Source organism: Equus caballus, chromosome 6 (assembly GCF_041296265.1).
Source record: "Equus caballus isolate H_3958 breed thoroughbred chromosome 6, TB-T2T, whole genome shotgun sequence".
NCBI lineage: Eukaryota > Metazoa > Chordata > Mammalia > Perissodactyla > Equidae > Equus > Equus caballus.
In genome coordinates, this window is record NC_091689.1 from 74,817,303 (window position 1) to 74,889,391 (window position 72,089).

A 72,089-nucleotide genomic window follows, 5' to 3' on the forward strand; every position below is an offset into this window, starting at 1 on the left:
CAATCTTCCTCATCCAAAAAAAAGAAAAGACAAATAGGAGTTTGCTAGGTGGAAAATGTGCAGAAGGGAACTCCAGACAGAAGAAAGAACCTGTGTAGAGGCATTGAAATACAAGTAAATATAGCAAAGTTAAGGAATTGTAAGAGGCCATGCATTCTGAACAGAAGGGCTGCATGGAGGGGGTTGCAAGTGGTGGGGCTGGAGAAGTAGACGGGGGTCAAAGATGAAGGATCACAAGTGCAATGTTAGAATTTAGAATTTATCTTTTAGACAACAGAGAGACAGTGAGATTTAAGCAGAAGAATAGGTTCCAGGAGAATTTGGAAAAAATAATTAGTATAATCAGCAATAGGGACAAGGATGTAATCAGATGAAATGGAACTGGTGGTAGAGAAACTAGTTATTAAATGAAGTCCATTGAGTTGATCCAGGCACGAGATGAGGAAGGTCTGAATTAACAGTGGCAGTTGGAATAAAATGGAGAGCTCAGATTTAAGACGTATTTCCTGGCATAAAATTAACCAAATTTGGTGAGCAATTTTTAGGGCTGTTGATGAGGGAGGTAGAGGAGTATATTTTGACCTCTCGTTTTCTAGTTTGGAAGACTGGATAAAATGATAAAAAACATAGGAGGATGAGAAGTGGATAAAAATAAATCATGGGTTCAGTTTTAGTCAAGTTGCATAAGACTTGCTGTACAGAGTTGGAAATGAGAATCTGTGGCTTGGAAGGAAAGTTTGGAACAGAAATGTGGACTTGGGAATTGTTAACATAGAGACAGCAATTGAAGTTTGGGAATGGACGAAGCCTCACATTGCATTTGGAATCCTTTGTGATCCCTATCTAATTACCATTCCTAATCCATATTATTCTTATTCAAAAAAGTTCTTCTTGCAAATATAAATTACCTTAGAATTGTCTCTTCAGTATAATTTAATCATATTTCTTTGTGCATCTGTCATTAATTCATTTAAAATTTAATTGTGTTTCCAAGAAACTATCACCTTTACTAAAGACACATCTCTTGTCTCCAAAACCACTTGCCAAAAGGAATCTGGCCCAGAAGTATATGACTACATCAAGTGTACTCCCATTCTTGAAGCACGATGACAGGAATATGTCAGAATACTGGGCTCCACGACTTGAGTAGGAGCATTAAGTAAAATGAGAGGAAACGATAGCTGCTTGAGATGTGACTGTAAAGAAAAATGTTGATTAAGGACCCGTTTGGAAGTGTTTAGCGCACACCACCACTCCATCAGTTCTATTGTTCCTGAAATCCAGCTCTACTGCAAACGCAATTTCTGTCTTCCAAGCTACAGTAAAGTTATCATACCTGACTCTTGAGTGTTGAATTGCTCTGTCAATATTGTCCCCTCAACCTCAAGTCGTTTTCTTCAGCAGTCATATGACAGAACAGCCAAAGAAATTTAGAGCCATTAATAGCTGTTGGCTTCTGTTAATCAGCTATGATCATGCATTGGATTCTTTCAAATGACATCACTTCTAACTTATCAGTACAGAATGTTCAGAGCATTAATTTTAAAAATTTATAAATTCCCTTGCATTTGTCTAATTTAAGTAAATCTACTTTTTAAGACTTTCCGGAATTTAAAAAAAAATATTTCAATCGTGATTGGTGTCTTTTATGGGATAAGAGACCCTCTTATTCGTGTCTCACTTCTATTTCTTCTAGCCCTTGGGTAGAGGACAAGGGAAAAAAACTTTGCTATAATTAAAGGATAAAGTTCTAAGGATGCGTCTAAAAATGACAGTTAAAAGAATGAAAGCTAAAAAGCTGGTCTGATCTGGCAAGACCCTGAAGAAAGGATGTTTTTATAGTGTGAAACTCTTTCTTCAAATGTCCCATTGCCTCCACACTCTAAGCATTCACACTACTCTCATAGCTAGGTATGGGCATTTGTTTGTACCTTTTCTAATTGAAAAATATCCAATCTCTATAAGGATAATCCTTTACTTAGCTAATAGTGTGTGAGTTGTTTGCTTCTTAACTGAAACTTGTTTGGAAATCATTTTCCACATTAAAAAAAAAAATTATTTCTCTGGTTTTTCTTTTCCTAATAGCTCAGTGACTCATTTCTCCTAGCCTCATTCTCAGCAGGTAAGAGCTAGCTAAAATTATAAACAAAGTCTTGTGAATGTGTGTACGGATGCCAGTGCACAAACATGGGGAAGCAAATGGCTTCACACCAAGGAGAGATTTCAAAGATGATAGCGTTATGCCCCTTGGATCATTAGCAAAAACCTAATTCATGGGACGAAGGATCATTGACCACTTCTTCAATCAGACCACAATGGTGTACACTGATAGATGGAATTGTGCATCCATCAATGCTAGATGCCTTTAATGCAGGTGTGCTTTACAGCCTTCTCTTATAGCTGCCTTTTAGCTTATGCTTTTCTACCACTTTTTTCCTAAAGTAATTCAATTTGCACAGTTTTTAATGGAAGGATTCGTTTTGTATTATATTTTCAGAAATAAACATACAATGAAACCAACAAAATTGGGAAAACAGAAAATGTTTTTTCTACCACAGATAAGATTCTGTTATTTCTCTTTTTCTAGACTTCTCATTACAAAAAATCAAACTTTTATGACAATTTAGCTATTCCTTGTAAAGTTACAGACATTTTAATGTTTTAAATAAACCAACACATTCCATCTTTTTTGGTAATCACACATGTGTTCTTCATTGCAGGTCTTCTTCAATCTCTAACAAAAATCTTTGCACAATTGTTTAGTTATTAACTTTATTTTTTGTGGGAAACAGAGATGCCAAGTAGTCGTTTAAATTTTATGTTTGTAACTTCTTACTTTTTGTCCAAGAACTTAAGTAACCAAATGATTTAGCTCATGATGCTTCCATGGATTAACCCACATCTGTTTCATAAATCTAGAAAGATCCCTGAGAATTGTCCAGTATTTTTAATGGGAATAAGAGATTAAGCCCAAGCATTTTCCTGTATATATGTGTGTGATTTATATATATTCTTTTCTGGAGGGATCTTCTGTATCTAGCAAAATGGTTATAATGTGAAATCTAAAAAAGTCTAATCAGGGAAATCAACAGTTAAATTTTTACTGATACCTAATACTCTATTCAGTTTATCTCAGGCCTGAATCAGTGAGAGATAAGGAAAAAGTCAGAGATTTTTAAGCCAGAATATCTGGGTTAAATATTCCAGATATGATATTAATTTTATTCAATCATCCATTAACAAATATTTATTGAATATTTATTATGTGCTAGGCACTGTATTAAATGAAAGATATATGCTTACTATATGTGTAGCTTTGAGCAAGTTATTTAACTGAGAGCTTCAGCTTTTGAATCTGCAAAATAGAGAAAATAATGCCTTCATAACAGGGTTAGGGGAAGACTGAGTATGATAGGGTAATACAGAGCCCGGTCCTATGTGCCCATACATGGGCCCCTTGGTTCCCAATTCATGAGTCTGGGATTTATTCTGAAGTAGGGAGCACTATATGAGAATGTTCTAGGCTAGAACATAGAGAGAAAGTAGTTGATATTGGACTTCAGAGTCATGGTCATCTGTATCTTTGCAATGAAGAAAAGGATGATGGCATGAGGAGTGAGAGCACAGTGGGATTGTCCCAAGGAACTTTGGACAGATCTATGTTCAAATCCTAGAGCTGCCTAATTATTAGCTGACTGAGTGTGTGTTAGTCACCAGTCCTTTCTGAGACACAGTTACCTCATCCGTTATGTGGAATAATAATATTGATCCAATAAGTTTGTCGAATTAAATGTGATAACCCTTGTAAGGAAACCAGCCAGTAGATGGCAGTAATTATTATTGCTGTTGTCATTATTTTTATTAATAAGGATCCCTTGGAAATTCTACTAAGTTTGTCATTTATGTTGCCGTCTGGCCTTCATAATCATGCTTTTCCTGAGTCAGTGGTGGAATGACAAATGGAGTCACAGAATTGAAAGAAAATCTGAGCAGTTTATCTCTAATGAAAATCATTTTCCAGAAATTTCTACTTTTTTTAAAGGAAAAATAACTATGACAACAATCCCTAATTGGAACCACCATCGATTTGGATATGCAGGCAAGGTCATAATACTAGACATAGGTTGGATTCCCGGGTAGAAAAATAATCAACATCTTTCTACATATGATTTCATAGGCTTTCTTTGAACAAGTTCATGACATCTCATAAACTAAAAGAAATGTTATTTCTTCTGCGTTAAAAAAAAATCCAAAATGTTCAATTTTATCTTTTTAATCATTACTTGTTCATCTATTTACATTTTAAACTCAGTTTAGAAAAGGACTATTTATTTTCCTCTGTCAGCATTCTGCTCTTTCCCATGTGTGCATTGCTTATCTACAGAAAACGATAGAAAATCCTCCATGTGAAAGGTTTAGTGAAAATAACAGCACCAACATTCTTTTATCTGTGATGATGGAAAGATAATCCACATATGAAAGCACTTGGTGCATCAGCTTATTTTGAGTGACAGAAGCATAATAGAATCTCCTAGGCATTAACCTTCTACAATAACATAGCATTGTCATCCTTTGTCCGATCCTGGCTCACACAAATCTCACTCAGTGTTTCAAATTCCTAACAAAAACTAGCGAAATACACCTCAAAGCTGTTATGTGGAAATGGATTAGGTATAGCTCTAAATCTTTAAACAAACCCTTAATGATGTAAAGGTCTCATCTATATACTTCTCAAGGGATGTTTATGCACTGGATGAAAATGAAGAATCTAGATTTCACAAGCAATTTGCATGCCTAAATCCTGTATATATTGTGCTTCTCAAAGTATTAGCCTTTTCTGTCCTTTCTCCACATTTGATATTTTGGCTTCTTAATGCTATTCTGTAAACCTTTTTAAGAATGCTGGGGTTGGGGGGTGGGGAGGGAAATTCTATATCCATTTGAATTTAGAATTAAAGACATCATGTAATCTCCCATTATCTTCTGATTTTTAATTTTGAAATAGAAAAGCTAGTACCTTTTGTTATGATCCAGGTATGGTGATCCTTTGGAAATTTTTGAACTAGGAGAAATTTGTCCACTATTTCCTCCCACATCTCTTTCAGTGCCCATTTTCTAGGAGCTGAGATCTCCTGTGTTGCTCCCTGGCGGTCTTGAACTCTTGTCATGTGTACAAATCTAGACCTTCCTTTCCAGGCAGTACTCTTCCCTGCAAAGTTATCCCTCTTTCTTTGTTCCCACAGAACCTTAACCATCTTGATTCTTATTCTCTCAGCTTCCTACTCCTGACCAGTGCTTGGGGAGGTAGCACGGTAGGAGTAGAGAGAGCACTGGGCTGGAGATAAGAGTGTGTCAAAGTTCTGGTCAATCCTTGTGGTGTGCTCACGTGTACCAGGCACTATTTTAAGTGCTTGCCATGTGATAACTCATTTAATTCTCAAAAACAGTTCTATGAAAACAGGCACAGTAGGGTTAAATCACTAGCCTAAATTCATACGGCTAGCAAGAGGGGGACCCAGGGTTCTAGTCTAAGTGGTCTGGCTCCAGAGTCTGTGCATTTAATCACTAGGCTACAGTGCCAATAACTCTCCCTGTGGACTTCTCTTGGCCTCGGTTTCTTCTGTCAAATAGAAAAGTTTAAACAATAGGAAAGATCACTTTATAGTTCTAAAGAGGAACTCAATTGAAGCAACCAAGTTACATTTAAGGCTAGACCTACAAGTGCTTTTTTTTTATCTTTTTAATTTAATTTTATTTTTATTGAGGTATAATTGACATAAAACATTATATTAATTTCAGGTGTACAACATAATGATTTGATATTTGCATATATTGCGAAATGATCACCACAAAAAATCTGCTTAACATCTGTCACCATACATAGTTATAAATTTTTTTTCTTGTAATGAGGACTTTTAGTCTACTCTCTTGGCAACATTCAAATACGCAAGACAGTATTATTAACTATAGTCACCATGCTGTACATTACATTCCCAGAACTTATTTATTTCATAACTGGAAATTTGTACCTTTTGACCCTCTTCATCCATTTTGCCCACCTCCCATGAGCTTTGTTTTTGTTGTCATTGTTGTTTTCAGATTCCACATATAAGTGAGATTGTACAGTATTTGTCTTTCTCTGTCTTTTTTCACTTAGCACAATGCCCTCAAGGCCCATCTATGTTGTCACAGATAGGATTTCATTCTTTTTTGTGGCTGAATAATATTCCATTGTATGTGTGTGGATAATATTCCACAACTTTTTTATCCTTCAACCACCAATGGACACTTACGTTGTTTCTAGATCTTGGCTACTATAAATAATGATGCAGCGAACGTGCAGGTGCATGTATCTTTTCGAGTTAGTGTTTTTGTTTTCTTCAGATAAATACCCAGTAGTGAAATTGATGGATCATATAGTAGTTTTATTTTTCACTTTTTGAAGAACCTCAAAACTGTTTTCCATAGTGACTGCACCAATTTACATTCCCGCCAATAGTGCTTTTTGACTGGAGATAGAGGGTATCAAATAAAATTTTGTTCGCTAACATCAAATACAGTGATGTTGATAACAGTATCTTCCCTTGTATCACCATCAGAGGGTGTGCAACTGACACCTGATGCCTGGACATACAAATAAATATCTAAAATCATGCAATGTAATCCAACATATTGTATCAGTTAGAATTCGATTTTGTTGCATATATAGAAAATCCAAAATATTAATGGCTTGCACAAAACAGAAATTTATTTCTCCCATGTAAAAGAAGTCAGGAGATAAGTGTTCCAGAAGCTGAGGTACCTTAATTATCAGTGTTCCTTATATCTTCCCACTCTATCATCTTAGCTCATGGCTTCCATCCTTGAGATCAGCTCATGCTCCAAGATGGCTGCATTCCATAAAGGAGGAAAGAGAAAGGAACAAAGACCAAAAGACTTGCTCCCGTATGAGTTAGCTATCTTTAAACAGCTTCCATTGAAGACCCATCAAGCACTTCCACTCAACACTTCCACTTATATATATCTGGCCGGAATATATGGCCAATCTTAGTGTCAAAGCAGGCTAGGGCATATTATCTCTTAGCTGGATGCTTTGCAGTCCAGAATAAAATCATAATTCTATTATGAATGAAAAAAGGAAGAATGAATATTGAGTGCTAAAGGGAGTCTTGATAACCATTTATGAGATAGTTATAGAAATCTACAAAAGAATAACACCAGTGATATGGGGAAGTCACACTTGGAAGTTATTTAAGGTAGAATCGATAGAACTTGGTGATTGATTGGATATGGGGGATAAAGAAGATGGAAGAGTCAGTCAATAACTAAATTGAAGTGACAAAGTAGATGGAGTTATGGTTCTCAGATAGAGAAGAACATGAGGAGAAACTGATCACATGGAGAAGATGACCCGATAAATTTTACCTTTGTTAAAATTCAGTTGTATGTAGAGAAATCAAAAAGGAAATACCAAGAGGAAGTTGCATATTCAGGACTGGAATACAGCAAATTTATCTGGGCTAGAAGTATGTAGGCATATGAGCATCTACCATTATAGATAGTAACTGAAATAATTGGAATTGGTAAGTTTTCCAGGAAAGAATGTGAATAATAAGAAAAGAATAAAGATTAGGACTGTGCAGGTGAGAAACAACTACCTTTAAAAGTGGGGAGAGAAAGAAGAGCTAATAAAGATACAGAGAAGTAGAAGGAGAGCCAGAAGAGTTGGGATCATTCAAGCCAAACAAAGAGTTCAAGCAGAAGGAAATGGTTAATGGCATTAAATGCTACTGAGAAGCCAAGTAAAATAAGGATTAAAAAGAGATTTTCCTAAAAATTAGTCTCAGTGAAGTTCTCCATGGTCTTGAAGAGAGCAGTTTTGTGGAGTTTTATTGAAGAAACAAGAAAATAGTGAGATAAGTGTACAAAAGATGAGGAAATGGAGATAGTATGTGTAGACCAATTTTTCAAAAAGATTGTTGTGAAGAGGAAAAGGGGATGATAGCTGGAGGAAGATATGGAACCAAAGGGGAAGAAAATCAATACAGTGAGGTTCTCCAAGGCTACTGCACACGTGGACTGATGATTTTTAAGCAGGAGGAAAGACATCTAATTCATTGTATTAGGAAGGAAAGAAGACTTAGAAGCAGCTTCATTTATTTGTAGATAACAGGAATTTAAGAGAGTTCCAATCTGATGGCTTTATTTTCTCTGTGCAGTAGCGGTCCAGCTCATCTGCTGAGAGAAAGGGGAGAGGGTGAAGAATTGTGGGGCAGTTTGAAATGCCTCTGGAGAATCTGTGAGGCTATTGACCAACAAGGCATAAGAGATGCTGCTAACAGTCAAGGGCGTGACTACGTTCGAAGACCAGGGAAGGACTGTGATGCTCTTCTCCTTCTTAAGATATACACGTTTCCATATTTCTTGTTAGTTTTTTTCATAGATATTTCGTATGTTTATTTCTATTAGGAGTTTTTTCCATAATATTTTCTAACTAGCTATTGCCAACATAAAATAAATCTATTTCAATTTTCTGTATTAATTTCCATTCCTCCATGCTAAAATTGATCTGGAGTTGTTCAGATAAAAAATAGCTCTGCAAATAACGACCATTTCATCCCTCCTTTCTAAAGAATATTTCTCATTCTTTTCCCTTTTCTACTCAGTGACTACAACTCTGAATAAGGATGAATAACAAAGGTTACAGAAATAATCCTTTTCTTGTTCCTGACTTTAATGGGAATGCCTCTGGTGTTTCACCATTTATTAGGATTCATTTATTCCATAAATATTTATTGAGCGCCTATCATGTGTAGTCACTATGTCAGGTACTGGTTATACTGTGTGAAATAATTTGACACTGTTTTGACCTCATATAATTTAAAGTCTAGTGGAGAGATAAAGATTTTAAGAGGTTATTAAGATATGGTCTCATAATTGTAACTTAAGATAAGGGTTATGGGTGAAGAAAAAGGGGGCATGCTATGAGAGAAAAAAATGTAAGCCCTAATTTAGATCGAAGGGTCAAATAATTCCTCCCTGAAAAAGTGACATTTAAGTTAAAACTTAAAGATAGAGTCAGAATTATAGAAAAATCATGTCAAGGTGTCAAGGTAGGAAGGAGTAAAAGGAATGCGGAGTTAATTAATGCAAGAACATTAAATGCAATTACAGATGGAGGTTACTTTGTACAATGCATTGTACTTTGTACAATGTGGAGCATATACTAGGTGCTTAATAAATGGTAACTCCATATATAATTTTAGATGATAATTTGAAACTTTTCTTGTATTAAGAAAGTAAAGTTTTTGATTAGTTCACTAAGATGAGTTTTTAAAATTAGGAACAAATTAAGAATTTTATTCGTAGGCCTTAGAGTTGTATCTTGAGACCATATGCTTTTTCTTTCTTTACCTATGAGTGTGATAAATTATGTGAACTATTCTTTCATTCCAAGAATAAATCTCACTGGGGCATGATGTTTTTTTAAATATAATTTTTCATTTAATTGGCTTCTAACTTATTAGAGATTTTGTAAATATATTAATAAATATGTTCTTAAAAGACTATTTTTGGTTATTATATATTTGGGTTCATTTGGTATAAGTAATTGTCAGATATATCACTACCAAAGTTATAATAACTTCATAAAATCAACTGGAATTTTTCTTTTTTTTTTGATATTTAGAAACAGCCTCACTAGCGTAGGAATTTTTCAAATAACATTCCCGTGAAGCCATTTAAGCTTTATGACTTGGAGAGCACACATTTATTCGGCAATTTTGTCAGTTATTTCTGGTTATATGTCTATTAAAGTCTTGTCTCTTTTTGTGTCAGTTTTGGTAATTCATGTGCTCCTAGTTTAGGTGACCATTAGTTTCCCACTGGACTGTTTACAATTGATTTCTAGCTGGTCTTACCCAATTCCAGTTCATTCTTTTTACTTTATAGTTAGTGAGATCTCTCAAAATTGTTATTCTAATTAATTTATTTCTCTGAAAACATTTCAACAACTCTCTATTTCTCTCAAGATAAAATACAAACTCCTTACACAAGAAATGAGTCATAAGTGTCTTCATTATTTCTAAAACTACGTCAATTATCTTTCTCTCTTTTCATTTCAATTCCCAGAAAGGCTAAGTTCACCCTACCCCTGGGCATCTGCCAGCGTTATTTTTTCTAGCTAAAATTCCCTTCTCCTTCTGCTTTGCAGATTCTGGATAACTCTCCGTGTCCTTCAGGTTTCTGCTCAGACGTAACCTTCTCCAGGAAGCCCACTCCAACTCCCAAGATTAAATTTTGCGTCCCTCTTCTAGGGGACCTGTACCTATGGAAGGACAGTAAGAGCATTTGGTCACCAGTTTACTTATCTGTCTCACACAAAGGACTACAAGCAAATTGAGAGGGGAAACATTGCTTCTTTCATCTTTGTGTTTTCAATGCCTGGAATCAAGGCTTGCACATCGAAAGTAATCGAGAAATATTCGTTGAATGTTGAATGAATGACAGGTGTGATAACTTCTAATTACACTGAAATTTTTAGCAACTCCCATTTGTTCAGCCATTCCCAAAGTATTCAACTTAGTTACCAGAAAAATAACACATTTTTTTCTTTTCCCACTCTCATATCATCAGCTTATATAATATTTAATTTAATTACGTAATTACAAAAACAAGCACAACTGGCATAAAGAAATTTAAGGATAAAATCTTGACTCACTAGGCACATAGCTGAACCCATGAGAGCGGAAGTAATTTACTAGCCGTAAGCACAGAGATGGGCAACATTTGTTCATCTGTAAGTTAAGTAGGAGTCTCTTAAAGTTTCTACAGGATATAGAGACAGCTTACAATTTAGTAATAGTTAACAACCTGTTGAAGTTTATTTGTAAGTTTGATGAGTTGCATCCTAAAACATATTTTGGCAGACAAGATAAGAAATGATTAATGCTTGCAAGATTGGGCAAAAAGTCCTCATTAACATGGAAGTTGAACTAATGCTACATTATTGTAGCCTGAATTTTAGGTCCGGGGAGCTGGGGAATATATAATACAGAAAGGAGAAGGAATCACATAAAGAGGACTTTCCTTTTTCTTGGTACTGGAAAGGCTCTGGGAAAAAATCCACAGTACATTAAGAGTTTATTTGTGAGGCCAGATGCTTCTGCACATTTCTTCTATCTCCTATTCAATCTCCATCTGGGGATTCCAAAATGTTCCATTTTCTAAAATTATTTGGAAGGTCTTGATGTTTAGAATGGATTTCTTTTTCCTGCTGTTTGTTTCTTCACTTATTGGCAAAGCACCATTAACCATTCCACTGATACACGTCAAGTAAACAAATTTTTATACCTAAACTGGGTATAAGTATAAAACTTCTGTTCTGGGAGATATTTGTTCTATACATTTTGGGACTAATCTGTGAAATCATTCAGTCCATGACTGCTAGTAGGGTCATGCACATTTTATTTGGAAGGTTTAGAACTCAAGTCTTCTGCCTAAGGGTTAAGGAAAATTGGAGGGACATGATTTATACAGTTTTATTAACCCTTCTATCTCTGCAACATTATTTTATTATTAAAAATTATTAATTTATTAGATAGTCCTAGTCAATGTCTCCATTCTCACACATCGCTCTAAGACAATTTATGTCCCATTAAATGTCTGCTGAAAAACAATGCTGCCATGCAGATATCCACCAGGGAACTCTCTGTTGGCCAGAGCATACTGAGTCAGTTTGTTGTCGCTATTGAACTGGACAATTACCTAGAGCTGGACTTTGAGTTAGTGCCAAGGCCAATAAAAGCTACATTTGTGGACGAGCCAAAACTAAAGAGCCTTTTCAAGAAAACAGGTTGATACCAAGGCAGACATGCAGAGAGAAGCAGAGATGGAACGGGGCTACAGAGAGAAAGAGGCAGTGGCTGCCTGCTGACTTTTCGGTCAACTGAAACCCAGGTACATAGCAATCACTTTATTTCCTCGAGATTCTCTAATATCCTTTCAAAAAATTCGATAGTTTACGTAGTTTAAGAGGGTGTATGTCTCTTGCAACCAAATGATTCCTGGCTCGTTCTTTGTACCAAATTGAGAATTTGCAAACAAATAAGTAACCTTTAAGATGGAAAATGTGACTCATTGAAGAGACAGGGTGAAGAATAAGAAAAACATCGCCCCCACCCCACCTCCACTCCTGCTTCTGATATCTTTTTCTTTATAAATTATAGGACCTAAGCTCCATACTAGGTAGATATCAAAGTCAGAAGTTTGTCTTTGATGCTTTCATCCTTCCTTTTATCCATTCTCTAACTCACAGACGGACTATCTTCTCTTTTTGATACTAGGACCTCATGCTCTCATCTTTCGTCCTCTTATACCCAATTTCAGAAAAGTATCTGATACATATATCGACACAAAGGAAAAATAATTTTAAAGCTATCTTTTCCTCTCTCATTATCCATGCATACATGTCAGAGAATTTCCCTTTTAGCAGTGTTCAAAATGTTAAGACACAAAATAAATTCCGAATTGGGAAATTTCAGCTGGTAAAAGGACTTGTATTTCGGGGGCAACCTGAACATGTTTGAAATCACACTGCAGAGATGGCTGTCTCCTCTGTTTCCGTGTTAAGGCTTGCTCTGATTTGGATATGTCCGCGACAGCGTGTGGAATGTGAATACCAGAGAAGAGACCACCCTGCCTGTTTGGATCCGTGTCTGTATCTATTTTAACAACTATGGTGCCTGGGAGTTCAGTATTATGAGTTCAACTCTAGTTTGGGGTTCTGCATACATTTCAAGGGTAAAGGGCAAAGTACTTGTAGTCTTTTCTCTGTGCTTCATAAGACTCTTTGAAATATAACATTTTCTCTTAAGTGGACGTGTCTTCAAAATGAGCCAGCTAGTTGACAGATAGCTTGCATATGCTTACGGAGAAGTGCATTCATAACATACAACTATTCAAAAACGCCAGAATTGTTTTCTCAAAATTCAATTTTGCATAGTTCTAGTAATTAACTCACTGTCAAACTCTGCATAAATTTGAATTGCTTCTGTCTGCAATTTCTAAGCTTCTAAAAAGCTTGAATGGAGATCAAACAAAAACTCTCAACCTCACTAATGCCAATGACAATATAAGATCAACTCCAAATTTTTTCCATCATGTAATCAATAAAAGCGTATGAATTTGTAAAGAGTCCTGTCAAATCTCTAGACACATATATATCCTCAGACTTGAGGTAGCCTGTAAGGTCATAGGAAAAAAATCTGAGGACATTTAGTTTTCTGTTAAACTCATCCAGACTCAGCTTAAACCTGGTATACTTAGATTCGTTTATTTTAAGGTATCATGTCACAATTTCCTGCTACTGAATAATGATGCCAAGGAAGTTTTAGTAGAATCTTCATTCTGGAAGAGGGTGCATCGTAGAGTCACAGACACCCAAGTCGGGTAATTAGAGATGTGGACTTTCTTTCAAGCCAGATTTTTGACTCAAGATAGAATCATACATTTTTTCCCTAAATGTTTCCATTTGAGAAATAGGTTAATACATTAGCAATGTCCAGGACTCTCCAAGGAACTGCAATGCTGGGTGATCTGATGAGTGCAAATCTTAACTCAAAGTCAGGGACCTTGTGTTTGTCCCTAACACTACTGTCTTCGTTTGTTTGGGATGCTATAACAAGATTCCATAGACTGAGTAACTTATAAACAGCAAATTTATTGCTCACAGTTCTGGAGGCTGGGAAGTTCAAGATCAAGACGCTGGCAGATTCTGTGTCTGGTGAGGCCCACTCTCCGGTTCATAGATGGCTGTCTTTTCACTGTGTCCTCAGATGATGGAAGGGGTGAGGGATCTCTCTGGGGCTTCTTTTATAAGAGGACTAATCCTATTTGTGAGGGGTCCACCCTCATGACCTAATCACGTCTCAAAGGCCCCATCTCCAAATACCATCACATTGCAGATTAGGTTTCAACCTATGAAATTGGGGGGAACACATTCAGTCTATAGCAACTACTGTTACATTGTTTTCTAACATTAGACCATTAATCCATTTGTTTATCCAACTAATTTTATTTTTTGTATTTTGATTAGATGCCAGGCTCTGTGCTGGGAAGAAGAAATTCAGAGATGAGTAAGTTACAGTCTAAAGAGTTTATGGCTGTCAAACAGTATTGAATTACAGTGATAGAAATACACAAAGATATTATGCAAACCCCAAGAAGTGGCACCCAACGATTTTAGTGGAAGACCATGTGATGGGAGAGGAGGAGAAGGAAAGATGAATTGAGGAGGTGAAGATCCTTGGGTTGAATCTTTAAGGATAACTGGGTGGCAACCGGACCCAGAAGGAGCAAAGGAATCCATAAAATAAATAGCAGAGGACAAGCTTTTGATGTTCCGAAGTTAAGGTGAGGCAAGAGCGCTGAGGTGAGGGGTTGCTGAGATTGGAGAGAAGGGGAGGGGCCTAATAATGGAGGACCACAGGGGCTGGCCCCGTGGCCGAGTGGTTAAGTTCGCGCGCTCCGCTGCAGGCGGCCCAGTGTTTCGTTAGTTCGAATCCTGGGCGCGGACATGGCACTGCTCATCAGACCACGCTGAGGCAGCGTCCCACATGCCACAGCTAGAAGAACCCACAACGAAGAATACACAACTATGTACCGGGGGGGCTTTGGGGAGAAAAAGGAAAAAAATAAAATCTTTAAAAAAAAAAAAATAAATAAAAAATAATGGAGGACCACAGGTGCCATCAAGTCCCATAAAATCCCTAATCCAAGTATCTTTTACCAGATTATGGGGAGATTAACCATTTCTTAATCATCTTTCTAGCATCCAAACACAGCACAGACCTACCACTGAGTAAATGCTTATGTGTTTCCTGGTATGATCCTTCACCTCCAGCTTTCAGCTCTTCTTATTTTGTTGTTGTTATAAAAAAGAGGCATTTTTACTTTTTAGATGATGTCACAGATTTTAATTCATCATTTAAAATTGGCTGAAAATTTTCAGTACATAAAATAACGTCAAACATAACTTTATCCATTGTTTCATGTCTTATAGAGTGAAAAATATTCAAGGCAACACAAATGGATTAACAGAAATGAACAACTTCCACTTGTTTAGTATCTAGGCACTAAACCCTGTGCTGCCATTTGGCATGTTTATTATTTAATACATGTAACAACCTCATCAAATAGGTTCCATTATCCTCACTTGACATATGGGAAAGTGAGTGTCAGAGATGCAAAATGACCTGCCCGTGTTCAGTTAACATGCACAGAGACAGGATTTGAACCTCAGTCTGCTGGCTTCAAACCTGTAGCATACCATAGCACTTCCAGCACGAGGAACAGAAATCAACAAGAAAGAGCCTCTATTTAGATTAATGCAAAGAGTTTACACCAAAAAAATGGTAGACTTTTTTCCTTCATTTGGTGATATTTGAGTTTAGATTACTAGATAGTTTCAGGAAATGTTTGACCAAAAAGTTTAACTAACACTACGTTTTATATCATGTTAATATATCAGGACCTTCTGATTTGGGATTGCTGGAAAAAAAATCTCAATAAATCACTCCAAAATCTTTTGAAAATATCTCTTGACTAAAGCTGCTTTAAACTGAGTAGAGAGAGGGAACTTTGTCTTTCCTCCTGTGGTTCTTGGAAGGCTCTGCTCTTTTTGTGGTTAGACATGCCCTTGGCATTTTTTCCCTCCAGGGAGACTGTCTGAATAGTGGCATTCAGGTTGTCAGAACTTCCTCCCTGCCTGGGACTATAAAGTGAGGGCTCATAATACACAGTTTGTTATTGGGCTCAAGTGATTATAGCAACACACCCAACGTCCATGGGAAACAGAAATGAATGGAGGAATAAGTGAAGGATCTCTCTTCAAGACAGGAAAATAATGGTAGCCAGATGAGATTAACATTTGGAGGAAAAGTTATGTAGGGCAATCGTATTGACACCTTTGGTTATTTATGTCTATGCTTTGTTTTTGGTAAGAAAAGATATAAACAACTCTAACCTCTTTGCATGGGGCTCAATATATTTCCAATTTTGAGTAATTCTTCCACAAAAATGTTTGAATAAGGAGGTGTAAAGAAAGATAAAAATCTATCTTTAATCTGCCAGTTAGACACTTTTTTCTCTTCAGTGATTTTCCCAGTATGCTAGCTAAAGAATGATTTACTTCAAAATATATATATATATATATGTATATATATATATATATTTATTCCCATTTGCCTACCCCTAAACTTTTCTATCTTTCCAAAAGGCATTCTTTTCTCTTCATCTGTTTTGCACTCTGACATTGTCAACATTCCTCTGCTGAGAAATACAGCCCCACATCAGCAGGAAGCCCACATCCACTCAGACTAATTGGAGGATGGAGGATGTGATGGTTAATTTTTTTGTGTCAACTTGATTGAGACATGGGGTGCCCAGATTAAACATTATTTCTGAGTATGTCTGTGAAGACGTTTCCAGAAGAGATTAGCATTTGAATTGGTGGACTGACTAAAGCAGTTTGCTCTCCCCAGGGTGGGTGGGCATCATCCAACCCATTGAGGGCCGGAATAGAACAAAAAGCAGAGGAAGGGAGAGTTTGCTCTCTCTACCTGAGTGCGTGAGCTGAGACCTCAGTCTTCTCCTGTGCTTGGACTAGGACTTATGCTGTTGTCATTCCTGCTTCTCAGGCCTTGGGACTTGGACTGAAATTTATATCACTGGCTTTCCTGCATGTCCAGCTTGCAGATGGCAGATCATGAGACTTCTGAGCCTCCAGAATCGCGTGAGCCAATGCCTTGTAATATATCTCATTATATATATAATGTATCCCATAAGATATATCCTGATTCTATTTCTCTGGAGAACCCTGACTAATACAGGCATGTGCACTTTTCTTGCCTTCCCAAGAATATAATCTTTTCTCTTTTCCCCAGTATTTGGTTTGAGTCTCTAGTGCACCGGCCCAAGATGGCAGACAGTCTGAGAGGCCCCTACACTCTTGAAGCTTTAAGCATTCCTTCTCCCATCCGTCTTCTTCCTCCTTTGAAAGTTCAGACTTGACTAGAAAGCAAGCCAGTTCTGTTGTCAGCTCTCTCCTTCTTTTATTCCTTCACCTTCCCTCCTGTCAAAATGTTCCCACCCTGACAACCCTCTGAGACTCCGCACATTTCTTTCCCCATCTTCATCATCAAATGCAGCTTGGATGTAATCTCATTCTCTCAAGTTTAAGAGAAGTTCATTTGTAAAATAATTCAAAATACATTATTGATGGCTGATAATAATATATTAAAATTACTTAATCTTTCTAAAGGAGTAAGTGACATGACATTTTGACAAGTGAAAGAGAAGAACCTTCTAAGAAGTAGCAGCCATTTTGCACCATAAACAATTATGTCGTCACCTCAGGAGATGGCCTCCTCTGGACCATCATGGGTTTAGTCTTGACACTCAAATACCTCAGCTCTCAAAACATTTCTCTCTGTCTCTCCTTTATGACTGAAAAGTACGCATCAACTTTTTTCATCTTGATGGAAAGTATTCAATAATGTGTGTCTGCATTGGATTTTTGTTCTTTTTCTTTTAGAGGCTGAAAAGATCAAATCACTTTTAAAGAATCTATTATCAGATAGCATCTACTAATGCCCCATAAATTTTATTTTTGCAAAAACAATGAAACATTTCAATCAAAAGTATAACCCCTAAAGTAACTAGAGGAATATGTTGCTCTTACTATGAAGGAAAGAATGAGGGATTCGGATTAAAATATGGTATTTTATCACATAACACATAATATCCCAGCATTAACTCTTGATCCAAGTGGCCCTTGTCCAATGTGTGTGTTTATATTGGCATCTCTTTTTGAATTTTTTTAATAAACAATTGACCTCTCACCATAACTTTTCTCTCAACATCTTCTAAAAGAGATATGAGCCATAATAACATTGCTTATAAAACATATGAAGAACATTCCTTTTCCTGTAACTTGGTAAGAGTCTTAGATTTATAGACAATCTTATAATTTCCAGAACATAAACTGTATATACAATATAAGGTAAGAGCTACACCAAACACTCAAATACTTGTAATATTTTCTCTCTCTTGAAAAAGGATACACTTTTTAAATTTTGTTAGAATGCCTAAAAAATCAGGGCACCTTTGATTTGAATTTATTCAACAAACTGCTCAGTTTCTGTTTTCTGTTTTATTTTGTCCTGGGTGTGTCATTGAAAAGGATAGTTTAGCACTTAACAGTAATAAAAGCACAAAAACTTTTGTCAAGCAATTTCAGGGTTTCTGATAGCAGTTTCAAGTGGTACCACAGTGCGTATATGAAATCATTGAGGGCACAGAAATTGAGAAACTAATTTATGCATCAGAGCAACAATTTACCATGTACCTAATAAGGTTCAGACCTAGGTTAGACATGTTGTTGTCTCTAATCTTCAAAATAATCCTGGAGGGTAGGAATTCTTGTTGCAACTTTACAAAAGGGGAAGCAGGCAGAGAGTAAAGCAACTGGTTTAAGGATACAGAGTTCCCAGGTTTCAGAGTAGTGATTTAAAGCTTAGTGTTTTGGCTCCCAAACCCATGTTCTTGCCATTAAACCATCCTGTCTCCTTGTGATTAAGAAAGATGTGTCCCTGAAACAGTGTGTGATTTTTCCAAAAATGGAATCTGCTTTAATTTTTATATGACGTATTTTCTGGAATCAATTTAAAAATAATGATATCTGGGATAATGGTCCAGAATCCCAATGAAACATCAAGTCTTTTCTTGGAGAAAATAGTTCTCATATAGTATATAAAGGTCTATACAAAAGGCATCATACTATACATATTGTTTCGCAACTTGATTTTTTTATTTAAAAATTGTTTTCGAGATTTGTCCATGCTGATGTCAGTAGTCTTAGTTCATTCATTTTTTTCTCCAACTTTTGTAGCTATAGCTAAATTATTCTTCAAAGTCACTGTGCCAAATTACACCTCCCAGAAGCAGTGGATGAGTATTCCCGGTTTTCCACAGTCTCGCTGTGGCTGACACTACTAGTTTTCCATCTGATACCAATTTGTCATTCTTTTCTTACTAAGAGAAGTCTGATTTTTGTTAGTGGTAACATGTTCAACTTCCTAAAGTGTATTTCCCAGCCTCCTTTGGTAACTGCAGGTGCTATGTAATATAGTGCTGGCCAAGGAGAGAGAATTAGAATCTGTTGGATGTTTCTAAAAACCTTTTTATCTGTCATATAGTTCCCAGTCCATCTTTTGCTGCTCCCTTGTTTTTGAACTGTCCTGGAGTACAGATATGAGGTTAGAGATGGAAAAGTGATCTTGAATCCATGAGGTATCACTATAAGGATGAAAGACATATAATAAAGATGATGTTACAGAGGATGTTGTTAAAAGGATCCAGGGACACTGATGGAGCTGCAGTGTTGGCTAGGGACTGCCAATCTCTGCACTTCTGGCCAATAAAAAAGTAAACCCTTATTTGGTAAAATCATTGTACAGAAATATTTATGAAGAAAAATGTATCACTCTGTTTCCATGATAGTCTCTCTTGGCAAGTGATTGATGCATTTAAAAAGATGATTATTACATTTTAGCCAGCATTTTTAGATATTTTGTATTTGAAGGTATCAGAGTATCTGATCACCATTTTTGTCAAAAAATGAAGCCTTTTTTACCTCTTTAAACTTTGAGCTTTTGATTAAATTCTGTCCTCTTCTATAGACTGATCTGCTTTCTGGTCCGTTTTGTGGAACACAATACTAAAATTTTCTGTGATTTCAGAAATTAAAAAAAGTTAGGAGGAGAAGCACTTCTGGAGCGACAACATGAGAAGCTCTGCTGACCCTCTTCCCAGTGAGACAACCATGACTGTGAAAATCATTAAAAAAAATGTTTAAGTCTCTGGAAATTGTTCTACGGGCCCACAGCAAATGGAGAAACGCTTATTGAGGAAAATCTATTAAATCTCAGCTAGAAGATTGAGAGTTTGTGTCATTTGAGTCATGACCTATTCCTCCCCAACCCCTCAAGCTCAATGTGAGAGAAGCTCTATTCTGGCTTTGTGCGCCCAAAAAGATGGAGGTTCCCTCTTCCCTCACTCGCAGTCTATGCTTACATTTTCTCTCAGAGAAGGGCAGGCCACTAGCATTCCTCATCCTCACCAGTTCTGTGTTACAGAAACTCTGTTCAGGCAGGCATTCAGGTCTGGGACTCTTTTATTCCACCAAACTCCCAATCATAGAGTGAAGGATTGCCTTCGCTTCAGTTTGCTCAAACGGACGAGATTCCACACTTGGAGAGGAAAACCAGGAAGACCAAGGGCTCCTTCCCCGACTCAGTACCCTACTGAGTCACTTCTTAGATGGTATAGCCTTGGGCATGTGCACAGTCACCCTGACACCCACCTTGCTCAGGGATGACAGAGGTTTTAGCTGGGCTGTCTGTGACTTTCTCTTTCCCTGATCTTCATGCTAAGATGCTAACTGGTCTGCCTCTAGTGTTGTCCTTCCCTAGTTGTTAAACTTTAATAAATGCTAGCTGGTTGCTCTTTTGTTCCTTGGAAAATGCCCAAGGGCATAAATAACTCCACAGTCTGAACCAACTAAAGTCAGATGTTTTGCAGGGGTAGTCTTTGAGGCCAGTCTTTGTGGCTTGATCATACCCTAGGAGAACTCTTCTTAGCTTCTCTTTCCCTGCTTCTCTTTATTAAACTACTAACTAATCTACCATTTCACTTATTTCTATCATGGAGCTACCAGCCTTCCCTTAACTGCTAACCACCAAAATCTTTTTTTTTCCTCACAGAATCCTTAAGCTTGAACTTCCCTCTCTCTGTTCCAAATAAACCAAGTCCCATTGGGATGAGCTATGGACCACTTTATGCTTACAGCCTCCCTCCCTCCCTGTGCAGAATCTATATGATGGTCTGCTTGTCTCAGAGGATATTCCTACTCTGTTGTTATGTAAAGTTTTCAACAAAAAACAGTGAGATCCGCAAAGAAACAGGAAAGTGTGAATCATATACAGGTGAAAAAACAAGCAACAGAAATTACATTTGAAATGGCCCAAATATTAGATTTAGCAAAGACTTCAAAGCAGCTATTATAACTATGTTCAAAAAACTAAAAGAAACTGTCCTTAAAGAATGAAAGACCTGATGACAATGTCTTACCAAATAGAGAATATCAATAAAGAGAGATAGAAATTATAAAAAAGAACTAAATGGAATTTTGGATGTGAAAAGTATAATAACCAATATGAAAAACAAAAAGTCACTGGAGGGGCTCAATGACAGCTTTGAATTGGCAGAAGAAGAATCAATGAACTTGAAGATAGATCAATAGAGATTATGTAATCTGAAGAACAGAGAAGAAAAGAGTGAAGAAAAATCAACAGAGCCTCAGGAAAATGTGGGATATCATTAAGTATAACAGAAGTACCAGAAAACATTTTAAAGAGAAAGGAGCAGAAAAATTATTCAAAAAAGCAATGGTTGAAGCCTCCCAAATTTGATGAAAAAATTAATCTACAAGTCCAAGAAGCTTAATAAACTCCAAGTAGAATGAACACAAAGAAATCCACATTCATATACATTATAGTCAAAAGGTTGAAAGACAAAGGCTAAAGGAAGGGAAAATAACTCACCAAGGACTTGGGATTCACCAATAAGTCCAACAGCTGACATCATCCAAAATAGAGGAGGCTGGAAGGCAGTGTGATGACATATTCAAAGTGCTGGAGGAAATATTATAAATCAAAATTCTTATGTCAAGCAAAACGTCTTCCAAAAATGGAATTAAAATAAAGACATTCCCATATACACAAAACAGATAATTTTTTGCTAGCTAACCTGTCTTATAAGGCATACAAAAGGAAGTACTTCACTTTAGTATTTGCTAAAGGCAAGTGATCTCAGAGAATAATTCAAATCCACAAGAAAAAACAAAGAGTGTTGGTAAAGGTAATTTTGTAGATAATTATAAAACATACTATACCTGGATATTTTCTCCCTTTTTCTCTTAACTTAATTAAAAAAGCAGTTGTATAAAACAATATGTATGTAATTGTTTTACTGTGCTTATGACATATAGAAACACAATATATTCACAAAAAAAGTAGGTGGGAACAAAGTGATAAATGGACACCAGATCATAGCTCAAATCTAGAGGAAGGTGAAGAGAATCAGAAATGGTAAGCAAGAAGGTTAAAGAAGTAGTATAAATCTGAGGTATATTCTGATAAATTAAGGTGCACAGTGTAAGTCCTAGAACAGCCATTAGGGAAGTAATTCAAAAAAGTGTAGTGAAGAAATCATTACAGAAATTAAAATAATAAATACTTGCTCTCCTTTCTTCTCTCAGCTTCTTAAAAGACATGCAATTATATAAAGTAATAATTAGAACAATGTGTTATTGGGTTGGTAACATAGCCATAACATGTATAACAATAAGAGCATAAAAAGAGGGAAGAGGAAATAGTGCTATATAGGAGAACATTTCTATATCTCACTAGAATTGTTAGTATAAAATCTGAAGTAGATTCTGTTAAGTTAATATGTCTAGTGTAAGCCTAAAACAACCACTAAGAAAATAACTTAAAAATAGAGTGAAATAATGAATAAAGGAATTAAAATGGTATGTCAAAATTATTAATGAAATATTAATAAAATTAATGAAAAGGAGGAATAGAAGAACAAAAAAGACATTAAACATATATAAAACAAAAATTAAAATGGCAAATGTAAATTCAAACATCCAATATTAACACTAAGTGTGAATGGATTAAATAATTCAATCAAAAGCTAAAGATTCTGAGACTGGGTTCTTTTTTTAAAAAGATACAATTATATGTTGTCTACAAGAGACAAATTTTAGATTTAAAAATACAAATGGGGAGGGGCCGGCCCAGTGGCTTACTGGTTGAGTTCATGTTCCCTACTTTGGTGGCCCAGGGTTCACAGGTTTGGATCCTAGCACCACTCGTCAAGCCACGCTGTGGCAGCATCCCATATAAAATAAAGGAAGATTGGCACAGATGTTAGCTCAGCGACAGTCTTCCTCACACACACACACACACACACACACACAAAGAATGAAAGAGGAGATATGACTACTGACCTTTCAGAAATAAAATGGATTACAAAGAATTGTATGCCAATAAATTACATATCTTAGATGAAATGGACAAATTCCTAGAAAGACGCAAACTTACAACTGACTCAAGAAGAAAGAGAACATCTGAATAGACTTATAACAAATAAAGAAATTGGATTAGTAATTTTAAAACTTCTCAGAAAAGGCTGGGCCTGTTTGGCTTTACTGGTGAATTCTACTAACCATTTAAAGAGGCAATACCAATTCTTCTTAAACTTTTTCAAAAAATAGAAGAGGAGGGAATACTTTCCAGCACATTCTATATGGCCAGCACTTCCTTGATATATCTGATAAGGGATTTTTGTTTAGAATATATAAAGGACTCTTGCAACTTATTAATAAAAATATAAATAACCTAGTTGAAAATGGGCAAAGGATCTGAATAGACATTTCTCCAAAGAAAACATACAAATGGCCAATAAATGCATAAACAGGTATCCTTTAGGCAAATCAAAAGCACAGAGAGCTACCACTTTACACACACAATGATGGCTAAAATTAAAAATACAGTTAATAAAAAGTGTTGGCAAGGGTGTTGACAAGTTAGAACTCTCATACATTGCTGGTGGAAATGTAAAATGGTGCGACTGCTTTGGGAAACAGTCTAGCACTTTCTCAAAGTTTAACATAGAGTTAAATTACGACTCAGTATTTTCAACATGAGTAATATACTCAAAAGAAATGAAAACATACGTCCACACAAAATCTTGTACGTGAATGTTCATAGAAACATTATTCATAATAGCCAATTGATAAATTCGTTCAATAGGTGAATGGATAATGTAGTTTATCCACACAATGGAATATTATTTTTCAATAAATATTAAAGCTACGACATGGATGAACCTTGAAAACATTATGCTTAGTAAAAGAAGCCAGTCACGATGGACCACACATTGTATGATTCCACTTATATGAAATATCCAGAATTGGCAAATCTATAGAAACGGAAAACTGATTAGTGATTGCCTAAGCCTGGGCGAGAGAGGAGGAGGTGGAATTGGGAAATTGACAGCTGATGGTACAGTAATTCTGGGGGCTGGGGAGGGAGTGATGAAATGTCCTGAAATTGTGACGATGGTTTTGATGATGGTTGCACAACTCTGTGCATATATGAAAAACCACTGAATTGCATACTTTAAAGGGGTGAATTGTATGGTGTGTGAATTATATCTGAATAAAGCTGTTTAAAAAAATCCTTAGGAAAGCTGGCTGTTAAGGCATACATTGCATTTTTAAAAATTGCATGACTTTTCCTCTGTTAGCATGTGTTGATAGAATCTCTTCCTCTCATGACTGATATACTGTCATAGAGTAGAAATGAGAAAAAATAAGCATCAAAAGAACCACATTTATGGTTCTTAGCTGGTAGTTTACATGATGAATTGTGCAATACTGATGGTTTCTTTCTTTTGTAATTATTCAGACACAATGGAAAGCTTAAGATTCAGAGGAAGTTAGAGATAATCTATTACAGCTCCACCACTCCCCTTTTTTCAATAGAGATAGAAGTATGAAAACTTGCAAGATCAAGTGACTTACCCAAAGCCCTGTGGTGTTGGAGTCTCAGCTGTACCCGGAGTCCTTTTCTTCCCAGGCTGGGACTTCTTTATTAGCTCAGATGATTATTATAGTTGTGATACATAGCATTCAGCTCCTCATTATTTATTTGTGCTTGGATTCATCCAAACTGAAAATACTTGTGTCTAAGAACCATAGCTTCACATCCTAACACGGGATTTGGTTTCCACTCCTTTATTTTCTGATGCCAGATTTTCCTATTTGTCAATGAAACCACAGCATCCATTCATGTATTCATTCATTTTATTTAAAAAGCATTGTTGAATCTGTACTGTCTACCAATTTCTGGGCTGTTCTCTGCAGGAGGCCAGAAATATGAATAAAACAGACACTCTACAACCTGGAATGCTAAGGTGGAAACAAAGCATTACACAATAATGTAATAAAAACAGGTTAATGGGTAATGTGTTATGGGAACATGGAATAGAAAGCAACTAACACTGTTTAAAGGTAAGATTGTTCCTAATAGAGTTACCAGGTGAAGAAGGCAGAAAAGATGTTCTAAGGAGAGAGGACAACATGTACTAAAGGTCAGAATCATGTTAGAAAAGTAATCAGAAATGCGGTACAGGGGAGGAGAGCCAGAAGTACTTGAAGGGGAGCTATCAGTTTTAACTCTTAAATTAAAATGTAACACATTGAAAAGTAGCCCTCGGTGAATTTTCATAAAGAGAGCATGCCTTTGTAGCCAACAGACAGAATGAAAAACTGAACGTTATCAACAACCCAGAAATCCTCCTCTGCTTCTCCAGGTACTACCTCTCAACAAAAATAACCACAATCTTTCTAAAAGGCTTAAAAAGAGAACGAGACAATCAGTGTACAGGATCAACCAAAACAGACAGGGATTAATGGAGTAGGGGAAACAAATTTAGCAAGCTGTTGGAATAGTCTAGTTAGGAGATAGATATTTCAAGTGAAGTAATTTCAATATGGGAGGAGAGAATAAAATAAATTAGAAATTTAAGGGCTATGTTTCTCAAACCTGACTGTGCATCAGAATTATCTGGGAGCTTCAAATAGAATATGGATTCACTACCTACTGAATCTCCAGGTTTGAGCACCAGGAATAAGCACTTTACAAGCTCTCCTCATACGTTTTCTCATGTACAAGCAAATTTAGGAACCACTGACTTCAGAGACAGAACTCACAGGTCATGAAGATTAATTAACTGTAGGAAATGAGGGAAAGGGACAGGTCAATGGAGACTGTGGAGTTTCTGTCTTCAGCAACTGGGAGAATAAAAGCAAGAAATTTGTTGAGGTTGAGGTGCCTCTGGAGCGTCAGAAGTAAATAAGTGATATGTTACTGAAATTATTAGCCTTGAATTAAGAATGGACTGTGATGAAAATTTGGAAAAACTTTTAATGTATGTGGTAGTTGATCCAATTGTATTGAAAAGATTACTTACTTATTTGAACCATTCCTCAATTTCATTGGCATGGATGACAGAGAAATGACTACACTTTAGTTATTATGGACTAAGCGTCTACTCCTCTCCTCCGAATGGAATGTTAGGTGTCTTAGAATAGTTTAGCAAATATAGATTTCTATGACGTCTTCAAATATAATTAATAGCCATAGGTAATCTGAATTTGTTTCCTCCTGCTATATCTGTCTCTAATGTTTTGAGACAAAGGGAGAGGTAATTAGAGAAAAATATAAATGTCACAGCAATGTTATACACACAGATACATTTTAGCTTGAACCATTGGTGACCCTATATAATTAAGTAGTAGAGTAAGATAGACAACTGGTGTAAATACTGCTCCTCCATATTTATGAATGGATATTAACAATTTACTTTAAGGAAAAAGTTTTAAAGGAAGGTTGCTTTACTCAAAATACAAAAGACAGGAATTTCTTGGTCTCCTTTGTATGTGACCTGGAGCCTTCTTTCAAATTTGCAAATATGCTTTGTTTAACCATTTATAATTAGAGTAACACTGAAAGGAGTGTAATCACAGGAAAAAATGTTGCAATCCACTTCCAAATATTTTTGTTTTAAATCTGTGTTAAGATATTTGAATAAGCTCATAGACCTAGTCCCAGAGCTCTGCATTTGTTGGTTTATACTGAAAAACCAAACAATGGATTGGAGAATCCAATCCTGTTTCACATTTATTGCTAAGCCGACAAAAACCCTAAAATAAGACTTGTTTGCCCAAAGAGTCATAAATTAGAGTGAATCTGTGGTCTGTCTAGTGAGAGTGGATTCTCCAATTTATGTAGTCGTTAGGTACTGAACGGGCATGAAGGACATCTTTCTTTTTCCCATTTCTTCCCCCCTTCCCTGATATTTATTTAGAAGAATAAATATCTGAAGGAATAGTATATGAACTAGTTAGAAATAACTAGGCCCTGACCAACCAGGTATTAACTCAGCTCCCTTTCTTGAGTCAGTTGAGTTCTGCTATTTTCATCTGTCAAAGTTCAAACTGATATTGACCTCTTGAACTTTTAGTGGGTCTTCTTCACAATTTAGAGAGATGTAATGTTTTGCCTGTGGTCAAGAAATTTCCACTGAGAATGATCACCTGAAATTACAATACAATTGCTACGAAAGCATGATTTTATTTTTTTTGAGGTTTTTCTTCAAACAAATTTTTAATCTCTCTTTATTACTTGATAGAAGTTTGCATATGTGTTAAAGTGAATATGAAAATGCATATTTAGTGGTTTAAATTAATTGTTTGAACCCAGCTGTATTATACACATTAAGATAAATGTTACCATTCCTAAACCACATTGTCAATATCAATAACATTTCACTGGGCTCGTTAATTCCCTATATCTTAATAGTGAAAATAAAAACGCTCCAGGTAAAGTTCATTGTTTTCCTTCTCTCTTCTGTGCTTTTCTAGCACTCTGTGCATACTTATAGCCTAATATTTATCACCAGGGCCTCTATCCTACCCAGTTTTAGGGGAGTATTCACACTGTGGCCTTTTGAATAGCTGTGTGTGTGTTCAACTCCAGTGGGCACCATTTGCATAGGATGCAAAGCGAATGTACACCTCCCCTTGAGCAACATGGTGGTCTGCTTATATCATTAAACTGTAACTACTAACTTAGTTCTCTGTTTGTCCCACTAGAGAGAAAGCCACTTGAGGATAAGAATTATGCCATGCTCAACTTTGCATTCTAGCAAACTTCCTGGCATATTAGTAGTGCTGAATAAGTGTTTATTGTACAAGTGAATAGGCATTTGATTTATGGATGAATTCTCTGGAAAGCAGCCATGTTGTAAAGTGTAGCGTGTGATTCAGACGTTGTTCCAATTATCTTTTTTTTTTAATTTGATTTTTTTTATTGAGGTCATATTGGCTTAGAGCGTTGTGTAAATTTCAGGTGTACATCACTATATCTCAGTTTCTGTATAAACTGCATCTTGTTCACCCTCATAGTCTAGTTTTTATCTGTTACCATACATATGTACCAGAGGGGAAGACAGTTGGGGGAGGGTTCCCCTCTGGTAACCACTAGTCTATTCTCCTTATCCATGTGTTTCTCTTCCACATATGAGTGAAATCATACAGTATTTGTCTTTGTCTGGCTTATTTTGCTTAGCACAATATACTTAAGGTCCATTCATATTGTTGAAAAATGGCATGATTTTGACTTTTTATGGCTGAGTAATATTCCATTGTATGTGTATATGACATCTTCTTTTTCCACTTATCTGTTAATGGGCCCTTGGGTTGCTTCCATGTCTTGGCTATTGTGAATAATGCTGCGATTAACATAGGGATGCATAAATCTCTTTGAATTGTTGATTTCATCTTCTTTGGATAAACACCCAGCAGTGGGATAGCTGGATCGTATGGTATTTCTATTTTTAATTGTCTGAGGAATCGCCATACTGTTTTCCATAGTGGCTGTACCAGTTGACATTCCTACCAGTAGTGTATGAATGTTCCCTTTTCTCCATATCCTCTTTAACACTTATTTCCTGTCTTGTTAATTATAGCCGTTCTGATGAGTGTGAGGTGATATCTCATTGTAGTTTTGATTTGCATTTCCCTAATAATTACTGATGCTGAGCACCTTTTCATGTGCCAGTTGGCCATCTATATATCTTCTTTGGAAAATGTGCATTCGTATCCTCTGCCCATCCAATTACCTTTTGTTGTTAGCCCAAAAGTTAGTGGTTTAAAATAAGAACTATTTTATTATATCATGTGAGTTTTGTGAGCTACAAATTCAGGCAGGGTTCAGCTGGGAGGTTCTTTTGTTCCACATGGCATCAACTAAGGCTGGCCGTAGCTGGTCTGGTCTGGAGGATCCAAGAGAACTTCATTTCCATGTCTGGCCCCTGCACTGGGGTGGCTGGAACGGCTGGAGGTTGGCCAGCATTGCTTTCTCCCTCTACACCGATAGCTTGGGCTTCCTCACAGCAGGGCAATCTCAGAGTAGTTGGACTTCTTACACGGCACCTTGGGGCTTTAAAAGGAAGTGCTACAAAAGACCAAGGTAGAAGCTGTAAGGTTCACTTTCATTGCATTTTGTTGGTCAAGCAAGTAGCTAAGGCTGGCTGAGATTCAAAGGGAAGATGGATTCTACCTCTTAGTGAAAAAAAAAAAAAAGCAAAGAATGTTTGGCCATCTTTCATCTACCACAGATATTTGCATGCAACCTCTATTTTCCAAGAAAAGGGTTAAGTAAATTGATATCAGGAATGTTTATGTTTCATGGCTTCTACTAGGATTGGCATGTTTTCTACCCAATTTCCCAAATCATCCACATCTGCATCTATAGCTGCATATTTGTAAAGTTTAGAATATAAATAAGGAAAGGAATTTTAGTAATCCTTGAGTTCAATTTCACCATTATAAATGTTCTTTACAAGTTTCCTGAAAATTAACCTAAAAGTTTAAAATATGTTTTGTGCATTTTGTGAATAATGCTGGAGACAACACATTTCATAAATATTTTCATTAAAATTCAAGGAGAAGTGTCAGAAATAATCTCCCACTGTCTACGTATAGGAACTTTAAGGTGTACTTTTGGGAATATTTTGTTTTTACGTATTTCCTGGCTAAAAGTATTGCAGCAATACTTTATGGAGTAAATGTGTGCTCTTGTTGGTTCCTTGGTCTCTGTTAGAGTGGCCCAAATACGACTTTCTGAGGCTAATCTTGCCCTGCCTATTTATTCCCCTAACTCACTATACAGTGGCTCTGAGGTGGTCTTCTACTCAGGGGCTTACACTTGTTTGTTTTCTCTGTCTTTAGGGAAAAATGTCAATCCTACCCACAGCTCAGCTGCTAATGCCTGAACTCAACTCAATTGAAGAATACAGCTGTTTGCCAGCTACTTGCAAGGAAGGATAATCCCTTGCTACTGAATACCTCTGAGAGCTCAGCTGAAAGAAATAATATTTGTGGAAGGTGTCCTGAGGATGACATGTGGATGTGGAGGATGTGGAGGATGAGATGGGAAAACACCCATCTCATCATCTAGAAACTGACAGCTCTCCTCTTGGTTAAGCCAGACAATCTTGGAATTATATTTCTTAGAATGCATCATATTGGATTCTGACAGATTTACCTATCACAAGAGACAATCTTGCAGAACTCTCTGCAACAAAGCAAGAATATTGACTACATTACACCAAGTTCTCACTACACATATCAAACAAAAATTCCTCTTTGGTTTCAGTATCGGGATTAGTTGTGTGCCCTTAAGTGTCTGGTTTGTTTTCGTATTGTGGACACCGTGAATCATATAATTGATCAAATTTCTTTCTTCTGCTGGCTGATAGCAAGTTTACAGACAGTGGCCCGACTCCAGTAGAAGAGATTTCATGGCGTTAGGTGATCTACATGGAGGTAATTCCTGGTCCCGCTAAACTCTTCTGATCTTGTTTTCCCATTGTCCACTTTTTCTTAATTTTGAAAATATTTATTATCTTACTATGTTTAAATGAATCCATGACATACTTTAAACCATTTTAAAATAACTGGGTACATATTAATAAAAATCCAAATGAACAGGTGCTGGGGACCTGTTGGCTAACTTTTCACCTACCCTGGGATAAGGTGGCTGCTTCTAGATTTGAATTTAAAACCTCTGGTGGAATAGCTTTGTTCTTTTGTAAGTAGAAAGAAACAGTATGCCTGTGGAGGACTCATGGAAAGAGATCCCTTCTATTATGCAATTATGCAGCCTCAGAGAGGTAGTGAGTTTGGAGAGTAGGGAGGACACCCCTCCCATTCTCAACCCCCAAACCTTGTTATGCTACTGCTGGGCTAACAGAGGGAGTGTCTGGTTCTGCTGCCTGGGCCTGGGGCAAAGGATTCCTGGCACCCCAGCCTGGCATGGGGACTTTAACTCCCACAGAAACAACGTTCTGACTTGTAGCTATGTGTGGTAAAAATAGTACTACCGTGTAGATATATGGTATTCATACACACACACACACATATATAATTTTAGACATATAAAGTATAGTTTTTTAGCTTACGTGAATATCTAATCATAATTTTATAATATCATTTCTATGAAAAAATGTAATTTAAGTTCTAAATAGTCTCATCACTAAACTTTCTGAGCAAAATTTATTTGTGAACTGGGGACTTCTTTTGCCTATATTTGTGCTTGTATTGAATACATGTTTGAGGGATAAGAAAATGAACGTAGGCCACATCTTCATTTAATACAGTGAAGGAGGGATAATTAATATCAAAAAGAATAGTATTTGTAATTACTTACTCAGTAAAGGAATTTTCCTGCTTGGTGTTTGGCATTTTTGTTTCTTTATAAACATAAAATCTAAACCTTTATTTGTCATTTTCTTTGTACGGTATGCCCAATGAGTATATCATAACTGAATTAGAGGGGAATTGAAAAAGCATTTAAATATCACCTATTTAACAAGTGTTTAACTAGAAACTATTTAGTACTAAAATTAATACTGCATGAAATTAGATTTGGGACTACTTTGAAAAAGTAAAAATAGGAAAACAGGAATGATTTAAAAAAAATTCATGAGAGTCGGAATTTCCAGAGAAATGGCTCTTAGCTATGTCTATTTTGAACAGAGAATGAAATCCAGTTAACTTCTTTTCTTCATATGGTAACCATATTTGTAATGTGACAACTTCTTTGCCACTCACAAGCTGAGAGTGGGTGTTCAGAGGTCTCTAATAGCACCAAAAGTTAAGGCCCTAGAGAAATAAGGTAGTGGGGCAATGCAGTGAGTTTCTGGATATATTTGAGTAAGGTGTAGTTATGTGGGTGTGTGTGTGTCTGTGTGTGTGAGAGAGAGAGCCAGAGAGAGAGAGAGTGAGAGGGAGAGAGAGAGAGAACTGAGCAAACATTTATCTATTAATCCTTTATTGGCAGGGCATTATTCCAAGAAATCCAGAGTCAGAGCAAAAGCAAAGTGAGATGGAGAAGGAGGGAGAATGACAACAAGGAGGTTCCTTACCAGGCTGACCACAGTGTCACAAAAGGCACAGCTGACTGTTTTCCAGTCTATGCCACAAAAGGCAATAGACTGCATCCCAGAACAGTGCATTAGATGAGGAGAAGGGGTAACCCATCTATCTGCTGGTTCTTTCCAGTTTCCTACCTCCCATTGAATGGCCCCATGGGACACCATCAGCCCTGAATCTTTGCCTTGTGTTATGGGGCAGTTCTAGGTAGTTCCTGGCGACAGCTGCGTGTGAGGAGCTTCTCAGTGGGTGGCAGCGGAGATGGCAGAGACTTTATGACTGCAGGGGATGATGTGAGCCATCTCTAGGGTCACTCTCACCAGGAATTAGGCAGGGCCCAGCTGATCTGGGGTTGGGCATAAACTGAGGTCAGTACACACACTTCAGATGATCTTTACCTTAAATTTTGCATAACCACCACCAACAGTATCTAACATTTGTTTACTGCTTACTATATTCCAGGTTTCATTCTGAAGATTTGACTTCCATAAGCTCTTCTAATGCTCAAACAAAGACCTGTTAGAAAAGACACTATTGACATTTCTATTTTATAGATAAATGACCTGAGGCAAAGAGGGTGCAAGTGGTGTTGGGTTAAGCTGCCTAATAAATCTTGATCACAAAACTTCTGAGCCTTACTATACCAAAGTTTGATAGAGTAAATTCAACCCACTGCGTGAGGAGTATATTTCGTTACTTTTCAAATAGTTGACTCAAATAGTTTCAGATATTATAACAACTTTATGGATAATAAATAATTTATAAGAGCAACTTCCAGGTGAATAGCTTTTTAGGAAGTGTTCCAATCAGCATCTCCTTGACCGGAGACTTATATATTTACTCCTCTCTTCAAATGTCTTCCATTTGGTGATTTCACTGCAATTTAGCATCTCCTTCATAAGGAAAAAGGAAAAGAGAAAAGAAATCCATGCATTATCAGATCCCCAACATGGATGGATGTAAAAAGTGGTTTAAGTAAAATCATTAGGAAAGCTAAAATCTTTGCATAATGACCATCTTCCACTGTCACAAATAACTTAGTATTGATGGTATAAAAAGTGTTCTTGAGTAGGGGGAGCTTGGAAATACTCAATTGAAAATTACTGCACTCTGATCATTCATTAGTAACTCTTGATAGAATGGAGTACTATGGGTAACTTAGCAGCCACCTGAAAAAAAATACCATGAGCAGAGCAGATTATTTTATTGTCATTCAATTGATGAGTAATGTGATGCGGGCTTGGAGTTATGATTAATAATAGGTCATTTGGTTATGCATTTTGTTCACAAAGAAAATTGCACATCTTGACCTTGAGAGAAAATAGTCTTGTAATTTGGGAGGTAGTCTTAATGTAATTATTACCATCTGGGTCTTCCATTGAATTTCCCCCCCATTTTGAATACTGTTAGCAGCAATATCCTTGATTCCATTGTTGAGGATCTCTTGGAATAACAGTGACCTCACAGAAATGATTAATGACTCTTAATCAGAGAATGGGGGACATGCTCCCAAGCACCAATTCAAACACTGAGAATAATTAGCATATTCACTTTTCAGAACCTAGTCACTTTTTATTATAGTTTGTGCTGTAGTTCTTTGGCTGAAACTTGTAAGTAATTATTTCACATCCCTTTATTTATTGCAGTGACCTCTAATGCTAAGCATGCTTTTAATTTGAGGAGAAGACTGCCTGTTGCGTGACTTCTTAGGGTCCGTCCTTTTGATGTTGGATAGTTTGTCCTTAGTAATAGTCTAATTATCCCTCTGAAGGAGATGTTTTGTTTTCAAAGGGATTATTCATGACTTAAATCGGATACCCCAAAGCTGCCAAGTAATAAAAGAGATGGTTAACATTCTAAATCATCTTGCCTAACTACTAACTAAAAGCCAGAAGTGTTGGTGTTATTTTGGTGACCACACAACTGAATTCTTCTTGCAAAGCTTCATAATTGAAAGGGTGGAGTCTGTTTGCGTTCCACCTAAAATGACTTTTATAGGCCTTAGAAAGCTGGAAATCTGCTTCATGTTTAACATCTCTTTCCACAATTGATTAGGTTCATCCTTTTTTCGCTTAAGTCATTGGAAAACTTAAACCTTCAGTTGTTTTCAAATCTCAAAGTGATGGAAGACCCTCAGTATCTTTTTATGTTGAAATATGTTCCAATACAATTCTCTATTGTTGGTCTATTACTTTTATATTCAGTCTTAATGCTTCAAGTAATTTAGCTCCAACTTTATTTCTTAATAAGTAATAAATAATATTCCATTGGTGAGCAATCCATGTCCAGCATCTGCTTTGGTGAGTTGGAAATTTCCCAGCTTGTGGGAAGCATTTCTCTTCTCTGTTTTGCACTTAGCCTGGAAGAAAGTTCTTTTTCTTGATGCCAGGATGCAGTTTCTGTCCTCCATCCATCCCTTCCCCCGCCTATAGTTAACATAAGATGGGAACAAAAGAAAAATAAAAAAATGAATCCCAAAGGAGGACCAAAAGTAAGTATCTGAGCCAAAAGAGTCCAAGTCAGGGAAAGTTCTGAAATCGTTACAATTACGGAAAAGGGAATTAAAGAGGAATGGCAAATACGGCAAAGTCCTCTAGACAGTCTGCCATAGCTTCATGACTGAAAGTCCTGCCGGAGTCTCTAATTCCCTCCTCTAAACTATTCCATATGGATGTCTAGCTTGTTCTCGAAGGGGGCAGATTTTCATACCTGCCTTAATGAATGTTTCTGGCCTCCACTTACCTCCCTGTTCTTAGCCAACCTCAGAGCCTGCTGCCACCATTGAAGGTTAGTTATCCTTTTCTTTCTCCAGGTGACATAAAGAATAATTAATCACTGTTTATGACACAATAGTTCTTTCCAGCACAGGACAGTGACTAAGTTACCTCTCAAATACTTTCCAATAAGGGTATACTAATTTTCAAATATAATACTGGTAGGCCTTATGGGCTGGGTCTCTGTACAGCCAACATAGCTGTCGTTATATAGCAAATAATAATGTAAAATTAATGTGACTTCCAATCTTAATCAAATAGAGATAAAACTCCTTAGGTATTGTGCCGTTTCCCTCATTAGCAATATCTTTTAATTTTTTTCCTTTTTTCCTAAAATGTGGGAAAATTCTTTCTTTTGGTTGTATTTCAAAATGGCCCTAAGATCCTTGCCCAAATAAATAACTCTAAGCTTATTTTCATTATGTTTCTCTCTCTTTAGTGCCTATTTGCTTCATTTTTCTTTTACCTTGTTTGGTTCATTTTTCATTGCCTTTTTTCCCATGAAACTGTTTTTAAAAACTTGAATTTTCTGCCTTTTAATTTTTTATGTCTTATTGGAGTCTTAGCTGATTATGATCTCTTTCATGCCACTATGAAGTGAATACTCCCTGAATTCTAAAAACAAAATCACTTTCCACTTTTAAATTAATATTTCATTCAAGTTTTGGAGATTTGTTTTTTACTATCTATTAACAAGTAGATGATAATCAATTCTTGGCAAAAAAAATCAAAAAAGAAAAAAGAAGAAAAGAAATAGGAAATGTTGCCTATATTTCTAAAACAAAAGCTTCTATACAATGTAATTTTTCTTTTAGTCTTATAAGTTGCAGTGAAATTAAGCTATTCCCAACCAATCAGTTGCTTCATACTGAAAAATGTCACACAGCAGCCATCTAGGTTATAGGAAGGGGCCATTGCTCAACGGCTATGGCCAAGAGTGAGTATGGCTTTAAGAACAGTTGGCGGACCCTTGGAGGAATGAATAAGAAGGACATAAATGCCTGTCTCGTAGGAGTTAACTCGAGGTCCACGTGTCCTATCACCTCCCCATAGTATGAAGCTACTTTGTGAGTAATAAAGGTATATAAATGTAAATTCTTCTCCTTTCCTTTTTTTTTCCAGTTTTATTGAGAAAAATTGACAAACATCACTGTGTAAGTTTAAGGCGTTCAGCACAATGGTTTGATTTACATATATTGTGAAATGATTACCACAATAGGTTCAACTAATATCCAACTTCTCATATAGATATGATAAAATGAAAAGGAAGAAAAAAAGGAAAAAAAAATTTTCTTCTTTTGATAAGAACTCTAGGATCTACTCTCTTAACAACTTTCTGTACATTGTACAGCAGTGTTAGCTATAGTCGTCATGTTGTACATTACATTCCTAGTACTTATTTATCTTATACCTTTTGACCACCTTCCTCCAATTCCCCCTCCCCCAAGCCTCCGTCTCTAGTAAGCACAAGTCTGATCTCTTTTTTTTATGTTTGAATCTTTTCTTTTTTAGATTCCACATATAAGTGAGCTCACACAGTATTTGTCTTTCTCTGTTTGACTTACTTCACTTAGCATAATGACCTCAGGGACCATCCATGTTGTCACAAATGCTAGGATTTCCTTCTTTTTTGTGGCTGAATAATATTCCACTATATATATATACCACAACTTCTTTATTCATTCATCCATTGTTGGACACTTATGTAGTTTCCATGAATTGGCTATTATAAATAATGCTGCTATGAATCTTTTCCTGTTTTGATTATATTTTATAATGATAATAATGACAATTGCTATCATTACTGATAACAGTTTGATGTAATAGAAAAGGTTTTTGAGCCAGCCAGACTTGGGTTTGAACACCAACTCCACCATGTGGGGCCTGGGACAAGTGATTTGGCCTCTTTAAGTCTCAGTGCCCTTTTATATAAAACAGGAGATAACAAAACCTTCTTATTGTGAGGATGCAATTATGTACTTAAAAGTGTCTATTCTATTGCCTGACACATAATATAAACCCAAAATTACTACTTTTCCTATTTCAAAATCCTTTTGAAAAATTATAATCAATACCTCGTCTACTTCAAAAGGCATTTTAAGACATAAAAGCAGTACTTTAGCAATATCAAGTCAAAGTTTGAGAATGAGAAGAACTTTGAGAACCACTGATTGTAAAGGTTTCTTCAGTTTTCTGTTATTTTTGGTTTTGGTGAGGAAGATTGGCCCTGAGCTAACATCTGCTGCCAATCCTCCTCTTTTTGGTTGAGGAAGATTGTTCCTGAACTAACATCTGTGGCAACTTTCCTCTATTTTGTATGTGGGATGCTGCCACAGCGTGGCTTGATGAGCAGGGTGTAGGTCTGTGCCCCAGGATCCGAATCCTGGGCCGCTGAGGCAGAGTGCATGAACTTAACCACTATGCCACTGGGCCGGCCCCAGGTTTCAACAGTTTTATGAGAAACAGGAATTACCTTTTATGTTTTAATACCCTTGAGATTACTAGGAAGACAAGGTGTCTGAGACATTTCTGTCAGCCCAGACCATGAAGGAGGACGCTCTGAGGAGGGCTTTCAGAGTTCAACAAGATTTATATCAACTGGTTGAAAAATCCTGCTCATCCAATCTCCTTACTTTAGAGACTAGGAATCTGGATGTCAGAGAGTTTATGACTTAGCCAGTTGGTGGTACTGCTGAGAACCAAAAACTGGTTTGTTTCCCAGTTGAACGCTCTATCCATATGGAGCTATTTTGAGTCAACCAGAAAACCTGCAAGAACATCAAAATAATGTTCTTTCTCCCTCTGACCTCAGTAATAAGTGGTTAAGGATTTAGAATGCTTTGGAACAAATCCTCAAAGCAGCTGCATGTCGTCAATGTTCCAGAATAGATATTTTAAGTTCTCCAAGCAAAAATTCCTGATAAAGACCTTCTTTTCACAGTAACTAAAAAGGCTTCTAGCTCTCTTGTCACAAAGTGGTTATTGAAACCTCAAATACAAGATGATCTCCTTTGAAACAGTAGGAGAGAATTCCAGAATGGACATCAAACAAAACCTTGATCCTAGTTCTAACTCGAGTTTACCTTTCATGTAATATGAGGTAATCTTTAGCTATCTCTGAATTTGAAGCTATTTTTGACTCTTCTTTTTCTCCCACACGCCATACCTAGTCCAACGGCAAAACTTGATGGTGCTATCTTTAAAATATACCTAGAATCTCACCACTTCCACTGCTCCCACCTTCATCCAAACCACCATCATTTCTTCTCTGGACAAATGAGGAAGTCTTCTAATGAGTCAGCCTGCTTCTCCTCTTTTCCTCTCCACACATTAGTAAGAATAATAATCTAGAGTTTGTTAGCCAACCTCTTGTTTAACCACTAAAAGCTCTGCTGCTAAGTGAAAAGCTGTTACATGAGAAAGCTTTTTCATTAATTTTAATGGAAAAATGATGATGAATTGCACCACAACCCAGGATACCAACAAAATTTTTGCAGATAAGAAAATATTTTAATCGAACAGTAAAAACATTGTTCAACTCTCGTTACATTATGTAAGTAAATAATATCAACTTGAAATAAATAAAATAGTTATACATAAAATGTAATGACAGGAACATCTATTGTACTCACCACAGGAAGACAAGACTTGGCGGCAGATGCTGATTAACGGAGGACTGTTGAAGGCCGTTGCTCTTTGTGAGGTACAGTCTTCCTTCTGAACGATTTTCTTTATTAGTGTTTTTAACAATTTGGAGGATCATTGTTATCTTGCACTCAAAGTGCACTTAAAATTTAAAGTTATAGCGTAGACAGATACCTTTAGTGAAAACAGTGGCTAAAGATGAACGCACTTGGAAGGATGGGGAAATTTATTTAGTACATAGAGAATGAAAAGGCACAAAAAATCTTACCTCTTCATCCTTCTGACTAAACATACTTAGGCAAAATAAAATACTCTCAGTTTATCCAAACATGGTGTACAGTTCAAATTTGTTCCATCTGATATCTGATGACTAATCTGTTGAGTCACATAAAATAGCCTGTTTTTCCCAAAAACTGCAATGTCAAAATATAATTTCTTATGCTTATTTGCTTTTCTGTGCTTTAGGAAGTAAAGACCACTGCATCAAAAAAAAAAAAAAAAGAGTTGTTTGGAAAGTGGGGCAACTTTTTAAGAATCATCATGGCAAGGAGTGGTTAACTGAACAGGTATTGTGTATGGTAAATCTGTGTTCGCTGGTCTTGTTATTAAGGTTCCTAATTCTTTGTGTGACAGTGTAGACCATTGCTGGCTGGTGTATAACTCAGGAATCAGAACATAGGGAGGAGTGTCCACCTAACATATTTCAGGGTCAATAAATACAACACATATTTTTTTAGTACCTGTTATATACCAGGTACCCCGATAGAAGAAGTAAGCCAGAAAAGAAAAGGGTTGTCATCACCTCGAGGAGTTCTCAGACTAGTTGGGGAAGGGGCAGGGCAGAAGTGTAGACTCTACTATAATATTATATGTGCTGTAACGCAGGGTACTCTGGAGCAGATCGGAGGGAGCTGCTAATTCTGCCCGGGGTAGGGTGGAATTTTCAAGGGGCAACATAGAAGAAGAAACATTTAAGATGAACCTTGAAAGATCAGATGCCTGGAGGAGGAGGTAAGGGTGAGTTTGTGGGCATGCCAGACAGAAAGGTACTATTTGGAATGATGTAGAGCCATTAAAAAGAATCTTTTCTTCAAAAAGTAGGTCTCTCCATTTATCAGATTTCATCACAGTTGTGCTTTGTTTCACACTGGGGCAACAAAATCTATTGAAAGGTTTAATAAAGGAAAGAAATGATGACCATCTCTATGCATAAGGATGTGAAAATATAACTTACTGTTCGAATTATCTATTGCTGCAAAACAATTCACTCCAAACTTGAAAGCATAAAGCACCAATCATTTTATTATGCTTTTGAATTGTGTAGGTCAGGAATTTGAACAAAGAATAGCAGGGAGGGCTTTGCTCAGCTTCATGATATCTGGGTACTCAACTGAGAAGATTGGAACAGCTGGGGCGACTTAAATAGCTGGGAGCTGGAATCATCTGGAGGCTCCTTCACTCACATGTGTAGCACCAAGGCTGACATGATTTGAAAACCAGGTTCAACCACAGCACCTACATGTGAATTGTCTAAGTTACCTGGGCTTCTCCCATCATAGAGTCTGGGTTCCAAGAGGAAGTGTCCTAAGAGGAAATAACCCAAGAACAAGTGTTCCAAAGAACCAGATGGAAGCTGCAAGGTCTTTATTGAACTAGCCTCAGAAGTCACAGAATGTCACTTTCTCCATATTCTATTGGTTGACACAGTCCCAACTGAAGGAAAACGGTCATGAACTACATCTCTCCATGGCAGGAGTGTCAAAAATTTGTAGCCATTTAATTTAACAATTACACTGTAGTGTTTTCTCTAGAGGTTATATATATATATATATATATATATATATATATATATATATACATATACACTAGGAGAAATTGCTTTCTGGCACAACTGTCAGGTAAAATCTTTCTTCCTCTGATCAATTGGTGTATTTTGACTTTATGGTTACTTGAATCAGATAACTGACTGTATTTCTCAAGTTTGATGAACTTTAAACATTTTTATGTTGTCATTGAAAATATTTTTCAAAAAAGGCACAGAGTAAACAACTGAAATCTGTTTGTGCGTGACTATAGTTTGAGTTCCACATGCATATGGAGTAAGGGCAGGAGATGAAGATGTGAAGATAGCCGGGGGCCAGCCCAGAAAAGTTATATATGTCCTGCTAAAGACTGAAGCTCTTTAATTTACATTATCTGAGTTAATCTTTATATCATCCTGTGGTGTAGGCATTAACATTTAAATTTTATTTAAAAAATAATCAGAATAAATTTTTTTTTTTTACTTAAAGTTCAAGACCAGCATGATGGAATTATAACTACATAATTTTTATCTATCTTTCATTTCATTATTACATTATAAGTTAAGCACTGGTTTTCACAAAATTTCCTATTGAGGCAAACTAGAACAGTGTTTCTAGAACTATCTGAAGTGAATATTTTTTATTTTTCTTTCTATCTGCCATTCACTGGCATTTTTGTAAAATATAATAAAAAGGAATTACACAAAAAATGAAATGAAAAGACATATGAAATACAAACCCATTCTTTTGTTATTAGATTTAGCAGGTATAAAATTACTTCGTCAAATTGTGTAAAGTTTCTAAATGCTTACTTTCAATTTCCGTACTTAGATTGGCAACAAACAGTTCTCAGACCACCACCATCTACTGACCAACTTCGAATAACATCGACCTAGGGGATTAGATTTACGCAGAGAGAATATTTTTCATGCCTTGATCTCTCACTGAAAACACAGTTGCTAGTTTACCCTGGGTGGCCACTTCAGTCACCTTTTCCAGCTTGGTTTTTCTCAAGAGTTGCATACAACTTTCTTTCAGTGATTTATGCAGAGCGTTGGCTTACTCCAAATTGTCTGGGGAATTGTTAATGCCTTGTTCCTTGTTCGGCCTCAGATGGTGTGCAAGGACCAGAGCAAGTCTTCTGGTGATTAAACAATGGCATATGCATGCTATGCTCATAATTTATAGGCAGCCATGCCCTTCATCCCACAGCGTTCCTGCCCGTATTGAAAGGTAAAGAGAGAGTGGATCTATTTGAATGCTGTCTGTATATGGGGTGGAAAGTAGAAGCTGGTTGTATAATTGATGCTGTATTTGTTTGCCAAAAGAGTACTCTAAAAGTATCATATGTCTATACAAAGATGTGTGCAGATTAAGAATTTTTCTTGGCATTGCTTGGCTGAATCTTTGCTAGAGTTTTGCGGTAGCCTGTATGCTACATGAGTACTTTCTAAGCTCCGTTTCCAAGAAAGAGAAAGGAATGCAGTTTCAATTTAATATCAGAGGAATTTGCCAATCGAGGATGCCTCAGGAGGTTTGGCAACATCAGACTGGCATAACATTTTCCAAAGTGAATTTCAAGGGATTAGAGCTTTCTTTTCCTGATTCTTATCCTTCAGTAGATGATTTCTCAGAATAAAACATTGTTGAGAAAACGATGGTAGACCAGCCCAGCCAATGCAAGTAGATTATCAACTTGGTTAATGGGCTAGTGTCCCTAAATGTAGTTGTCAACCCTTATTGTACACTGAAAACACCAGAGGAGCTTCTGAAAAATACTAATGCCTGAAACTCATCCTGAGATCTGAATTCATTATTCTGGGGTAGAACCTGGGCATGGAAACTTTTTAAAAGTTCACATAATAATAATAACTATTGGTCAAAGTTGAGAATCAGTGCCCTAACCAAAAGGATACAATGATGGAAGAGTCAATATATCTGGGGTCAACCTCTATTCTCATTATGGTACAGGAATATTTTGCTTCTATAATTGATGAAAGTAATGTATGTTCTTAAAGCCTTTATCATTGTATGTAAAAACCCAATCAATCTGAGAAATAAAAATATTACAAATAAATAACTAAAAATAATTTATTGAGTAATTTTATAGACTACATCATCCCAGTTTATCTTCATAATGTTAAAGAAGTTAGCTTATTATTTTGCCTTTAGAATTACAGACACTGAGGTACAAATAGCTTATGAAAATTATCTATGTTCATAACTAAAAAAAGAAAAGCATAAAGTCACATCGTGGGCTTTTTAGTTTGAAGTCTAGTGTCCTTTTATTTATTGAATACTTAGCATTTTAAAGTCGATGTCTTTTCTCCACTGATACTTTTGGTCTCCCCAAAATGTCCCCACTCTTCCACAGGCCACCATCTCCCCCAGCACCTATAGGATCTGAATTAAAAGATTGATCCCTTGACAGCTTTTGAATTATCCATAATCTACTCCTGGCCCATTTTCTAACATTAAGGTGTTTTCTGCCACTGTTTCTCTTAATTTGGCATCTTTGGGTTATCCTTTGGTTTGGAAACCTAGTGTCAGAGTTCTTGAACTTGGTTCACTTCTTGGTTCTTGAACTTGGTTTGTGTTTGGACCTGACTGTCCTCTCGCCTTGATAGAAGCAGTCTATGACACACCTGCAACACACCAGCTCCATCCATGATCTCATCTGCTCCCCAAGTAAAAACAGGGATAAGGCAGTCAAAATGTTAACACGTAAACAATTTACTCCATATTCTAAACTGGATTCTCATTTTATACAAGTGCAGATTCAAGTAAAACGGAATGAGGTAACTATTGATGACGAAGCTGAGAAAATAAATTTCTGTGTTATGTTTCCATTACATTTCTACTCCTGCAAGTGTACATGCAAATACTGAAAACAGAGCAATTTTTACCTCATCTTCTGAAGTTAACAGGGTACAGGGATTCATGTGTTGGTTGATTCAGTTGATGAATGTGGCGTTTACCACACAGCAGGTTAAGATTTCCTTAAGAGGTAATTAGTATCTCAAGAAGCAAACACTCTTCCATGGCTACTAACTAGGACAGTAACTCTGCCTCACAAATGCACACTATAGGTCACAGATAAAGCAAGGCAAATGGTTGCATCAGTACAACCAAATGCCATTTCTAGGAAAACACAACTGTAACCAAGACACTACCAGTTGCCAACACATTTTACAGAAAGACCAAGTATTGCTGGGAGAATACATCTCTTGCAAGTTGAACTTAAAATCCTCCATTGTTGATGATTATCATGAAGTCACAGTTAGTGTATTATTTTTTTAATGAAATGTACTAGTCTTAAGTCAAATCTTTATGATGTCAAAGATTGTGGAAATTTGAAAATATTCTCAATTGTTGCATCAATACATACAACTAACTGGGGGAAAGAGGTAGCAGCATAGGTTTGAGAGGTTCAGCAATCTTCCACACATTCTAAATTCAGAGGATAATTGCGTACTTGCACATTAAATGATGCCATAATTTTGTGGAGACTGTACAAATCCACTTCCCTAAGCCTGTGATACAGTTTAGACAATCAGATCATTATAATCCCAACTGTTATGCAAAGAACAGCTTCTATAACTTGTGAAGTTTGAGTAAATATAGGTCGTAAAGATCTCACTGAGTTCTGTTGTTACTAACAAAATCACAGTTGAGTCTCACGGGTAGTTAATACAACATATTGATCCAGCGGAAGTAGCTAGTTCTATGAGTGACGAAACGATTAGTCAATTTGTTAATAAAAATTGGACTCACTACTATTTAGGATATTCTACAGAGAAGTGATTATCTTTCCATTTTCAACCAGATGTTATTGAAATGGGTTAAACACAGATAAGAGTGAATCAATTCAGACAAAAATCAAGAAAAATACAACCAGAAAAAAAGGCTAGGAAGTTAATGTTTAATTTAGAGAAAGACTAATTTGGTATTTCTATAGTGTTGAAAGGAGTTTTCAAGAAAAGAATATTTTTGTTTTAATTTTAATAGATTAGATGATGTAGTAACAAAAACTTTCAAAGTCATTAGAAATATATATTTTTGATTTTGCATTTTCCAATCCATGTTCCCATGTTCTCATCATAAAATAATTTTTTCTAAAAATTAATTCATGAAGATTTTTTAAAATATCCTTCATCTTTAAGGTTCACCCTTTGAATTATCATTCATCATACTAGACAACAGTTTAAGGAAAATGTATTTCCTTATTAATATTCTATAATAAGTTTCTCAGGTTCATTGTTCAATAAGATATAGGCAATATTATTTAGTGACTTCTTAACAACAATCAGATCCAAATACTGCCATAATTTCTTTTCCTATCAACGTTCTCATTCACTTAGAATCAGACAGACTCCAATTTTTTACACACATTCACCACAGAACTGCATATTTTAGGTTTACCACAAAACAGACAGCAGTTTGTGCAACCATGGACCAAAGCAGAGTGTACAACAAATTCATTAAAGGCCTCATAATGTCTCTTACAGAAGAGATCTAGCGGTATGGCAAACTGAGCTAACCAGATGCTTGGCTTTCTATCACAAACACACAAAGAAGCATGAATAGAAGATAAAATTTAAATGAAAAACATTTTAACTGCATAGGTTAACTCAAAAGAAAGAAACCAAGTAAAAAATGTAAGCCAAAAGGGTAAGTACATTTACATTTTAGCTGCTTCCAGGAGAGTTGGAACCTATTCCAGGTCTTGGACACTAGAGTTTTAATATTTACAAGGACATAGGAGATGACCCTTCCAACATGTGGGAGGCAGAAGCTAGAAATGAGTCCCTTACATGAAACTCCGAGCCTCACAGAGCTGTCCTACCCCTAATAAGAGAGTAGGAAAAGTGCCACACAGCCATCTGGATAAGCAGCAATATAGTCCACCTCAGTAAGGAGCTTTTTGTAAAAAGAGAAAAATATAAAGCTTCCAGCAGAAATGAAAATTCCAGTTAAGATGTGAGCCTAGGGTTATCTGATTCCAGAGTTCTTGTTCTTTGCTTTAGCTTATGCTGCCTCTTCTTTCTCCAAATTGTCTTTATATTTATGCAGAGCAATACAGAATTTTTCTGTTGAATCCAGAATCAAAGCTTAGGATTCTCTACGTACAAACTATGCCTACAATTTTTTATGTATGTCACCCTACCAGCCATGTTAAACTTGTTTTGGTAAGGATATGATATCTTTCCTATTTTTTCTGGAATTATTTTCTAGCATAGATCTCAAATGTCTGCAAACTGGAGAATAGCATACTAAAGCAGTGAAAACTTCAGTCTTCTGCCTCAAAGCTTAATGACCTCAGAAAGTGAATCCTGTTATGCTATGGCATATGCTCCAGAGCAGAATTTCATTGATTCTCCCCCAAAATGCACTTGAGCTAAAAGACATCATTGCAATCACAAAGACTCCCAGCCTGGAGGAAGCTACAGTTTGAGAAAGGATGCAGGTGGATAGGAATATCGGATTTGGATATTGATGTACCTTAGCAACGATCTTAAGGTTACACTTGTGTTTTGAAAAATGGGCAGTTGGAGAACAACTTCTTGCTCACAGAACTCTGAGATATTCCTGGTTTGATCAACACTGCACCACATCAGAGTCATCTGTAAAAGCACACATTCAAGCATCAAATACGTATTATAAGAAAGGAGATGATTCATTCTTTTATTGTGCACACATTTTCATGAGCTGCAAAGATGAGAATGTGACGAATGTCATAATGTCGTCAAATTTGTGGGTTTTGGGGTAAATCTCACTGGAGGTGGACACCAGGATTGATTCTAGGCTGGAATCTGCAAGCAGAAGTAAGCACTGTAGAGATCCTCTTGTTTCACCTCTGGTAACCGGTCCCCTTCCCACCAGAGTTTATCATGAAGTTGATGATGGAAATATTTATCCCAAAATGTAACATGTTAAATAAATCCCTCTGATAGACTGATTGAGATATGATAACACAATTTTTGGGAATTAACTCTAGAGTAATTTACAAGCTAGGGAAACTTAAAGCAGGGACCCCGATCAGAAAGAAGTATGAAGTAGAATGGTGTTTTCTAAATTGTAGTTATTAGAGTCACATTTTTGATTTCCCATTTGTAAATAACTCCTGAGCTATTATGTACTGAATAGTTTCCTTCAAATCAACTATTTTTCTTTTTTCTAAAATTTAATCAATACATTTTTTCCTTGAAATTTTTATCTGAAAAACAAACAAAAAATAAAGGAAAAAGACCAAAAAAGTATTGTAAACTTAATGGTTCAAGTGGGGAGAAAGGAGAGGAGGAGTCTGGGGCTGAGGCTCAGAGTCTGTTCAGGGCAATTTCATATCCTCAAAGTTCCCTCTTCGAGTAAGACAGAAAAGCCTGGGACAGACCCCAGCCCCAAGTGCTTACCCTCCTCTAGAGAAGAGTCACAGTGTTCCGGGGGGCCGGGGGGGTGGAGGTAGGCAAGGGCTAAAAGGATCACAGAAAGTAGCCAGCCATGGGCTTCTTGGAAGGAATGCCCGCATCTCTTGGGGAGTGGCCTCTAAGATGATGAAATCTTTCTGGAGTTATTCATCCAGCTCGAAGATGGTCGCTGCATTCCCACAGCAGTAGCAATAGTTGAGTGACAACTCCACCGTGAGCACAGTTTCACTGAAGCACCACCTGTCATCTTCCATCACCAGCTGGTGAGCACAAGGCAGGTCATGTCAATGCCATTGGCTGCATGGAACTGGGCCACCAACTCACTGCCAAACAGGTAGCCAGCCCTACGGGGGCTCGCATCCCAGCCTGTTGTATCTTCATGGTCAGACTTGAGCAGGTCACTCATGGGCCAGTCATGAGGCACCCCTGACTTTCGGTCAACCCTCTGGGTCTGGTCCAGGGTCTACATGGATGGGGAGAGGCCTCTGTGCATGCAGAAGATCTTATCATAGATGACGGCCAACAAAGCTGTGGTAGTCAAAGATCTCAGGGCAGTACTGCTACATAGTCACCAAGCCATATTTACGCGGGCAGTCATCATAAGAGCTGTAGACCTGGGTGGTCTGGTGGCTCTCATGGTTGCCTGGGATCAGGGTGATGCGGTAAGGATAACAAACCTCAACGTCCAACAGAAAGAGGAACGTTCAATGATGCCATAGTAACCACGATCCACAATGTCTCCTGTGAAGAGGTAGTTGGTCTCAGGGAAGTTGCCACCTACTCTAACAGCTCCTAGAGGTCATAGACTTGTCCATGGATGTTGCCACATACTGTGGCTGGAGAGTCCACGCCTCTGCATGCTGCTGTCTTCTACCAAGATCTCTCTGGCCTTAACGCACAGGGCTTGACTTCCCTCTCCTTGATGATCTCACAACACAGCAGCTGCTCCATCTGCTTGTCCATGTAGTTGATCTTTGCCATGGCCCACCCACCTTACCTCTACCCCCAGCCTCTAAGCGCCGGTCAGAGCTGGGGCACTGCCCCTTCAACTCTGCCCAGGCACAGGGTCTCTGCCACCATGGCTCTGGCTCCAGCTCTCAGGCTCCCTGCCTTCCATTTTCCCTCCACTTTGGGTCCTTGCCTTGCTACCCAATCTTCCACCTTTTATCTTTTTGCAGTTTTTCTCCCTTCTTACCTCTAGTCTTCCCCACCCCATTTCGCTTGATTTCTGTTCATTTCCTTTTCAGATTTTGTTTAGCTATTTCTTATTTTTCCCTTTTTTAAATTCTGTTATTAGTCCACATTCAATGTCTTACGTTCCATCTCTTGTTCATCAAGGTATTTCCCCAAATAAAACAGTTAACTCTCTAAAAACTGTTTACAAATGTCCACCTACATGGCAATATTATATTTAATAAAAATGTAATAAGTAATACATAAATAATAAAATTATAACCTTTACTGAGAGCTTACTATATGGTAAATACTTTTCTATGTGCTTTACACAAATGAACTCATTATCCTCCTAAAAAATACCTTGATCTAGATATTATTATTTTATCCAGTTTATAAATAAGGAAATGGAAGCTAAGAGACATTAAATATATTGCCCAAAATTGTTGCTGGTTGGTATTGGAGCCAAGATTCAAACTTTGACATTTTCGCTCCTAAACTGATGCTCTTAATGTTACAATATAATGCACGTAAAACACGTGAAAACTATCCCACTGAAATCTCAGAAACACATGTTATGCATTCTTTCAGAGAAAATACTAGGGAGAATTATATTCCACAAAAAATGTCTTCATGTAAGTAACAGGAAAACAAAAAGTACACAGCTTATCCTAGGTGGGTAATAAGGCAACAAAAATATAGTAAGAAACATGAATATAATGGACAAAATTCCATTTTATCTGTTGTCTTCAATTCAAATGACGGTTTTTGAGTTCTTTTGAAAATAAACAATGGTATGAAAATTTTCCTTTCACTTAAATTAATGAGTTTGACCATGTTTTTCAATGAACGTTAAAAATAGGAAGTATGACACATTATATATACATTCTTCTTTTCTCTAATTACTAGTTTGCAAAGGAAGAGTGCTTACTAGGTAATTTAAAATTTAAGAGAATTGAAATTGATTCTGGAACGTAATTTCATACAATTATGATGAGCTTTTTCAGTAGGGTGAATGCATGCATGTATGTGTGTCTATCGTCTGCAATCCCCTGGACTGGAAGGGGGCGCCTACCTTTTGTCTAGGATGGCCTACATTCAATGTCAATAAATGTTGCTAAAATTTATGGCAGTCAAATACAGACAAAACAATTCTATAAATTTGAACAGCAACACATGGTTTATGCATTTGAACTTGCAAATTGGATAGACAGCTTCCTAAAAGAGCATTTTTAAAATGACGAAATCATCTTTGCAGACTCTAGAAAAGGTGTTAAAAAGCTGAGTTAAGGGAGGTAAAAGGTGAGAACAATTATCTATCTTTAGAGCATAACAAATAATCATGATGTAAATTAGGTTCTTGCGATAAGGAATAAATTAGCACTTAACTTTACATAATGGCTTAAAAACGAACTACCCTCATAACATCAGAAGTAAGAGAAATTGAACACATCCCTTTGCTTTGCCGTCTTGGCCAGATCTGAGTGCGCAGTGATGAAGATTGATGGTGGTGAGATCCTAAGTTTGTTTTTCCATCTTCCTTTCTCATAGTCTTCATGGGAGAGTGTCAATATGTATTGATCTTTCTTCACTAGTGTTTCTTCTTACTGCTCTGCCTTAAGAGGCCTTAATTCTTTGAGAAGTTATCATTCTCGAACAAAAGAATGGCCTGACCAAAGTCTAATAATTCTGTAATATGTGGAAAAGTACATTTGCTTTAAAGAATTGTTCCTAGTCTACCAGAAAAATCTCGCAAAAGAGAAAATTGTTTCTACCAGGGTGAGTTTATGTGTTTTTGTCTTATTTTTGCAGACACAATACAAATTTAAGAAACTTTCTGAAGTTTGGAATTTCCTGAGTTATGTGTGATTCAGGCAAATAAACAAGATTTGTCTGGTTCAAATGTGAAGACGTGATTAATTTCAGAGAACTTGGTGACATTTTCAATGTGCACATCAAGGATTAGGAGATATATAAGTAGGAAACAAATGCCAAAGAGAGCAGAGCTGTGGTTTGCTAAACACTGCATACAACACAGGTTCTTATGCTGTTTATACAACGGCTAGGATTTGCAGCTCACATAAAACCATGAAATGTCCTGAGCTGAATTAATAAGTGAGATGTGTGGGTGTAAGGAAGTCATTTTTAAAGTATCATCTTGCAAGAAGTTTGTTTTTAATTATCAGTGACAAGGAAGAATACGGACAAAATTACCTCATTCACCACTAGGGAAACTTTCCTTTGAACAAATTTGAATATTTGCATTTGACATCTAAAGCCAGACTAGATGGATGACATCTATACAGGGGGATTAGATTCAAAGGCAGAGACAGCTGTATTTCAGCCCTAGAATGTTATGGTACTCAAATTTGAGATGATTTTATAATAGTGAATATGTATTACATGCCTGGCAATGAACTCTGCAGTAATTTAATAAAACGTCTTTCCATTATGGAAACCTATTACTAGAGAGTTAAATTTCCCATGGAATTCTGCACAAACACCTTTTTTTAATGTTGCTTCTTGTCTCTCCTTAGAGGATTAAAGATATTGTAATATGTAATCTGATTCTGTCAGACTGTATGAGCCTGCTCTCACTTATTTCAAATTTTGATATAATTGCTTTCCCTTCTAAGCTTTTTACTGTAATAGGATGCTAATAATCAAAAAATTCACAGCTGAATTTCTATGCAGCAGAACTCTCCACCATTATTTAACCTTAGCTTCCTGCTGACTGTTCTAGTTGATAACCTATAATATTCTATTTTTTACAGTTCATTCTTTTTAATGGCTGCCTAATCTGCCATCATATGGATATATTGCATTATTTATCTATTGATCTATTTGTATGTAGGTTTTCCTAATTTTTGTCCAGCTTTTTTGATGTAGAGTTGACATATAACGTTATATATGGTTAAGGCATACAATGTGTTGATTTGATACTGTGTATAGTAAAATGATGACCACCACAGCGTTAGTTTCTTTTTTGTGATGAGAACATTTAAGATCTACTCTCTTCAGTACACAATACAGCATTGTTAACTATAGCATCATGCTGCATATTAGATCCCCAGAACTTACTCATCTTATAACCGGAAGTTTGTACCCTTTGAACAATATCTCTCCATTCTCCTCATCCCCCAGCCCCTGGTACCCACCATTCTACTCTTTATTTCTATGGTTCGCCTTTTTAGATTCCACATATAAGTGAAATAATACAGTATTTTTCTCTCTCTGACTTATTTCATTTAGTATAATACCCTTGAAGTCCATCCGTGTTGTCGAACACGGCAAGATTTCCTTATTTTTCATGGATAGATAATATTCCCTTATATATATACATATACATATATGTATATTTACCACATCTTCTATTCCCCACATCCTTGGTGGGGAAAGGAGACAATAGAGTAGAAATTACAACTAGGTCCTCCATATCTGAACATTTAAGAGTATGCTAGAAATTTAGGGGGTTATAAATATTTCCATTCTCCTCATCTGGAAATGTTCACTTAGATTTAAGATTTATGAACTCTTTTTTTCTCATTGTGCATTTTGTAGATTTTAAGTGGCCACCGTTAAATTTTCTTCAGGAATTTTGGAATTTTCTTGAGGACTTCCTATATAATAAGTGGGCTGCCTATTAAATGAAACATTAAGTTGAGAGACTTATTGTTGCAGGTCTAGAATTTTATAAATACTGTGTATGAAAGTATAGGTTTTGAGGACAAATAATATAATTAAATGTATAGAAATTCCAGGGATACTGCCATTTTGGTTGGAGGATTTATGATTCCTTGAAATACGTTTGAAAGTATGCCTGTTGTCTAATTTTTCCACCAAATAATTAATTAGTGTTGACCTTTTTCTATTATTGTTAATGTGGAGGATGTTAGTGACAAGGTTGGATGGAGCGTAGCAGGCATGGAAGTTTCGGTAAGGACAGTCTGGGGCCCTGAAAAACTCAGAATGCCTGGCACATACTGCTTTATACTCAATGGTGCATTTTATAAATTTAAATAATTATTTTTTCATAAGGAGGCAAACCATCGCTAAATCCCTCCTTCCTTCTTTAATCCCTTTTAATCTCCATTCCTCATCTCTTTCCTCTTCCCACCACAGACAAAAATTTTAAAATGTTTAATATATATCCTTTTGTTTCTGAGCTCTTTTATGCAATATGTATTACTTTTTGTAGGCATGCATATTAATTTACAGAAACAATATTGTGCATATATATTGACTCATATATTTGCATTCAGTTTCTTACTTTTTTAACTCAAAAGTTAATATACTTTCAAAAGTTCAATATACTTTTGAAAGTATATTGAACTATAACATATATACAGAAAAGCATGCAAAATATACAACTTGGAGAATGTTTACAAGCTGAACACACATGCGTTATCAGCATCCACATCAAGAAATATAACATTATCAGCACTCCAACTGCCCCCACATGTCCCCTCCCAATCATCTCCTCCCATAAAAGGAACTATCGTTATGGCTTCTAACACCCAAATTAGTTTTGCGTGATTTAAATTGCATATAGTTGAGATCATATGATATACACTCTTTTGTGATGGCTAAACATTATGTCTCTGAGAGTCATCCATCCAGGTGGTTATGTTTAGCAGGTTTTCCTTCTCATTTCTGCATAGTTTTCTGTAGTATGAATATACCATACCTTGCCCATTCTATTTTTGTTGGACTTTGAGATTTTCCCGGGTGGGCTATTACTAGTAGTCCTACTCGTGCATGTAATTTGGTGAACATATGCCCATATTTCTCCTAGCTGTATACTTAGGAGTATAATTGCTGGTGCATAGTGTATGCTACAAGTTCAGCTTTAGGAGACACTATCAAAGGATTTTCCAAAGCGGTTTATCACATTGTGCTCTCATAACTGTATGTGAAAATTTCATTTTTGCTAATACTTGGCACTGTCTGCTTTTTAATTTTATCTATTTTAGTGGTCGTGTAGTAGTATCTCATGAAATTATTAACAGCTTTATGGAGGTATAATTGACATACAATAAACTGCACATATTTATTTATTTATTTTTAATTTTTATTTTTTAACTTATTTATTTTTATTGTGGTAATATTGGTTTATAACATTATATAAATTTCAGATGTACATCATTATATTTCTATTCCTGTGTAGATAACATCATGTTCACCACCCAAAGACTAATCCCAACCCATCACCACACACGTGTGCCTAAGCACCGCTTTCATCCTCCTCCCTCCCCCCTTCCCCTCTGGTAACCACCAATCCAATCTCTGTCTCTACGTGATTGTTTTTGATTTTATCTTCTATCTATGAGTGAGATCATACAGCATTTGACTCTCTCCCTCTGACTTATTTCACTTAGCATAATACCCTCACGGTCCACCCATGTTGTCACTGATGGCTGGATTTCACCGTTTCTTATGGCTGAGTAGTATTCCACTGTGTATATATACCATATCTTCTTTATCCATTTGTCCCTTGATGGGCACCCACGTTGCTTCCAAGTCTTGGCTATTGTGCAGAATGCTGCAATGAACATAGGGGTACATGTATCTTTGCGCATTCATGTTTTCATGTTCTTTGGATAAATACCAGCAGCGGAATAGCCAGATCATATGGTACTTCTATTCTTAATTTTTTGAAGAATCTCCATACTGTTTTCCATGGTGGCTGCACCAGTTTGCACTCTTACCAGCAGTGTATGAGAGTTCCCTTCTCTCCACATCCTCTCCAACACTTATTATTTCTTGTCTTGTTAATTGTAGCCATTCCCATAGGAGTGAGGTAATATCTCATCGTAGTTTTGATTTGCATTTCCCTGATGGTTAATGATGTTGAACATCTTTTCATGTGCCTGTTGGCCCTCTGTATATCCTTTTTGGAGAAATGTCTATTCAGATCTTTTGCTCATTTTTTCATTGGGTTGTTAGTTTTTTTGTTGTTGAGATGTATGAGTTTGTGGTATATTTTGGATATTAACCCTTCATCAGATATATGGTTGGCAAAAATCTTCTCCCAATTGATAGGTTGTCTTTTCATTTTGTTGATGGTTTCTTTTGCTGTGCAGAAGCTTTTTAGTTTGGTATAGCCCCGTTTGTTTATTTTTTCTATTGTTTCCCTTTCCAGGTCAGACATGGTACTTGAAAATAGGCTTCTAAGACTCATGTCTGAAGAGCATACTGCCTGTGTTTTCTTCTAGAAATTTCACGGCTTCAGGTCTTACATTCAAGTCTTTAATCCACTTTGAATTAATTTTTGTATATGGTGTAAGATAATGGGCTACTTTCATTCTTTTGCATGTGGCTGTCCAATTTTCAGAACAACATTTATTGAGGAGACTTTCCTTTCTCCATTATATGTCCTTGGTGCCCTTGTTGAAAAATAGTTGTCTATAGATGTGTGGGAAACTGCACACATTTAAAATGCACCATTTGGGCCCAGCCCTGCAGCCTAGTGGTTAAGTTTGGCATGCTCCGCTTTGGTGGCCCTGGTTTGTTTCCCAGGCATGGACATACACCACTTGTCAGAGGCCATGCTGTGGCGGTGACCCACATACAAAATAGGGAAAAATTGGCACAGGTGTTAGCTCAGGGCAAAACTTCCTCAAGCAAAAAGAGGAAGATTGGCAACAGATGTTAGCTCAGGGTAAATCTTCCTCAGCAAAATAAAAATGAAAAAGTATGGGGGCCAGCCCCATGGCCAAGTGGTTAAGTTCACATGCTCTGGTTTGGTGGCCCAGTGTTTCGCTGGTTGGGATCCTGGGAACAGATGTGGCACCTCTCATCAAGTCATGTTGAGGTGGCGTCCCATATAGCACAACCAGAGGCACTCACGACTAGAATATACAACCATGTACTTATGTACTGAGGGGCTTTGGCAAGAAGAAGAAGGAAAAAAAAAAAGAAGATTGTCAACAGTTGTTAGCTTAGGTTCCAATCTTTAAAAAAATGCTAAAAAGTTAAGTGTGCAATTTGATGAGTGTTGACAAAGGTGTACACCTGTGAAACCATCGCCACAATCAAGATAATGGTCATAACCATCACCCCTAAAGATTTCCTCACATCCTTTTGTAACTGCTCCATCCTGTCCCTCCTTTTCTCCCCTACACCCAGAGCAACCACTTTATCTTTGTTCCCATGTATACATTTTTTTTCCTTTAGTTGCTTTTAAGATTTTTTTGTTTGTTACTGATTTTAAGTAATTTGATTTTGATGTGTCTTTGTGTCAATGTCTTCATGTTTCCTGTGGTAGGCTTTGTGCTTTTATGAACTCTACGTTTATTATTTTTATCTAATTTGAAAATTTGGGGCCATTATTTCCTTAAATATTTTTTTCTGGCTTCCCACTCTCTCCTGTCCTTCAGGGACCCTGATTACACATACATTAAGCTGATCAAAGAAGTCCCACAGCTCGCTCATGCCCTATTATTTTTTTCCATATTTTTTCTGTGCTTAATTTTGCATATTTTATTGCCACATCTTCAAGTTTACTGTTTCTTCTCAACATCTAATCTCTCATTAATTAATCACATCTGTTTATTTTTTTCCCCTGAAATTTTACTTTTTCTGTCTAGAATTTTAGAATTTCCATTTTGCTCATTTTTATTCTATCTTCCATGTCTCTGGTTAACATATTCATATTTTTTTCTACCTTCTTAAACATATGGAATATAATGATAAAAGTTGTTTCCATATTGCTTTTTACTAATTCTCTCATCTGAGCAATTTCAGGGTCTGTTTCTATTGACTGATTTTTCTCCACATCCTGGATTTTTTTCCGCTTCTTTGCACACCTGGTAGTTTTGGATTGAATGCTAGATAGTGTGAATTTTAACTTGTCAAATGCCAGATATTTTCGTATTTCTATAATTATTTTGGAGATGTGTTCTGGGACTCAGTTGCTACCTGGGAACAAGTTTAATCTTTTTGAGGGTTTCCTATTCAGCTGTGATCAACAGGACCAGAGCAGCCTGTATGGTAAATGTCTATTCAGGTCATTTGTCTATTTTTCTATTGGGTTATCTGCCTTTCCCTTAATGACTCTAAGGATATATATTCATTCTATATATGAGGCATTTATTGAATATACAGGAAAAATCCTTTCTCACTCTGTGGTATGCTGTTTGAACTTTCCCTCAATCAAAACGTTTCCTGAGAAAGAACATCATAAATATATTTCCCTCCCCAAAAAGGGGTGTCTGCATTGCAACAGGGAGATAAGTGGCTTATCAAAAGCATGAAGGTCTCACAGTAGAATTTCCATTACCGGTTCGCTATGTCTAGAGGTTCACTGTAGCCCTGCCCAATATCTCTTCAGTCATAACATGATCGTGTATCTCCTTTGCTAGTTGCTAGGACTGATTGGTCCTGTTATAGAAAAGTAAAGACAAGCTTTCCCTATGACACTGTTGGCCTAGAGTGAGTCTATAGATATCACTTAAAAAAAGATCTCTGGGGGCCGCCCTGGTAGTTAGTGGTTAAGTTCATGTGCTCCACTTTGGCAGCCTGGGGTTTGTAGGTTCAGATCCCAGGCATGGACCTAGTACTGCTGATCAAGCCGCACAGTGGCTGCATCCCACATAAAACAGAGGAAGATTGGCACAGATGTTAGCTCACAGTCTTCCTCACAAAAAAAAGGAAAAATAAATCTCTGGAGACCATACTAAGAAACATCATAAAATAAATGCACCAGTCTTCCTTTTAATTAAAAATATGCTTTTGAAGATGAATATTTATTCAGAGGTAAAGATGCCTACAGGAATATTTTCCTAGAAATATGATTCATCCAGTGCTTTGGCTTTACAAAGAAAATGAATCTTTCTGCTTAAACGCTTCTGAATGGGAACCTGTTATATCAGCTATTTGTGTTTCAAAGGGAAAAGGGTTAATTAAATTACTTCAATTTAATCACTGAGACTTAAATAATTTCCATATCTTTGTCCAAATAATTTCCAAATATTCATTATTCCCAAATCATAACGACTGGGGAATTGACCTCCTTATTTCTCCATACCTTCCATCCAAGATAACATTAATTCATTTATCTTTTCAGAAATAATTGCGCACTATGATACAAGACACACTAAACTAGACATTAACTCTCCCCCAAAAAGAGTTTATAGTCTAGAGGGAAGAGACGTGAATAAATAGGCACAGAGGTCAGTACAGACACAGCCTTTAGACACCAGGCGCCGGTGGTCTACCTTGTTAGGGACTCATGCCTGAAGGAGGAGACGTCTAAGTCGACTTTTGTGTAAGATTTTTAAGGGTTAAATTTTAGCAGGTAATGAAGTCAATGGAGTCTCTCTAAGCCAGGACACAGCTGTCTTTTCCAAGTAAATGAATATTGCAAATCTTTAAGTATGATTGTCTCTGATGTGTATGTAAGGAGGAAGGAAGGGGGAAAAGGAGGAGTAGTAAGAAATCGGTAGAGAATTAACTAGGTTCTTTTGAAGAAAACCATATAAAACAGAGGAGTATATTGCCACTAGTCATCATCATCATCATCAAAACTACCACTTATTGAGCTTCAACTCTGTCCTGGGTGACCTACATGCATTGAAATCTAGCATCAATAATGGCCCTGTTTAAGGTCTTGCTGCTAGTAACTAGCAAAGCAAGAACGGGATTCAAAATCTGCCTCCTTAAAGACATGCTCCCTCCCCTTCACCAGGGTCTCAGAGAGCAGCCTGTGTAGCACATTCTAATGCAGTAAACTAGGAGAAAGGGAACCGTTTAATTGCAGAACTTGAGGGCACAGGTCCGTAAGAGAGATGTATAAGGCTCAGGCAAGTAGGATCTTTTCTAACTAGAAACTAAAAGAGCTGCTAAAAATATTGGATAATTTAAAGAAGACTAGTAAAGCTGTAATGTAGAAACTTCTAGTGGCAGGGCCTAGTAAGAACACCCAGAGAGTAAATGGGGTGGGGGAGGGGAGTGGTGAATGTGCTTGCAAGGATTGCTTAGTGCCTTCATTGCATTAGCTAAGCAAAGTGAAACCAGAGTTACTACATATCTTCACTCTCTATAGTTGGAAGGGGATCAGGATATGTCGCCCCAATATATGCCACGTGGGCATAAGGATTATTTGGGGTTGAAGGCAACTGAGAATCAACAGATGCAAGAAGACTTCTCTGCCTTCCCCTTATCTGCCTAAAATCAGGGCATAAATTTTCCTTTGAGGAAGGGCCCAACACTTATCACTGGAGACAGGGAGTCACATCCAGATGAATCTGTTCACCGTCATGTGTCATTTAATGATGAGGTTATGTTCCGAGAAATGTGTCGCTAGGTGATTTTGTCATTGTGCAACCATCATAGAGTGTACTTACACAAACCTAGATGGTATAGCCTGCTACACACTAGGCTATGTGGTACGAATCTTATGGGACCATCATCGTGTACGTAGTTGGTCATTGATCAAAACTTCATTATGCGGCGCAAGACTGTAAATAAACCTTACTAAAGTAGTGCTTATCTTCCATTATATTTATCCTCCATATATTTCCTAGTCACTTTCCCGCAATTTACCACTGCTAGAAACCCAAACTCCCTTTCCTCTTTCTAGTCACTTCTCCACAATTTATTGTCCTTCTTTAAAATGGTATATAAGCCCCTAAGTCTAACCACTTCTTTGAGTTTTCACTCCTTTCCTGTGAAGCTCCTGTACATGTAAAATTATTAACATCAATAAAATTGCACCTTTTCTCCAGTTAATCTATCTGTTGTCAGTTTAATTTGCAGGCCCAGCTACTTAACATAAAAAGGTAGAGGAAAATTATTTTTCCTCCCATCAATCTGTTCTTTAGACTTTCTCTCAAGAGTTAACATAATGTGGTGGGGAAAATATCTGACTAGGAGTTGAGATGCTTATTAGTCTTAGCCTGGACATTAGTTAGACTAGAAGAGGATGGTATATAGGATTTGCTTCATGACAGGTGGGATTTGTTGAAGAAGATTGAGAAGCTGCCTGTACATGATCAGTTACCAATGTCTGTAATAGGCACCGGAGGGGAGTAATTCCAATATACGTGCAGAATATATGTCATCTCTGGAATAAAAGATGGGTAAAATGTCTTTCACTTCTAACATTCAGTGAATTAGTTTGTACTTTAATGGGTTGTTGATATAGGATGGGAAAATTTAGCATGTTCCAAATTCCACCAGAGGAAAAAGTGGGCAGATGCCTGAAGCAATGATATAATGTTCAGGGGAGAAATAAAATTCCTTTCGAGTCTTGGGTGGTAAGAGAAGAAGCAATCCAATAACTACCAAGAATGCAATGTTCCGTTTCATCCTACATTGTCTAAAAACTGTGTTTGGGTGCTACAGATGCCTATAATCAAATATCATTAATGTATGGAGATAGATTTCCCCCTCTGTCCCAGTTCTAATGTTCAGGTTAATTTGCTGTCCTGGAAGAGAAATCCATATATCTATGAGGAATCTATTTAATATTATCAAAGACTTAGTTTCAACAAACTGATAAGGGACATTAAGTTCTTCCAGTGTGAAACAAATTGAATTTATTTAAATATGACCATCTTCGTAACATGTTGCATTTGAAGCTTCAGAAACTTGTTCCCACATAATTGAAGTTTACTCCCACCTCTTTCTCCCAGATGCAGATGTAATTTATGTAGAAGCAGACATTAAAATAAGTCACTCAGGGCACACTGGCTTTCATTTACACAATGTTCTTTGGGGGGAAAGTATTAAATCAATTTTAACCTGTTTGGGCCTGCATCCAAATAACGTGCAGGCCTATTTGAAGAGAATCAGTTCTGAAATTTGTAAAAGAGATCATATGAAATGCATTACTCAATTAACTAAAGGAATTTATACTTTATTATAGAATACTGTACCATCTGCCGGATGAATATAACTAATTAAATTTGACTTGGTATGTGATTTTAACAAACAGTTGAAAAATGAAAATTCTACAATGAATTCTTCAGCAGCACCTGAAATGATAGCTGCCCGCTGGGAAAGATTGCATCCAGCTCTGCTCAGGTTGCAGACAGACTTTCCATTGTCTGGCTGCAGTCTGCATAATGTTTGCATTAAAAAGCAGGTCAGTTTCAGTAACCACTCACAAGCAACACGAAAAACCCAAACGCAGGGTTTGTCTGCTATTGTTAAAGAGCTAACAAGCCAATATGATGAAATCAAAATGGTTGCAAAGCTTCCCCAGCCGCAGAAAAGAAATAACAACTTAGCTCTGAAGTGCACTGCGCAAATCCCTGTTTAAAAAGAGGCAACCAAAACAGCCCTGTAGGAAATAGCCATTGTTTGTAATATTGCAATTAAGTTGAAATGCTACAGTGACAAACCAGGGTCAAGCCATACTACTCTTTGGTCTTGGATATGAGGCAATCAAGCCTACCCTCTCTGTAGGTGTCAGTTGCATCTGTCAAATGGAAATAGTATTATGGCACCTTGTCAGGAGAGCTGTTAGCGGAACCAAAGGGTTTAGAAAGCACTTTATACCAAACACTGTGTAAACTTATTTATATGGATGCTGGAATAAGATTAGTTCAAAGAGAAACATTTCCATCTGAACCATGACTCCTCAATGTCAACTACTGAAGCATTGTGATAGTTGACTTTTCCGCTTTCCCCCCAGATGTTCTTATTCTGTTGACCTTGGTACAAAGAAATGCATCATTGATTGACCACCAACAAGGCTGCTAACTTTACATCTTTTATAAGAAGTAAGTCTTTTTTTTTTAAATTGGCACCTGAGCTAACAACTGCTGCCAATCTTCTTTCTTTCTTTCTTTTTTTTTTCCTGCTTCTTTTTCTCTCCAAATCCCCCCAGTACATAGTTCTATATCTTAGTTGTGGGTCCTTCCAGTTGTGGTGCGTGGGACGCCACCTCAACATGGCCTAATGAGCGGTGCCACGTCCGTGCCCAGGATCCAAACCCTGACTGCCCAAGTGGAGCTCGAGATCTTAACCACCCGGCCACGGGGTGACCCCTGGAAGTAAGTCTTTTGAAGATCAGTCATCATTTCTCTGGGGAACTTCGGTAAAATTAATAATATAGTCTCATATTTAAACGACATGGTATCTTTTTCAAAAAATGAAATAACAGTATATCATTTCCTTAAAGAAAGGGGCATTTCAAAGCACTCTCTCCTTTATCCAAAGGGTTGAACAGAAGTCCTTAAGAAGAAGGAGGAGATGAATAAGTGCAGCTGGCTCTGAGATCCATAAACGTAAGAGAGTAGTGTCGAGAAGCTGATCTGTATAATTTGGTGATAAAGGCTTCTGAGAAGCATATGCTTCCACTTTGGGCTGATGGTGTTTATGAAACACTCAGCATCATCACTCTTCAGAGGAGAGTTGGGGTTGAACAGAAAAGAAAACAGAAGATTTGTCTGAGAAACAGAAGGAGTTGATATCTTTAGGGCCTCTACGAGGAGAGAGGTTTCTCAAGTGTCATTTGTACAGGAATTAAGAATCCACAGGAAATGAGCATTTTGGAATTAACTAGCTCATTCAAATACTGAGGTTATTTTTCTGTAGCTATCTTCCTTGGTATGAAAATCATGGTTATCTTGGGGGCCTTCGTAAGACCGCTGAATTCAAAGTAACCTGTTGACGTGCGGGAATGATAGGAACAAACGCCAAATTGAAAGAAGCAGGAGGAACATATGAAATAAATCACTGCAGAGCTGAACACGTGTAGGTTGAGCTGGCCAAATTAGACTTTGGGAAAACCAAGGAAAAACAGAATGAGATGGATGCTTGGGGTTGCAGTGGAGGAATACAGTAATTCTCCTGAGGTCAGCAGAAGCTTCAACACACAAGCCTGAGCTATTGCATTTGAACCAGCTATAACAAAATTCCACCTAGAAAAGCCATCAAGCCTTGTTCTTTAATTGTATATTTATTAAAGACATTTTACAGGATATCCCTGTTAAGCTGACCTGCCTATTTACAATATGTGTCCACTTAGGACTGGATTTATAAACATATATCATTTGCCAAGCCTGAAAATTTCCAACATCTTTTGCAAATACATTATCCAGGCATTATTCAGAGACTGGAACTATCGTCCTGGTGAGATGATTTCTGGCAGGTCTCTGAGCAATTTCCTGCTCTAATATGTTCAGAGTAGGTGCTGACGGCACGTCAGTCAGGAAGAATGGGGCCCTGCACCTGTACTCACTGGAAAAAGCATCCTATCAAACTGGGGCACTGGGCCTTTCTTTCGGTGGCCTGTCTGATGTGGTGCTGGCCCGAGAAGAATCTCATCTTACTTTTGAAGTTTCCCTTTAAAATTGTTTTGAGCCAATCTGTCAACAGGTGTATGCTTTCTCTGCCAGATAGCAGCAATTAAGATATCAACGGCTGTTTCCTTGATTGCAGACGGGAAGCAGGAGGCTAAGATGTCTTCACCGAGCGCAGTTTAGGTTAGTGGCAGCATCTGGGTTTCTTTAAGGAACTGGCAGTTGACTTGATTGAGAAGATGGCATCAAGTGACATTTTTCAGGTCACAAAAAGGTAATGTGGAACAGAACCTTAAAAAGAACTGTTAGTAAGACCCACTGCCCCAACAATGACTGGACACACAGCCACTGCTCTCTTTGCTTAAGAAGAGGTTTTGCATTTAAATAATAGAGACCCACTGTAGGTTTTCACTGGATTTTTTTTTTTTTTTTGAGGAAGATTAGCCCTGAGCTAACATCCGTGCCCATCTTCCTCTACTTTCTATGTGGGACGCCTACCACAGCATGGCCTGACAAGCAGTGCCATGTCCGCACCCAGGATCCGAACCAGAGAACGCTGGGCTGCCGAAACAGAACGTGCGCACTTAACTGCTGCGCCACCGAGCCGGCCCTTCACTAGATTTTTAAAACTAGTTTCTTGGAGACAGATCTTTGGTGTACATATTTAATTTTAGAAAAACATACTTTTTAGAGTTAATACAATTCGGGTTTTCTTTACTTAATTTGATGTGACCCACCCAGTGCCATTCAGGAAGCACTATCAGCTATTACAGCTCCCTGACTGATACCTCTCGCTTCCCTCAAAGCAAGAATTGAGACATTATTATTATTAATAATAGGTATAACTGTTATTTATTAAATGCATACTACGTGCCTGGCACTGTTCCAAGTACTTCACCTGTATTATCTCATTTAATCCTCACAAAAAACACCATAAGATAGGTACTGTTATTATTTCCATTGTACAAATAAGGAAACTGCGGCACAGAAAGTATATTTAATACTAGAGGATTCCTATTCATCTGTCTAACTCCAGCTAATACATATCCTAGCCCAGAGTGGTTATGTCATAGGGTTATGATGTGACCTGCCTCTGGTACCCTACCTTCAGTCCCTGCCTTGGGTCCTATCCTACTGAGTTCAAAACCTGTTTTGAGTCAATTATTTTAAGACTCCCTGTTGCCTTTAACCAATGGCAAAAGTAACTCCTATTACTCAGATCTAAAACAGGTGTATGATATTAGCATATGTATTAACATTTAGTCCCCAAATTAAGTATATCTCACTTTAAACAATACTGATTGATTGATTGATTACTTCACTCATTCATTCGTAAGCTCAACAACTATTCATAGGGTGGTGAAAACCAAAATGTGGGAGTCAAGACCTCACTTTAAATCTGGTTTCTGCCATTTATCATTCATGTGATCTGAGGTATGATCCTCTCGCCAAAAGAACAGGGTCCTTGAAATCAGACAGACCTCGAGGCTTAATTGATTGCATGGATTTGGATAAATTACTTTAACTGCTCCCAGCCTCAGTTTCTTCACCTGTAAAAAACACAGGATTATTGTGAGGAGAATTCACATAAGCAGAGTACCTAGCATTGGACTGAGCACAGAACGTACACATTAAACTTCACCGATTGTTAACACAGAACTTTTCAGGGAGAAAGTATCTGTTGTGTCAAAGTAGATGCAAGTGGATTCCCAGGGAGAGGCAGGAGCGCTGTGGCCAGGATTTCAGGATCTACACCACCCCACTGCCTGGCCTGTCTTTCCGTTCTGGGGAGCCGCTCCAGCCAGAGCCAGGACTGAGCAAACAGTGGGGAAAGTATGAATTAAAAGGAAATCTCTCCATACTCCTCCTGACTGGCTGATCTTCTCATCCCTTTTCAACTTCAAAACAGCACATATTTCTTGCCACTAAGCAGCTGTGCGCAGCATTTACCGATCGTGCAATCCAACCCTAAGTGTAAAGTCGGCCCTGTAGTCCTCAAAGATCATTCACATGGATTTCACTGATTATGAGGAGGATTGTTGACATGTACAGATGTAGAAATTATCGATGCTTCTCACTTGAAGTGAGCCAGGTGTCTGTAAACGTCAGCCACAAATAATCCTATGTAGAAAGATAGAATGTAAGTTTTAAGGAAAGCAAAGTGAGATACTGATTTTTTTCCCCCTTTCTTAATAGTCTCTGCTTTGGAAGACATTTAAAAAAATTTTTTTATGATTGGCACCTGAGCTAACATCTGTTGCCAATCTTGTTTGTTTTTTCTTCTTCTTCTCCCCAAAGCCCCCAATACATAGTTGTATATTCTAGTTGTGAGTGCCTCTGGTTGTGCTTGGAAGACTTGCAAGTGATCAAAAAAAAAGCTTAATTTCTCTCACACTTTAGAAATACTGTATTGTTGTGCATATGTATGTTATATAACAATAGTTTCTTCTTAGTATTCAGTATTCTCTGGAAGGGATGCTTTTCTTTCCATTGTTTTTTCTGGACCTCAGGTGTAGAGGCTTCGGGTAACACACTCCTTGGTTTATGACTTTCACTATCAATTGACAATGAAAGGCCGTAATTTGATTCACTGATTGATTACCTTCTGTCTCCTTTTCCCACATCCATTTGCCTCCCTCCAACCATAGCCTACTGTTCTAATACCACTAATATAAATTTTATTTAGATGTGTTCTCATAAAACATGGGCATGCATTTTTAGTTTAAATTAACGGAATTGCCTCCATTTATTATCTTTTATATTATGTGACAGAATTAATGTTACATGATAGAGGTTTCTGTATTCTGTATTAGGTTAATGCCTAGATATATTATATCTATGTTATGTTTAGAAATATAGTTTTTGGTTGCTCATTTTTTATTATATTTTCAATTTGTTATTGTTGGCTGTTTTATTTAGCTATTACCACAATAACACTAAATAACAAACAACCTCAAGTTCAGAGACTAACTATAACAAAGATTTAATTTTTACTCTTGATTATATTTCAAATTAGTCATTGCAGGGCTGTATTAGTTAACTATGACTACAGTAATGTGGTATAACAAACCAACCCAAAACTCAGTGGCTTATAAAACTAACCATGTCTATTCCTCTCTCCAGGGTCTGTCTACAGGTTGGTTAGGGTGCTGCAGGACTTGATTAAGATCTGCCAGGTTCAGTTCTAGGCTACAGGTTGGATGCAGGTCTGCTTGATATATCTCTTTATTCTCCCTGGTGCAGTGGCTCCCCAAGGAATCTTCTTTCCTTGATGACTAGCAGGAGTGCAAGAGAACTAAAATAAACCATGCAAGCAGGTTTAAAGCTTTGGTTCTCATTCATTTTGCTAACAGGCCATTGGCCAAAGCAAGTCACATAGCCAAGGCTGATATCACTGTGGAAGGAAATATACTGTTCATAACGGGGCCTGGAGGATGATGCTGCCAAGTTATATGATAGAGGGTATCAATATATAGTCCTGAAATATAATCTCTGTTGCTATAGATAAAGTCTATTGATTTTTATAAGTTGAGTTTTTAAAAAATGCTTGCTGAACTCTCTTACCACTCTCATAGTTGTTGAAACTTTCAGGTTTCCAAGGCAGGTAATCATATAACTATGTAATTAAAGTTTAATGTCCTCTCTTTCAATGCTCATACCTATTATTTCTTTTTTCTTTTCTTAGAGTATTGGCCAGGACCTACTCTGTTGAACAGTAGTGGTGATATTAGGCAACTTCGTCTTGTTTCAAATCTTATAGGGAATAACATGTTTCTCCATTAAGCGTAATGTTTATTGTAGGTTTTTTGTATGTAATCTTATCAAGTTAAGGTAGTCCCCTTCCATTCTTCGTTTTCTAAGAGGTTTAATCCTAGTCATTGAATTTTATCAACATTTTCTATGCATTGAGATAATTACGTGATTTTTCTCACTTGGTTGTTAACATAGTAAGTTACATTGATAGAATTTCTGATAATTATCTTTTAATTCCTATTTGAACTGTGTTCATTTTTAATAGCCTGAAATATTGTTAGTTAATTTCTTAAGGACTTTTCATCTGTGTTCATAAGTGAAATTAACCTGTAATTTTTCTGTTATTTTTATTGTTTTGATCCCATTGTATAAGATTATACTAGTCTGATAAAATGAACCAAATAGCTTTCATTCTTACTTTTTGTCTGGAGTAACTTTTAAAAAATAGGACTAAATCTTCTTACGAGTTTGGTAGACCTTACCTACAGAACTATCTGGGACTGAAGATTTTGGAAGTAGAGATTTTTGATCGCTGCTTCAATGTCTTTATTATCCTTAGACTTTGCTCTCTCCCCTTCCTCTTCCTCCTTCTTTTGCTATAAACTCACATCAGCTCTACTTAGATTATAAAAACCAGTTATCCTTTTACAGCAACTTTTATGAATTCTTCTGAACAGCAAATAAACTTCCTAGAGAAATATCCTGTTCCAGGCATGCCTTTGCTGATGTCAATCTGCTGCTGGACGGACTCTTGTGCCAGTTTTGACATTTTAATAATTTTCTACAAATTGGCCCATTTCATTTAAGCTTTGAAATGTATGCATTGCATCTGGGGATTCATATTTCTTGGCATACAGTTTTTCATAATACTCTCACCATTTTTAATTTCTATTATATCTGTGGCTGTTTCTACCTTTTCTGTATTTTATCTTATTTTTTCTCTTTATCAGTTTTACCACAAGTCGATCTTATTAAACTTTTCAAAGAACTAGTGTTTGGTTATATTACCTTCTCTTTTTATTTTACCTTTCATTTTATTTATTTTGGGTTATATCTTTTTTTTTTTTAGGTTGACACCTGAGCTGGCAACTTTTGCCAATCTTCCTTTTTTTTCCTGCTTTTCCCCCCAAATCCCCCCCAGTGCATAGTTGCATATTTTTTTAGTTGTGGGTCCTTTAGCTGTGGCATGTGGGACGCCACCTCAGCATGGCCTAATGAGTGGTGCCATGTCCCCACCCAGTATCCAAACCAATGAAACCCTGGGCCGCCAAACAGGAACGCGGGAACTTAACCACTCGGCCATGGGGCTAGCCCCTATATCTTTATTTCTTTGTTTCTTTATGCTTCTACTGCTGCTTCCTTTACAACTTCTTGAGTTGACTTGCTTATTTACTTTTAACTTTTATTTCCTGATAAATATATTTAAATACATTGTGCATTTAAATATAGATAGAGCTTTAATTTGAATCCAACACACTTAGAAATATTATGAGTATTGTCATTTAATTTTACACATTCTGTAATTTTCCTTATGTTGTCCTTTTTGAACTCAGGAGTTATTTAGTGTTGTTAAATAATCTCAAATATTATATGATTTTATCATTCTTATTTATTCATTTATTTGAGACTTAAGCTTATTAAGTAGGGAAATGAGGGCATAAGGCGTACCCAGGGCAGGGGAAAGGGTGGTAGAGAAATGGATTGTAGTTGCCTGTTGGGTTGATGAGTGGCAGGAATTTGGGAATTAGATTGAACTGGAAAGAGTGAAGTTAGTGGTTAGGTTTGGAAATATGATGCTGTAACTAGTATAACAGAGAGTGGTTACCACCATCAGTAATGACAAGGTCTAGGGAAAGCCCCCAGCATGAGTAGGGTGAAGACACTCTCCTCGTCTGAAGATAAGAGGTCATGGATCTGGAAGGCCAGCTGTGATAAACATCATCCTTATGGATATTGAAGTCACCTAAGACTTATGACAGGAGGACTGTTGGATAGAATGACAGGAGGCAGGAGCTAGATCGTCAAGGACTCACAGGAGGAATAGATGACTGCAGCAAAAAGAAAGAGAGGGTTAACCTGTGAGTCAAAGCTGCAAGTATTTGGGGAAGGAGACAGAGACTGGACCAGAAGCAACAATGAAATGCTGGGAAGGCAGCTACAATATCTCCAGGTTCAGAAGTAGGAGGGATATGAGAGAGAAAAGAGCCACCACTTGAGAAGATGGTAGGGAAATGGTGTCCTCAGGGACTTCCAGGTTTTAGTTAGAGTCTGAAGGTGAAGGGAGGTATAGCAACAAGATGAAGGGTATGAGTGATTTGCTGGTGACTGATTGTGACATCTGCAGGGCCCAGTGGAAGGTTTCAAGACTTACGAAAGGGTGGGAAATGGGTCAGAGAAGGAAATATAAAGAGATATCAGCTATAGGAGATGTGAAATGACCTGAGAGTCCTAGGCTTCTTACTGTGGCCAATACAAACAAGATGAAAGGCAAAATGAGATTAGTCCCTATATTCTTCAGGTAGGTGGGGTGAGATGAATGATGGGAAAAGGCTTAGAAAAAGGAAGCGAGCCTTATAAAGGTGGGAAAGTCTATAAAAAGCTGGCAGAATTCAAGGGCTCCCTCAGATTACGAATGTCCTTTTTGTGCATAATTATTATAATTATTGAAAATGTTTGTTGCATTGGTTTCAATCATTCTGCTTCAGGGGTCACATGCTGTTTAATTGTTGCTTTTTTTTTTGGAGGAAGATTAGCCCTCAGCTAACTACTGCCAGTCCTCCTCTTTTTGCTGAGGAAGCCTGGCTCTGAGCTAACATCCGTGCCCATCTTCCTCTAGTTTATACGTGGGACGCCTACCACAGCATGGCTGCCAAGCAGCGCCATGTCTGCACCCAGGATCCGAACCAGCGAACCCCGGGCCGCCAAGAAGCAGAACGTGCGAACTTAACCGCTGCGCCACCGGGCCGGCCCGTTAATTGTTGCTGTTTTAATAAGAGTTGTTCTTATCAGAGAAGGGCCAAAGCTCATGTCTCTCCTGATGAATTTAGGAGAGGAACCCAGGCAGAAAATCCCAGGCAAACGGCAACTCCACCTGTCGTAATCACTCCAACAAGAAATGTTCTTGTTGTGGATTCGGCCTTAAACCCTGGCACAGCAGCAGCAGCACTGGCAGGGCACTCTCCTTTGGCTGTAATCCACCAGCGCTGGTGGCTTGGACGGGAGGAAGAAGAGGGATGGCTTTGGACTTCATCTGGTCAAATGGCCTTTAAGCACTGGTTGTTTCCCCTGTCTGGAATGCTCTCCCTTCCTCTACCCACCCTTCTCCCTGTTAACTCCAGCTCAAGGGTCCCCTTAGCAGAGAAACCCTCCTTCCTTCCCACATCTAGACCTCCTTGGTTTATGCTCTGCTGAAACCTTCTTCCTTTCCTTCAGAGCATTTATCTCAATTTGTAATTACGTACTCATTATCCTGATTATTTGATTTATGACTGTGTTCCCATGAGCCTGTAAACTTCATGAGATCGGAAATGGTGTCTCTTCATGTTAATCATATTATCTCCAGCATCCTGTGCAGTGCCTGTCTTGTAGTACATACTTACTACATGAATGAATACATGAATGATTTAAAAGAAGAGCAGATGATGCTGAGGACAGTTTCCATTGGAGACAAGCAGTCAATAAGTTTTTTTAAAAAAAGGAGGATGATGGTCTTCAGAATCGCTTGTTCCACTGCCCATGTCAGGTAGCATTCTAAGACAAAGCCCTCATGAATTTCTTTCAATTGCTATCTCTATTTTTTACTTCTGTATCAAATTTCTAACCTGATACTTGGGGTGGGAAAGTGTAAACCAATAAAAACTTAAAAGCTATTATAGATTGGTATAGATCTACATAGATATAAATTATATATTCATAAGTTTATATACATGTAACTTTAAACTTTCATATGAGAAAATCACAGGATTTTAACTCAGCAAAAATATTACGGAAAGTGCTGAATTAACTTCATTGATATGATTGATTGCAGATGGTGACATGGACAAATGCAATGCATGGTATTTCAGGGTTAAGTACTACTGTGTTTCAATTAAATTGTGGATCAGAAGAGCAGAACACTCTCCTGTGAATTCTCTGAAGTATCAAGTCTCGTCTACCCTAAACAGCTTCCTCTACAAGACAGTCCTGCTGGGAGAATGCTTGTAAGGGTCAAGGAGAGTGGTTTATGATTAGATGGTAGTGAAAACATGAAATACATTGATTAGTCTGTAGTGTTTAACATCTGAGTTTACTAAACTGATTCCTCGACCCTGTCAGTGCCATAGTTTGCTTGCTAAAGCCACTTTGGTCTTACACACGCCCCCCCCCCCCCACCCCCCCCCACCCCCGGCCCCATCCCCTTCCACTCTCCTAATCTGACATTCTGGAATGTCATTGTTATTAGCTTGTTGATGATGTTGCACTGCTAACTAAATGGCACTTTTGCCCATTTCTGTCAGGGTCCAATCAACATGGTGAGGCTGATATTTAGGGATCATAATGATATGTTAGCAGTGAATAATTTTAACATATTAATTGTTCATTCCTCTGGTTACGAGGGCCTGAAGAACCTAATGACAGCAGACTTGGTTGATTTTACATTTCTTTTAGCTGAGATCATTCGTGTACTGAAATGTGAAAATGTCACTTCTGACATTTTTCTTTGCAATTAAAGTCAGTTTGTCTTACATTTGTAATCTTTTTTCCAAAATAAAATAATGAGGAAATGAGCATTTTTGTTCATTCAGTTTCCCTATTAGGGAACATTCATGTTAAAAATACTTTTAATTATTGTAGCAGGAGCTTCAGCAAAATCAATTGGCATACCAAATCAATCAATCTTAACTATATATATATTATATCTTATATAGCATATAGTAACGTAAACACTTGATGTTATCATTCAATCTTAACACTTACCCTCTCATATAGATTTTAAATGAAATCTTAGATAGTTCAGTTTATAGAACATTAAAATTCTTTCAAAACAGCCTATGACCTGTAGAAAGAAGTTTACCTATCTCTAGACATTTTCCACAGTCAGTAGACAGTAGTAAGACACACTGACACACACACACACACACACGTATATATAATAAAAGTCTTTATACATGGAGGATATTATACAGGCAAAGAAATAACAAAATACAAATTAAAAAATAAAATATACAATTGATAACATAGTTAAAAAGCAAATACCTGGGGAAAATAATCTCAAGCATGATAGACAAGGGGTTAATATATTTAATATATAAATTGTTTATAGTAATTCATGAGAAGAATTTCAAGATGCTAATAAAAAATATAGTGGGGAGAGGGGACAAAAACCTTGAGCAGGGAGTTCATAGAAGTGACGCATACATGAAAAATAATGTTCACATTCACTAATAATCAAAGAAATGCTAATTATAGTATCAAGAAAACATTTCCCTAGCAGGAATAATGATGGAAAATTGTTTTGAAAGTAAGAAGTTCAGGACAAAATGGCCCACTAAGCTTAAGCTTGAAGGTGTTGCTCCAAACACAGAACAGCGATAGATTAAATGAGGAAAGAGAAAAGCAGAAAGACATAGCAGGGTTCAAAAAGAAGATAAACTCATGTAACCCTAGAAACAATAAAAAAATTTTTAAAAGTCATGACAAACTACTTTAAACTTACGCTAATATAACCTTCAAAGAGATAGACAATTTTCCAATAAAATTAAAAGGCACAGAATTAATGTAAGGAGAAATTAAAAACCTGGAAAGATAACCATTAAATATATTTAGTCACCAATCAAAAGTCTGTTTCTAATAAAGATCCACATCTATACAAAAATTTATACAACCAAGTGAGGAAATGATGGACTTTCAATAAATGATACTTCATAATTGGTTATTTATATGGAAAAATAATATCCTTACTTCATTTCATACATAGAAATCAATTCCAATTGGAGTAAAGATATAAAGAAAGAAAAACTTTCCATTTTTTTATGAAAACATACATAAAAATATCTTTATAAACTTGCGATAGGAAATTACTTTTTAATCATAAG

The 72,089-nt window shown here is 37.0% G+C and overlaps 3 long non-coding RNA genes and 1 pseudogene across 4 annotated transcripts; 1 reads left to right on the plus strand and 3 right to left on the minus strand.

The window, feature by feature from the left end:
• Nucleotides 1-11,851: 11,851 nt before the first annotated feature.
• Nucleotides 11,852-31,531, plus strand: LOC111773802 (uncharacterized). 2 transcript variants are annotated; one of them, XR_011439739.1, is made up of 4 exons: nt 11,852-11,958; nt 14,096-14,135; nt 16,698-16,792; nt 29,987-31,531. It is a non-coding gene; the product is annotated as an uncharacterized lncRNA (long non-coding RNA). The 2 variants fall into 2 exon arrangements; XR_002808430.2 differs by lacking the exon at nt 29,987-31,531 and adding an exon at nt 19,800-20,000.
• On the minus strand, nt 13,701-25,077 carry LOC138924681 (uncharacterized). The gene is made up of 3 exons (XR_011439741.1): nt 24,713-25,077; nt 21,663-21,752; nt 13,701-13,977 (listed from the first exon to the last, which is right to left on the minus strand). It is a non-coding gene; the product is annotated as an uncharacterized lncRNA (long non-coding RNA).
• LOC138924680 (uncharacterized) lies at nt 28,904-38,902 on the minus strand. Its single transcript, XR_011439740.1, has 2 exons — nt 38,598-38,902; nt 28,904-29,210 (listed from the first exon to the last, which is right to left on the minus strand). It is a non-coding gene; the product is annotated as an uncharacterized lncRNA (long non-coding RNA).
• A 7,989-nt stretch (nt 38,903-46,891) lies between these two features.
• Nucleotides 46,892-47,818, minus strand: LOC100050118 (serine/threonine-protein phosphatase 4 catalytic subunit pseudogene; annotated as a pseudogene).
• Between the last annotated feature and the right edge of the window lie 24,271 nt (nt 47,819-72,089).